This window comes from Hyalella azteca, unplaced genomic scaffold (assembly GCF_000764305.2).
Source record: "Hyalella azteca isolate HAZT.00-mixed unplaced genomic scaffold, Hazt_2.0.2 contig9004, whole genome shotgun sequence".
Lineage (NCBI taxonomy): Eukaryota > Metazoa > Arthropoda > Malacostraca > Amphipoda > Hyalellidae > Hyalella > Hyalella azteca.
In genome coordinates, this window is record NW_025939085.1 from 1 (window position 1) to 72089 (window position 72089).

Below are 72089 nucleotides of genomic sequence, written 5' to 3' on the forward strand. Positions count from 1 at the left end.
GGAGAGATCCAAGGCGTTCGATTCAGGGCTTATTGGTGCACAAAATTGGTGGTGCACGGCTGCGCTCCCCTCTTCATTCATACGTCACACGGTCACTGCCGGCTGACCTATACGCGTCTTCACTGACTTCTGTAAGGATGTTTAAATTTATGTGTCAGTGAAGAGGTGGCGAGTGTTCTAACCGTTCCTCGCATAACATGAAGGGTTTGTGTGCCAGTGAAGAGTAGTATTTTTTTACAACTTTCCCCATAGATCGAAAAAATTTAAGTAACAGTAAGAAGTGGCTGATAGCCGCCTCGTGGATGCTTTGTGATAAATTTTGGGCACTCCTTCAGCTAAGCGGGTACCGATACAAAAAATTTTCGGTTATTTCTTTTGACGTAGAAAAGACTCCAAAAACCAGCTTTTGAAGAATCTGAGTTGCTGGCTAATCGAATTTGAGTCCCGCTGCCTGTTTATCAATTTCAAGTGAGACTAGGGTGAAAATTTTATGAAAAGTTGGTGAAATATTAATAACATTCGATCCAGTTGCGAACTATTCAAGTTTCTTCTTTAACTGTTCAATTTCTTGCAACCCGACTACATCCTTCTATTCATATTGACACAGAGCTTCGGACATATCGTACTCGGTAAGCTTCTTCCTAGGGGCTTGAATCTTTTCTACCCCTGACGTTGAGGTATATGCTATGAAAATAGTTCAACATGTCGCTCTTGTGTATGCATTCAGGCTGAAGTATATGTCACTTTGAAAACTAATTATGTTAAGACTATCATTTTTATAAAATGCAATCTGCTGCATTGCCTTTTGCGCTAGAGATAAAATTAGGTTTCGCAAATCGCTCTGATCAAATGTATCTATGCTAGTACGTCATTGCGCATCGAAACAGAGATGAATGTTTAGCCTGCGCGGAAGTATTGTCGTAAATGTATTAAGCTCATTGTTCACATCACCGCACAGGTCATCGTGAATGTCTCAATCGTGTGTTGACATTCAACCTTCATTCGTTTACAATGCCATTCACCCTTCATTTATTTACAGTAATAGAACGCACTAGATCGCATTAGAAGGCACTAGATCGTAATAGCATTCTATTAGACACTAGATCGTAATAGAACGCACTAGATCGCATTAGAAGGCCCTAAATCGCCTTATAACGCATTAGTACGCACTAAATTGCTCAAAACCAGATGAGGACGTACATCGGGACAAGCTAGATCACCCAGATGCGGACGTACGCCAAGACAAGCCAGATGCGGACGTACGGTACGTCGGGACAAGCCAGATCACCCAGATGCAGACGTACGTCGAGACAAGCCAGATGCGGACGTACGCCGGGCGTGTGTGCCAATGACCTTATTTTAGCTCTTTGTACGCCGCGTTGTACGCCAGTAGAAGGGCTTGGAGCCTCGTTTACACCGGATTAATCCGCGGAAAACGGCACCATCCTGGGTATGGAGTGCAAGTCACCCAGTGAGAACATCAAAAAATGTGTCAAAGTTGATAGTTGACCTTGCTCTACCAAATAGTGATAGACTGTTTGTGTAGAAAGAATATAATGGTTTGAGACTTTTAAATAAGTCTGTGAATATATTAGGAATCCTTTAAGTATACTTGTATTTGCTGATTTCAAGTGGTAAATAAATTAATAGGTGATTAAGTTAAGAGACGGTTTTAGATACATAAAAACTAATTCTGACACAGCTTGGAATTCGACACAAACAGCTCGTTCTGAGCTGTGTGCAAAAATTAAAATTTTCTTGATTAAAAGCTTAATAGCTCTTAATTAAAAGCCTAATTAAATAGTGTTCAATATTCAATAGTGTTCTAAGACTAATTCCAAGTTGTGTTGTATTCCAATACGTACAGCTCACACAGCAATTGGTATTCGAACACAAGAGTGTCGGAATTACGAATTAGTAGAGTTTGAAGCACGGCCGGAATTAGTCTCACAAAATGCCAAATTTAGCCACACACAGCGTCGGAATATATGGATTTGGTTGGTTTGCATTCTAAAGGCTTTTAAATAAATATGGCAACATTTTTTGACGTTTCATTGTTGCTGGCGTGTAGTGCGGTGTTTTGAACTTGAGTTGCGCATATGGTGATTTTTTTTATAGCCACTCATTTTTTGCTACACCCTTAATGTGTCGGAATATACTGCGTTTACCCTAGTTTATATTTATAATTTAAGAAAAAATTTTCCAAATTTTTCTATATGGACTGGAGGAAAAGATAAAAATATCTGTGTGTCTGCCAATATGGTCAATATTAAACAGAAGTTTCCTAAAATCACAGGTAGAAACAATTGTTTTTTAGGTAATTTTTTCAATTTGACAAAAATACAGGCCTGGAATATATCTGCTTGGTGAGCTGTAACTGGATTTTTTGATCCGTGGTTTGTGGATTTGCCATCCGCAATTCCATTTCTTTGAGCGGTGAATCCCATATCTTGGCCATGTAGAGCCATTTACAAGCCGCAAGCTTATTAACAAAGTCCTGTGCACATGTTTCCCATACCCCAAATCTCTTATTTTACCATAAAAACTGCCAAACAGCAACAATAACATTTGTCTTTACTTTAGTGGCAGCTAAACATGTGGTAAGGCAGTCTGACCGCTCAGATGTGACTGCAACTATGCGATCTTAAACACAATGTTATGGGTTGACTCGTTATCATTACATTTGGCAGGATATTTCGGCGTGAGCATTGAATTGATGTAGATTGCAGAAGTTGGAAATTTTATGAAAAATAAATGACGTTAGTCTAATGTCATGTATTTTTCTAATCTAATGATTAGAGCCCTGAGATTTCATACCTACTGAAATTATATGATATTAGAGCCGTGATATTTCAGAAAAAATAGGACTTTTCACAACTTTTAAAAATAGACTGTATATATTTGTTATTTTTAACTGAAAACTCATGAGAAGGCCTTGGAAATGGACAAAATTGTCATTCATGTCCAATTCATGGGAGACTTCTCTTCTGCCAAATTTTCAACTTTAGTACACATTAGCAAGTTTTTCTGATTTACAAGTGGCTTCTGCTAGATTTTTCAGTTAGGGCCAATATCCTAATCTGGTATATTGGGTAGAATTTAAGAAAAAATTATGAGGAATGTGATCATTTCAGAAGTGATTTTAGAAATTTGCAGGCAAAATGCAAGCAATGTGAAATGTGTAAGGCCAGACTGCATAAAAGCAAATAAGGAAATTTTTAGAATCACTTCAGTTGAATAATTTTTAGAATCAGTTCAGTTAAATAATTTTTAGAATTAGTTCAGTGAGCAATGCTGATAACATCCATGGTCAGCAAAAAACTCTAGTTTGCCACTATTTGCCAGAGGATGAGGACTGTGGAAAATTGTCCTTAAGCATTAGCATTTTAGTCTCATTCATTGGTGGCATTGGCCTGATTTTTTTGTTTGGTCTACAGCTATTCTTTTCTATCCATAGCTTGACAAAATTTTGTGGCTTATAAACTTTTTCAAAGCCTGATGATTTGCCTGGAAAATCAAGAAGAAGCCACCTACAAAGAAGCCAAAACTTCAGATATCTCTTAACTAGTTTCATCCATCTCCATGAGTGTTGCCTGATTTTCATTATCATTATGAAAATTTAGTCAAATTGCTCATTTTCATTCATAGTTTTTCACGAGGGACTTGAGGAGCAGTTTTTACTCAGGGAATGTCATAATAAGGTTCCAGATTAATAAAAAAATTGATTTCAGGCTTTTATGTATATTTTTTTGAAGCTGCAAAATACAAAGGATTCCAAAAATGCATTTGTTTCTTTCATTTGTTATGAGTATTTTTCAGGATTGACAATGCTGAAGTAATTATTATTCTAGCTTTTAAAGTTACCTACCTGTTAGATACTATTCTCTGTGTTAAGTTATTCATTTGGAATTGTTACATGATTAATATCCATTATAGGCTTGCGTGCTGGCAGCAAGGAGTTGTGCAGAAGCCGCTTCCTGCCATCTTCTGAGCTGTGTAGAGCATTTGCTGTTGTACCTTTCAGATCTGCTATTGGGAGTTCATCAACAAGCAGACAAAACAATTTATTTCCTCAAGTAAGTAATGAGCTTTATGCTGAACAGGTTTTCATGAAGTTATATTCCTATGCATTATTCATGCTTTGAAGGAAAAGTTTGGCAACTGCATTTTCTTCAATTTAAAAATAAAAAATATTTTCAATTCAATTTAAAAATGAATAATATACATTTAAAAATGACTTTTTAAAGACAACACTTCTAAAGAATCCAGTGTCTCCAATCTTACAAATGTACAATGAATTTCTCATTTAATTTTCAAATTAAAAAATTAGTTTTTCAATTTTTTTTAATATATAAATTTCTTAATATATAATTTTTTTCAAAATTATTTATTCTATTAATTGATTCATGCATTGCCTCTGACTTCACACAAGTGTGCAAAATTTCAGATCAATCAGACACGTAAAAGTGTGTCAAATATCAGTTATAAGATTTGTAGCTGATAAAATTATTTTTTCAATTTTTTTAATATCGAAAAAAATTTTTTTTTTACTTTTTAAAATCATTTATTTTGACATTTGATTCATGCATTGTCTTCAACTTTACACAAGTGTGCAAAATTTCAGATCGATAGGATAAGTAGAAGTGTGTTAAATTTTGATTACAATATTTGTAGCAGACAGACAGACAGACAGACAGACAAACAAGAAGTGAAGTTAAAGAGAAGTGTTGTAAAATAATAAAAATGATGGTTCATGTAGTCCTGTAGGCTAGGTCACTTGCTCAATTAAAGAAACTGCTGAGATCTTGAGGGTAGTCAGGTTACTGGCTTTGCTGGTTGTAGGTTACTCAATGATTAAATTTGTGATAATTGCAAAAATTGCCTCATCTAGTATATAATTGCTGTCTTGTTAATGAATAGGCAAGAATAATTTTCATTGTTTATTGGTAGGTTATTGCGTGTGTATTTAATGTACAATAAATAAGTGTGTGTCCATTTAATGTACAATAAATAAGTGATATAAGAGATTGGTAAAGATAAAATTGTGTTCAGCAATTTTCAACAGAATTTTGTGTCCATGTATAGTAAAAAGATATTCTATATAATAATAATATATATCTATAATCTCTTGTAACTTATGTTGTTCTGCATAAATATTGTTTGTTCCTAACTGTAGCCACTGATTTTTTGAAGCATTATTATTATTTTTTTAAGCCTATTTTTCTAGAAGCCAATAAACTTTGGTCAGAAAATTCAAATTTCCCTAATTTTTCTTAGTAAGTCAAAACAAAGGATTGTGTATGATAAAATAAGGGAAGAATCATAGAAGGAAATCATAAACCTAGAAGGAAATATTTGTATAAAACCAGATACCTGTGGGACCTCTCATTACTATATCTATACTTACATATAAATGATATAAGTATAATGAGTTGGTGTCTCCAGATTCCCCAGGTACAGCACACTGTTGTCCGCAGCTCAAGTTCAGGTGACCACGTCAAGCTGTGGACAGCTGAGCGAGTTCTGTCAGCTGTGTTGCTTGGTGCCATCCCTGCAGCTATTGCCATGCCCACTCCTGCTGTTGAGACTTTTCTTGCTCTCTCCCTCACTGTGCACAGCCACTGGTATTTCCATTTATAAAATTAGAGATTAGTCTAGATTTATGACGTTTGTACATCCTTTGTACTAAAATTCCAAATGGAATCCAATTTGAATTTAATTTCAATTCAAATTGTAGTTTAATTTACAATTATTGTGAAAATGATATTGCATGACAATTTTAGTGACATAAACAGTGTTAACTATAACTATATAAACTATAAGTTATAATAATGTTTACATCTTCTATTTTTCTTCAATTAGCAGCATGTGTCTGAGAGAAAGCAAAAAAAAAGAACAGTCCTGGTAAGGGAGACATTAGCTCATTATCGTGGAATTGCAAAGGAATTGGCAGGATATGAGGTTAACTGATTAGACTGCTTATAAAAAACTCATTTCAGAATTGATTACTTGTATGTATTTTGACTATACTCAGAATGATTAATCAGTTCACAGGCTTTTATGACTTGGAATGAATTCAAATATTTAGCATACTTGCCACTTTAATATCTCTGGGTGGTATCAATTAAAATACTTTTTTCTAAAATTAAATTCTGATGCTAAGAGTCGCTTCAGGTTGCTGCATATATGTGGAAATAATGAAAGAACAATTTGGCCTATTGAGGGCTTGTCTATATAATTATTTGAAGGATTAATATAATTAACCTAAATAGTGCATTTAACTCGTATTATTCATTCTTCTTTTAACAAGTTATCATTGCAGGGGCATCGAAGCACTGGTTCATGACTACGTTCGTCCATCAATGTTCGGCAACGTCATCCCGCGCCTGTCCATTGCCGCCGTCTATGGTCTCTCCATGATGACGTTTGGCAGCCTCTGCTACTTCATCTACACCGACGTTGGCCTGATCAATGCGGTCTCTATCTTCTGGAAATTATAGTCAACTTGTCAAACGCTGAAACTTGTACAATTTTTAGTTCAACTTTCAAGAACTCGAGAATAGCTGATAGCATTTGTGGGAACTATGAAATGAAATTTCTCATTCATTCGGCTAAAAATTTTAATTCAAGTTATAGTAAAATAATTTGGTTTGGGGCAAATGAGTTCCTTAATGTATGGCAACTTGATATCTTAGGATTGTCCTCATGCTTTGGGCCGCTACCTCTTAACCAAAGTAATATTTATTATTGAGAAGTTTTTTAGGCGATTTGTTTGAAAAGGTTTTGACTGAAACTGCTTCCATTATAAGTTATTCATAATTTTTCTGTACTAGTTTCCACTTTGCTTCATTCGTGCAAAGACATACCTACAACATTTTAATTTTGCATCTTCGCAATGGGAGATCTAGTTTTTTTATAGTTAATTTGGTTCATTTTTGATCTGCTTATACATACTCGATGGTTAGATGAATCATTCATGGTTTTACCTTTTTTTGGCAAAATTTATGAACTGATTGATGATGTAGTTACGAAGCAGGTCGGTGTACACCATTTTATGATAGTAAACCTGTCGTGTAGTAAATGAAAGACCGAGTAGTGCTCCACTGTGCAGTCGACGTGTCAGGTTGTTTTACCCACAATGAACGCACTCAGATATCTGAAGGCATCGAAAGAAATAATAGAATGTCACCTGTAATTAAAATTTATTTAGTACTTTCATTTGTCAGGAAAATAAAGAATAATGTAAACAAGATAGCGAAGCATATTTCTTCGAGATTTATTATGAGTGTATGGACATAGGCTCAAGCTGTTGTTTTCCATGATGAAAAAAAAAACAGATTCATTTATATACGTGGAAGCCATTTAGTGGAGATTTCTAGACTTGCCTCAAAAATCTTATGGTATTTCCACGTACGAAAATAAAAATTGAAGAACATCTCAGGAAATAGGTATGAAGCTATGCCTCTGTTACGATGGTACGCGTTTTCCTTCGTTTTAATTCACATAGAATTAGCTATTCTCACTGTCATGAAGTGCTCTCATTTTTTTTATTCAATACTATTGAACTGTATGCTTTGTATGCTTCGCCTGCTTCATTTCATGTTATCCGTTGTTGATAATTTACAAAGAAATGTGATGCTGGATTATTATTGTTGAGTGTCAAATTGACGATCATGGTCGACTGTTATCCATTGTACAGAATTTTTTTCCTCATTACCAAGTTGTTTTATTCCAAAAATTAAATTGTAAAATTATCTAGCTTCAGTTTATAACGACGGTAAAACGAGCTCTGATTTAATGCGATGTTTGGACTCGGAGCCCTCGGCTTCTGACGCGTGTCTGTGCTCGTCAGAAGTCCTATGGGATTTCGCGCTCCTAGAGGGATTGTTCCTGAGCGCCCCACCGCTGAGCTCGCGGTTTCTGACTGTTGGTCTCAGTTGTGGGGTTAAGTTATTATGTAGGCAGGATTCCTTACATTTCCCTTCTCTTTCTCTCTCGTGCGGGCGGTTGACGTACCGTGTAAGCGATTTCTTGTTCGAGTGTCTTCGTTTTTGTTGCTTTTCACTGGTCCCTCCTTGTCACTTCGTCTCTTTGAGATGCTAACGATGCTTCCTTCGAGCCAGCTTCAGAGGGCTGGACAGTTGAGACCTTCCGCCCCTTGTGGGCGATGGATGATTTTTTTATTAATTCAGAAACTTTCGAAAAATGAGACCTTCCACCTCTTCGATGATGTTCATCTTGGCTTTCGGTGCGAGATAGCTGAAGCGCTAGTAAACATTTGGCCACTAACTAACTTGGACTCGAAGAACCTGCGTCATCCGTATCATGGTTCTGGAAATAGTGCGGTCAGCGTGTACGTGGCAATTTGAAAATTTTACTTTCAGATAATTATTCGTTTGGGCCAGATCCCAATCGTCTCGCGAAAAGCGACCATTACTATCGCACACATTTTGTTTTCAGTTGACATGATTGAATTCGTATCAAATAATTGTTGAAGAAAAGTTTTTCGTTTGAAACAAAAAGTTAACTAATGCTTCACTGCAATGGAAAAAAAATCTATTTAAAAACATCAGGCTTGATTCGACGGCAGTTTTTAGCAATTCCACGTTTTTTCCTAAGCGTAAAGAAACTTATCCTTTCACCCCTACTGAAATGAGACTGCACATAGCAGAAGTTCTTGAAATTATGGCCGAATTGTGCGATATCTTCTAAGCTTAGAGAGTAGAAAAAACGCTGACATTACACACAGTAGATTCTGGTCTTCTAATTGACGGAATAATTCTGGTGAGGAGCTTCAGACTGGAAAATGGTTGCTCTCAAACCAAGTAATGGTGCCATATTGACATTTCTGGAGGAATAACATTAGTTCTATGCGAATTATATATTATTTTTTTTACAAACCTCACGATTGAGTCATGAAGTTCCAAAGTTCAAATTCGTGACTCTGGTGCGGGCTCCACGTCTCGGACAAATTTACGACCGGTCTCGCGGAAAATCAAAAGGGAAAACCGAAAAAATTGTCCCGAGCTAAACATCACCGTTGGGAGGTTAGGTATTCATTCACATACGAAGTTTCGTTCTAATCTGTTCAGTATTTAAGGAAAAATTGCTTGCTCACTGCGAATTTAAGCACGTATTGCTGTTTAAATCACGAATGTGGAAAAAAATGAAAAAAAAAACTCGCGAATGAAGGCATAATTTCAAAAATTGTAACGATCTAAACATCACCGTTGGGCGATTAGGTTTGTATATTCAAAGTTTCGTTCAAATCTGTACAGTAGTTTAGAAGACATTTTTTGCTCACTTCAAATTTCGGCACGTATCGCCATATAACTCACGAATGAAGGTGAAAGTTTAAAAAAATTTCACGAGCTAAACATCACCGTTACGTCCTAATGAATACGTCCTAATGAATATGTACCAAGTTTCATTGAGCTACGTTCATCACTTCGGGAGATATTCCTTGTTCACTGGGTTTTGGGGACCGGCCGCGAGTCCGGCCGTAAATTTGTCCAAGGCTTCCTGATCGGCCACAGTACAGCAATATTTTTCACTCCTTCAACGTGGATGAAACCCATGGTTGAATGAAACCCTCATAGACTAAACCAAATTATTAAAGTTTAAAAAAGTAAAAAGGGATATCGAAAACTTTACATTTACCTATTAATAGTGAATTGGGGGTCTCTCTGGCATTTGATTATGATCATATTTTCCCGTTTTCTAAATCATCGCGCATGAATCGTTGACCAATTTAGCATTACTGCATTAGTGTGCGAGACACCGGGAGGGAAGGTCATAGCAATTTTGAGTTATTTGGAAATGTAGACTGTAAAGTTTGTCGTTTCCCGAAATTAATGATGGTGGTTAAAGTATTTGAACGATTTTGATGCTGGAAAGACAATAGTTAACACCAGGAATTCTCACTGTTCCTTATACTATATATTGAAATTCTGGGAATATATTGAATATTGATACAATATATTGTTTTGAAATTCAAAACAATATATTGAAATATTGTTTGCTTTGAAAATACGATTTGCGATAAGTTTTTTCAGTGTTTTGACTGCGTGACTGTGCTTTGCCAACGTTCAGTGTTTTTTGCCGTTGTATGTAAAAGTGTGTTTTAGTGTTTGTAAAGTGGGACAAACAAGTGTAATCATGGTTAATTCAACCATGATCGCAACGTTCATCGTAACAGGCAGATACTTTTCAGAGTCTGACCCGCGAGTCCATCTCGGCTTACCTTCAAACTTATCAAATCCGCCTGGGTATGATTACCAAGCCGAACCGAGCAAAATAAAGGCGAGCCGAGTCATGGCTCCCACTGCTGGCTGTGCACGTTTCTGTATTGTATACTCGGGTACTTCTGTTTATTCTGGTACTTTTGTATTGTATACTCTTGTATACTCGGGTATCGGTTCACTGCAGTGTTCGATCAGTTAAATGCAGTGGCATCGAATTCGTTAGTACTATATGCGTTACGCTGAAGACCTAAATATGATATTTTTTTCGTTATGACCGACTAAACATTCTCCAATTATTTTTTGAAGCTTTGTAAAGCATCCTAAAATACTTTTTAATGTCATTAGCTGCTATCCTTCATAATAAACTTTAAATTCATGTGAATAAATCTCGGTATTTTCAGTAGTAATTGATTTTTTGATGAAATTCCCTTTTTTTCATTCCTTCATAAATGCATTTACATTGTTGAGTGGAGGTGAATTGTCTTGCGTGATCATTGCTGCGGCTCCTGAATATTTAGCTATTAAAAAAATATTTTCCTACTTGTTTTTTACAAATTTTGGTTTTATCTGGAAAATTATTCAATCGGTGCATCTTACCGCAACCCCAATTTTGAAAGAAAACGTACCCTATTAACTTAGCACTTCTCGTCCCAAAGAGCTTAAATAAAACGATACTCGTCAATAAGTTCTTCTCCCGCTTCCTTTGTACCACTCGGACACTTTTAGCCTGAAATTTTTAACGTAGTTATGAGACAAATTTTCAAAGCACGTTTCCCAAGCATAAATTTGTTGAAGCAAAACCCATCTTGATATAACTGAAAAAGCGATTTATTCAATTGTTTTAAAATTAGACTTCACTCAAATTTAGCGATTTAACGAAACCCTTGAAATGGTCAGTTTATAGACGCCAAATATTATCCGGTTTGGGCAACATATTTTCAATATTTCGAAAATCACGTACTATTTTGAATGCTGCACCATATAATATGGCTCATAGACGATCAATATTTTTACCGAACAAAAATGATTGAGTTATAAATGTTTATGGGCTGCTTACTAACTAGCATACCAAAGCCTCGTCTTGCCTTGCCATTCATCACTTCATCTGGGGCCATACTTTCAAAACTCGCTAAGTGAACGTAAGTACTTACGCTCTATTTTCTTGTCTATGATTGGTGGATACTTTCAAAGCTCGCTATGTGAACGTAAGTACTTACGCTCTATTTTCTTGTCTATGATTGGTGGATTTTGTTGAAAGGCCGTCAATGATAGGCTAATGAACTTACGATCTCTTAACTTTTTTTGAAGGTATTGCCCACTGGCAGCTTGTCATAACAATGGAAACATGAAATTCATTTTAACCCATGTCGTACTGCATAGGTATCACTGGTCTCACACTCAGTTCAATTGGAACGGTGCCTGAAAGGGTAAACAGGCGTTAACGCAATTTAATTCTACTCAACAATGGAGAAAATGTTGAACTAACTTTTGTCAGACTAAATTCTGTGGTCGATATTTGTAAACTGTGAACATGTATGGTATTGCAGGAGCATCTAATCATACAGCATTACGATCAAAATGTCTTTGAATATAAAGTGGACAGGTAGCTGGGGAATTCACAAACGCTAACAATAGTACAGTTTACTAACAGTTCCTAGACAACATTTACATTAAAAATGAACATCACTTAATTGTTCAAATGGTACAAAATGTTCTAGTTATTTTTACGATCGTGTATCGTCATCTTCACTGCTTTGTGGAAATAAATCAAAGGAGTTTTGTTTATGTAATCATTTCGGCCATTAGTTTGTTCCTCTGCTTGACTCTCTTGTGCTTGTTGCCGGCGAGATGCACCTGCCACTGATGCTCGCCTATAAAGACGCGGTCGCAGTCGCTGCACGAGTGCCGCGTCGCCCGACCTGACAGGTAAGACGCTCGTTAACAACTGAATATATATATATATAACCTCTTCTGTCTATTATAGGGCGTCTGAAAAGAATATAGTTTTGAACAGCTGGGGCCATACTTTCAAAATTCGCTAAGTGAACGTAAGTATTTACGCTCTATTTTCTTGTCTATGATTGGTGGATTTTGCTTGAAAGGCCGTCAATGATTGGCTAATGAAGTTACGATCTCTTGAAAGTATAGGCCCAGATATAGATATTTAGCATTCTGCCATACATGCGTACAAAACTCGCGAAAAACTAAATTATTACGACGAATTCCAGTTTTCACTCGTATAAAGTTTAGTGTTGAAGAAGTTTATTACATAAAAATTTCACATAAAATCAGGTATTTCAGTGAATTTTTAATCTTCCGTCTCGAGGCAGCATAAAATATTGACAAATGTATTCCAAATAAGGATATTTGAGTGTTGCCAGACACCTAATCATAAAAGCGATTTCATGATTTAATAAAGTGCATTTTGCAAATAAGTATATGTATGAGTAATACAGTAATAAACATACTGAGCAATTAGATAGCAAACAATAAATAACTTTATTGTATGATTCTAAATTACTAGTACTAGTACTGATAAATTCAAGGCAGGAAAAAGTTCATTTGGTAGCAACACAAGGGTTAGGTGAGGCCAGACCAGGATAGATTTAGCTAGGTTAAGATGGGTTAGGATAGAGTAGGTAAGTAAGATTAGAGTAAGGTGTGGATAGAGTAAGATAATATTTCGCAGGTTAGGATAGGATAGGATAGAGTATGTAAGATTAGGACAGGAGAGAGTAGGATAGGTAAGGTTAGGACAGGAGAGAGTAGGTTAGGTAAGGTTAGGACAGGAGAGAGTAGGTTAGGTTTAGGACAGGAGAAAGTAGGGTAAGGTAGGTTATGACAGAGAGTAGGGTAAGGTAGGTTAGGTTAGGACAGGAGAGAGTAGGGTAGGTTAGGACAGGAGAGAGTAGGGTAGGTTAGGACAGGAGAGAGTGGAGTAAGGTAGGTTAGGACATAGAAAGGTACATACAGTAGGTATGGCAAGGATGAGAGGATAGCTTGGTACAGGATGATAGAGTAGGTTAGGTTGGGTTTAATCAAACCAACCCTTCCTGCTCTAGCCTCTATCCTACCTACTTCACCCTATCCTGTCCCTACCCAACCCATTCCATCCTGTCCTATCCCGACCGAACCAACTTTATCCTAACCCTACCCATTTTAACCACTCTCTATCCTATCCCAACCTAACCTAGTCTATCCTTTCCCAAACCAACCTCCTCTATCCTGTCCCATCCCAACCTAGCCTAATCTATCCTATCCCAACCTACTCTTATCATATCCCAACCCAGCCTACTTTATCCTATCCCAACTCAACCCAACCTAACCTAGCCTACTTTATCCTATCCCAACCCAACATACTCTATCCTAGGTTAGGTTAATATAGGATAGAGTAAGCTAGGATAGGATTGAGTAGGTCAAGTTAGAATAGGATAAAGAATGTTAGATTAGGATAGAGTAGGTTACGTTACGTTAGGATAGGATAAAGAATATTAGGTTAGGATAGGATAGAGTAGAGTAGAGTAGGTTGGGCTAGGATAGAATAGAGTAGGTTATGTTTCGTTAGGATAAGATAGAGAAGGTTGTTATATATATAATAATATAAGATAGTAAGTTGATGATGAAAGTCTTCTAACGAAACATCCAAAATAATAATGAATATCCACTAAAAAATTTCCAAGATACACTTACTCATTATTTCTTCCTTAGTTTTAGGAGTCGTGGTGACAGGAGTTATGTCGGGAGGAGGTGCGTCGCCAGCGATCAGAGCCTTCACTATTGCTGCCGCGGGCGCGTGAACCGCCGTGTCCCAGTCGCTCGGGTTAGTCGTGTCCAGCGCGTACATGCGGGGCACCTGCGCACCAATGACGTGCTTCACTACGCTATATGCGTAAAAAATGCCGAGCATTATCTAACGGATGTTATGACAAAATTTTTCCCACTACATGCCTTGTCATTGCAAAAAACAGTATCTTTGAATTTTCATTAAGTATTAATGAAACATAAGGCCAACACAACGAGCAGTAAAAAGTATCACAATTTCTCAGCTTACCTCTCTTTCGAGAACGTTCGTGAATCTATTCTTTATCCACTTGATTTGGCGTCTGGCATACCTCCGCGTCACCTGCAAAACACCATACCATGGTAATTAACACAATACCTACTGAAGTATTTGCATTAGATTCTAAAAAATCACGATATTTTATTTTTATTCACGCTCAAGGAACCTCTGAGAAGCATAGTCCTCAGGACGAGTTAACTTACCGTCCCGAGCACTTAGCGTCACGAATATTAGGGTGAACAATAGGGTAGTGCTAACCTAGCGTCAGGGCATGAGGGTGAACATAAGGAAAGTGCTAACCTAGCGTCGGCATCATTAGGGGTGAACTCTAGAGTAGTGCTAACAAACTCTCGATTAGAACAACAAACAAACTGTAGATTAGAAAACAATTAGGGTGAACTATAGGATAGTAACAAACTTGAGATCTCGTCAACTAAAAGATCTGTACTAAACACCCCATCTGACGGCTTTCTTAAATGACTCTGCGTCAATCATATCTATAATATCAGTGAGGCTAAATATAGCATATTAATAATTTCAGTCTCACCAGCTTCAACAGTTCCACGCCGTTTTTGTACTGCATCATCCCTTTCTCGGATTCCCTCTCTTGGGGCGGTAGAATGAGGTAATCGTGGAATTCCTTGAATCCGATGCTCTGGAAAATACCTAGCGTATAATCCGCTACAGGCTTCGTCGTGGTCGAAGATTTCTTTGGAGGGTTTAGCGTTTTGCTGATACTCGTGCTGCTGATTTCACCGTTCTGATCATTGTCACATGCATTATCTCCTGACTTGTCTTGGCTATCTTCGTCAGCACTTGAGTGTTCTCTCTTAGACCTTTTACAGACTGGCTGACATTCCGCGCTGAGAAGACGTTTGCCGACTTCACGAGCCTCAGTATCCTTCAAATCTGAGGACTGTGAGACGGGTATACGTTCTCCTGCGACGTGATCTACGGTCGTCTCGCATCCCTCCCACTTCAGTCTTTGCTTGTTGTATTGGTCATGGAAGTCCAACAGCTCCGCGATGAGTCCTTTTTGAAGCATCTCATCAACACGGTTGTCTAAACGCTTGTTAAGAACCTCCTGTAATGTGAACATAACGTCAAATTTGAACTTCATCACACTACTTTCTGTATCAGAATTTCTAAGTGTAGTTGACCACGTAACAGCTAACTTACAAAACTGCAAAAAAGTTACAATATATATGAAATCAACAAAAGCCATCATCGTAGCCTCGTAGCCTAAGTTCCTTCACAAGAGAATTGAATTGAGAATAAAATCTACTGATTCTTATCATATTACCTGCTCACAGGTGACCCAGAGCACGACTGTATTAGAGAACCGCAAGCCGCCCCCCAAAACGCTGCCGCCCTCCATCTGTTTCTGACGTAACAAATGCTCGCTGTGACGCACGCCCGTGTTCTCCCATATCTCTATGGATCTGCAAGAGAACGGTCTTCGAATTAACACACGCATCGTTTTAATGATGCGCCATGAATGATAATGATGAATGGTAATGATGAAAATTCAATCGTTTCTCTTAAATTTCAAGATAATTGTATATTTGATGTTTTCTTGTATTATAACAGGTAGATTTAAATATTGGTGATTGCAACAGTTATCAGAAAACGAAAATAACTGAATGGGGGAAACGAAATGAGATGAATTTTGACGATTATTTATATAAATATTGAAAAAATTATCACCACAATCTGAATGGTGCCTTTAGCCAAGTACACATACACATTCATATATCTAACTATTAATTGATTTTCATGTAAATTTTAATATCAAAATAGTGGCTACTTAGTATTACCACCAACCAATAGTACTACTACATCATAAACAACGGACAGACAGTACTCCAAAGTTTAAAAATTACTAAAAATTAGCTACATACGATACAATGCTGCACAATTAGAGAAACCGTAGGAAAAATAATAAACAGAGACCGTACTATAGCTACAATAACCAACATTACGCGTCATGCAGCAAGATTTTGCTAACTACATTTACGGATGTTTTACTAATCTACTTTTTGCGGCGCCGCAGACATGCACACGTATTTCAACCTCTATAAAAGTTTTAATTCCATTCTATCGTTTTTAGATTTGATCATTTTTACTTATCATTAGGGTTACCGTAACTTTAGTTTAACTTGATCAAGACACCGAAGTCGAGCCGCGACGCCCGGTCAAAGTGCACACAGCGGTATTTATAAAAAAAGCGATTTCAAATGAGATTTAATCATTTGCTTAACCTGAAAAACAACCACTTCTGAAATTATTGGAAAATGTATCTTGCAATCGATTGAAAACCTCTTTCAAGAGAAGCGAAGGAGAAAGGCCATGCGTCATCGATAACGTGGGCCAATCATTCTTCACAATTATGTGGGAGCGTTGGCGTCACGTTCATCTCGGCAGCGGCCGCCCACAACAAACGAAAATCCCGGCATCAAGTTTTTTTTCCAGGAGGTCAGGCGGAGGCGCAAGACTCCCCCCACAGCGTAGGCACAGTGAAATCAAGCCCCCCAGATATTTGTGGCGGGAGGGATAAGTGACTAGCGTCTGAAAAATACTGCACTCGAAGAAATTCGTGAGACTTTGCCCAAATAGCGATGCACTTTCGACCTCATATGGATCATCTTGACCCAGTTTGGCCAGAGAAATGTCGTATCAGCGCTACACGCAGCAAGTGTATCACTGTTTGGACAATATAACTCATAAATTTTTCAGAGTGCGTGTAAAGTTCTGGCGGTCTAGCACCTCACGCACCGCAGCACACGGCATCCGATGGTCCAAACCTTTCGTTTAGAGAGTTTTTGGTGGTCTGCAAATATTAACTCTAGAGAGCGAGGAAAAAAACGTCAAGATATTATGCTGATGAAAATTTTACGTTATGTTTGATGTCATTAAGCAGCTGAAATTATTATTATTATCAATGTTAATAAACATAGCATCAAGGCAGTTGGAGGAAACTCCAAAACAACTTACGCAGGTAATAATAGGGAAGCAAACAAGCAATGCAAACAGGCAAGGGATTAATAAACGTGAAATAAAAATAGAAGGTGCACAAGAGAAATGAAAACAATTAAAAAAAATATTTGACGTTAAAGCAATTTGCTTTTTAACACAGAAAATGACAAAATAATACAATCTCTTTATGCCAAATTCTTAGAAATTTAAAATTTCATTTATTATTTGAACGATATGACACTCACTGAATGTCTTGAGAGATTTCATCCATGCCACCGAGTAGCGGGTGGGATTCATCCACATCTTCTCAGTGGTTGGTGACATCAACTCAAGCTCACTGAGTGAGACTAAATTTTAGACGATTCATCAAAAAATTGTTAAGAGCAACTTGTTGAGCGCGTTTGACTATTACTGACCAGTTTCTCGTTGTCTCAATTCAGCGCTAAAACTCCGTATAATAAAATAACAGTGCACTTCCCATGGCCAAGTAACTGCTGTGATGTCAGCCAAACCCAATGATAAACGGGTGAAAAAACAACCACAATACATCACTGGCTGGTGTAAACTCAGCAGAACTTGGCCAATGCGTTAATTTGTTAGGGTGAAGAAACTAAAGACTACTTGAAACGACTGAACGCCTACCTCAGCTCTGTAGTAGAGCCAATGGTGATATATACCTGATTATTCTGCGGCGATCGTTGGGGTGGATGGCTTCCGCTCGTTGAGGGTCAACTCTGACGAGCCTTTGGTAGAGCGCATCAGTTTCTTCTGTCTCGTGAGAACGCTTCCTGATGGGACCAGGCAGGCGGGCGCCTGATCTCAACCCTCCAGGGCTACGAGTTGTAGTCGGTGATTCCGGGGAAATGTCCACCGTTTCGGGGGTGGAAACGTTACGCTTGTTCTCACTGACATTTGGGTCAGGCGCCTTAGAGCTTCCATCGTAACGATGAGAAGCAATAGGAACGCCTGCCTCATCACTTTGGTTTTGTGAGAACTCATCACAGACCTTACGAGCACTATTATTTAAATCAACCGACTCATGAACACTTTCACTTTTAAATTGAACTTCACTAGGCTGACAAGCCTGCCTCACAACGACACTGCTTAATTCTATATCACTCTGATCACTTTTAGCACTCGATTTCAACTTATTAGGCCTAGAACTCGGTATGACCTTAGAATTTGAGCTACCAACACTTCCCTCACTTATTGGATCGACAAGCACTTTCCAAAGAACACTCTCTATATAATAGTGGGTACCCCCAACAATCACTGGTAACTTTCCACTCTTGTGCAACTGCTGTATGATATCCAAAGCTCGATCCCTAAACTCGTGCACATAGAAATCATCAAGAGGGTCGAGAAAGTCTAGAAGGTGGTGCTTCACGGCGCGTTGCTCCCCTGCCGTTACTTTGTTGGTTATGATGTCGAGACCGCGGTACACCTGCAACAATAACACACGTATTTTAATTGACATCAAAATAGACAGTGTACATCAAGATCCCAAGTAAATGAGGCAATATAGGTCTCAAGAGCAAATAATAGGTTCATTTTTCGTAACATACGAGACTTTAAAATTGTTAATTGAATCCTTGATTTTTCAAGGTTAACTAGTTTAATTAGTATTGAGCTGTAAAAATGTGTGCATATACATTAATTATATATATCTATTTACCATCAAGATGGAACAACTAACGGATAAGGTAATCAGAATGTCTGTGCTTGTTTTTTTATGTGATAATCTTACTTTTGATCTTTTCGTTGGTAGATAAAATGAAAGAAGAAGACAGTCATGATAAAATGAGAGAAGACAGTCATGATAAAATGAGAGACGAAGTCAGATAGGCAATGATGTGATGATATTGGCTTTGTTGATGATTCGTTCTGGCAGTGATGATGAATAGGTGATTAAGACAGGAATGTTTGCATTTTAGATGGTGATATGTCTTGATGTGGGTGATTATGATGGAGGCGATGTAAATTGTAATTAGCATCTTAATATCGGTAATTATCTATGAAATTGGGCAATGAAAATAGTAATTCGCATTTTTATTGTTATTTTTTATCTGTGGTATGGAATATTATATTGGTTAGTCATATGAATGTAATGTTTGAGGAGTGAGATGTGCATTATATGAAATGATATAAATATATGAATTATATGTATCGTGATTTATATGAATTATATGGTGATATTATTGTGATTTTGATGGCGTTATATAGGTAATAAGTGGTGATTCAGGTTGGGATTTAGATGGGTAACTGAGTGACCAAAGTGACATGAGAGATGATTTATGAGGTAAAAGAAGTGATTTTGACTGATATATGGGTGATGTTAATTGTGACTACTGACTAGTATCATTATAGTGGAGGGGTGAAACAGACAGCGATATAGGTGACATTTACGATGGGACTCTAGGCGTTGAAATTAATGTAAAATTAATTTGACGTTGACATGTCATATAAGATGAGCAGCGACATTATTGATTCCAGTGGTAATATTCGAGATGACATCGAAGGAGATATGGAGGATGCGGTTGCATGATTGAATGAAAGCAAACAAAAGTTGAATTCAACAGACTTTATAGTGCATTGCTCATTTCAACACAAGCTGTCAGCATTGCGGTTCGTATTACAATAAGGTGTCGTTAAATAAGAAACTATTCAGAGCTACCGTGTAAAATATTAATTGAGTCACGTGGAAATGCGAAACATGTGGCAGCGGTGCTTAAAGCACACGAATGCGTTGTGTGCGACATTCTGACGCATTTAATGTCTCTAGTTCTCAAACGTGAAATTTTACTGGCGGAATTTTGACGCACGCATGAGCGATATTCGCTTATGATGATTTAACGTTATTCCGTAGCTCACTGAAAGTTTACAAGAAGCTGAAAAGAACGTACTTTAAAAATGGGGATATTCGCTAATGATTCTTTAATGTAGATTTGAACACAGAGGATTTCGGTTAATCATACGGCCAGATTGGGCAGCTTATTTGAGCTCAATTGTTAATTGAGAACCGAAACGATGTCCCGACTTGGCCTATGAGGCCGGCCGCGTGGCGTGACATGCCGGCTTCTCGGACCGTGGCGACGCGATCCGATCAACCGGAATCCACGGAAGTCGAAAATTCATGATTTTAAATAATTAATTCGTTTAATTTAATTAATTTATTGTTTAAAAGTTGCCATGTATGACGCAAGTCAAATGTGACTTGAAAAATTTACTTCAGATTGACAAGTCACGACGACAAATCTCATTTAACTAGTTTTTATAACCGCATAATTAGAAAAAAATATATATGTAAAAATATACTAGATGAAGTGGTCAAAGTTAGAGTTAGCTAATTATTGTAATTTAACTTATAAGTTAGAAATTGCAAACGTATAAGAACTAATTGCGCGTGATTTAACGTGGAGCTGCCAAGTGTATCTTACCCCGGAGAACGACAGCAGGAGCTCCGCACAAGACGAGCTGCGAGAGTGGACTGACCGCGCATTTATCCTGCACCATTAGAATAGAAGTGTCGGCGCTGAAGAAATAGGCCCATGGCCTATTTCTTGTCTGTCAGCCGTACACTTATTCATATATAGATTCATTTACACGTGGCCGGGCATCAGCTCTGGCGGTCTCGTTAGCAAACCTAAGCTACTCTGTTCGAAACCAAAGGTTCCATGTTGAAACCGTTATTAAGTGAGATAATTTCTTAACAAAATCAAGAACCATGTTTTTGCCTGGTACTGGTACCTTTGCAATGCTTGCTAGAGGTACCTTTGCAAGGTGTGGTACCTTATTCGATAGAAATAAACATATCTGAAGTAAACATTCTAACGAAGATATTCAAATTTTTGGTAACGCCGCACGATCCAACCAATCTAGAACGTTCAGTAAAAATCACGAAAGTCCACTTTTGTCAAATTATAAACAGTGAATATATCTGGATCAGACTGCAGAAATTTGCAAAATTCGATATAAATAAAGAAAGATGTAAAAACAGATGCAACGTGGAAATTTCATAGACACGTTTCAAAGAATATCAATATTCTTCGAACAATGGATCTCCGAACGTTGACGAATTACTATTGCAAATTTTAGTATGACTTGCATAAAAATGAATACAAGGAATGTTTTCACAATCATAATGTAAAATTTCCATTGAATTTTTTCCTGAATTTTAGCTCTATACGTGAAAAAATCGATCTTAAAAATCTTTCAGGATTAAAATACAGGGTGTCGGCGAATATAAGTCTCTTTCTAAGAATATCAATATTCTTCGAACAATGGATCTCCGAACGTTGACGGATTACAACGGCAAATTTTAGTATGACTTGCATAAAAATGAATACAAGGAATGTTTTCACAATCATAATGTAAAATTTCCATTGAATTTTTTCCTGAATTTTAGCTCTATACGTGAAAAAATCGATCTTAAAAATCTTTCAGGATTAAAATACAGGGTGTCGGCGAATATAAGTCTCTTTCTAAACAAAAGACTAATTTAAGAGTCTATGTCAATTCATTGCAAATGAGAACATTTTCAAACTTATACGGAAGAGTCGTTCGCATCGCAGAATCCAGCGTAGAATGTCACCTGCCGGTTACAGTGAGATGGAAGAGCCACGGCCTTTGTTTCTCTTACAGCATGACATGAAACTTCAATTTGCTTGACGATAAAACGTACTGTCAAGTGTTTGAATTCGTTGCAAAGATTTCCTGTAATCGTACTAGTATGCATTTGTTAATTATTAAGAAATAGGGAAGAGGGGGTTTAAGCTCCCTCCTGTCCGCGTAACAAGGGGGCTTACTTATTTAGTTTATAATCCTATTTATATTCATAATCCTATTTATATTATATTTATTTATATTTAATATTTAAGTAGTTTAAAAATATTGTAGTAATCTTTAAATACATACTGGAATATGAATCATTCTTTAAATTACGCATTTCATTTTATACCCACGAGAAATCTGTATGTTGAGTTTTATCACAATTATCATAAGAAAATATATCCGATTGTCCCTAGTCCAGTCTCAACGGTGGAAATTCAAATAATCGAAAAAATGTAAACAGTAGCAAGGTTTAAAATCGAAACATTGGGCATTTCAATAGACAATAAATGGAAAGAACCCATATTTCAGTAGACAATTAAATGAAAGAAACCATGAAATACTGCGTAGTTCCTAACGCCACGAGGCGACAAGAACCATACGCACAGGCGCGACGCGGACCACGTGGAATTTAGCCCCCAAAAATCTTCCCAGGAGTACCACGTGAAAAATCTTCACAGGAATACCATGCGGTGAACGTGTACAAGATGAACACGAATAGGAATGCTTATCAGAAATTCAATTATTAATACAACGGTATTAAAAATGTAATGCAATGAAAATCAGCTGTTCTCTAATTTCACGGTTAGTTCCTCAGTATTATACATTTGATTAGAAAACAAGCAGTAAAGAAAATCGCATGTCAACATGAATTAAATGAGAAAGAAGCTTACGAATATGAGGAACCCGTTGTACAAGATACCAATCAATCGAATGGTAGCAAGATAATGCAAGACAGAGATCAGACAAATACAATAATTAATTTTGATTAAATTTGGAAAATACATATATATTCATAACTAACATTTTTTATGCTAGCTCTGAAAACTGAGACTGAAATTGGATAGCCAATGCATTTGTCTGCCTTAAATTTCCATTGTATTTCTGACGTATGCAAATAGCGATATTTGTTACGAATAGATTAAATGACAACAAATTAAGAATATCAAGTTGTTACGTATTGCAATGCAAGCAGCTGCATTTGTCATGAATAGAAACGACAACAAATTAAGAATATCAAGTTGTTACGTACTGCAAAGCAATGCGCTGTATCACCTACAGTTTAGGCCTAATCTGGGAGTGCTTTCTCTTGAAACGCTAACTCTATTATCAACGTTTTTTTGGCCAATGTCACGTGATATAATTTTAGTGATGAACGCACGAGGCAAATGTGATATAGTATGAGAAATTACTCTTGCTAGTTAAAATCGACATGATTCTTAAACGCAAATTAATTTAATTGAGAACAGAAAGAGTAATTGATTGATATACGAGTATTAAAACATAGGCGGGCGGGTATAGAAATGAGAATTAATATTTGGACCCCAGGCTTCAAATTATGGCAAATTCTAATACATTTCTATTCATGAACATTTTTCAAATTTGTTCAATTTGAAGTCGCTAAAATAATTTATCATATACGATTGAATTCATAATATGCAAATTCATCATACTTGATAAATTTATGAATTGAACTCATAACTGTTAAGAGAAATTATATGAATAACATAATTCGATAACTTCGAGGTACTGTGACTAATTGAGAAGAAGAAAAGGATTTTGAGTCAGTTCTGCACATCATGCACATTGAGACGTAAATACAATCTAAAAATGTCTACAGAAGAATGTTAACAAGTCTACATTTATGTAACTTTTATAAACGCTGGTTATTGGTGCGAATCCCAAAAATGTCTCGATATTATGTCTAGTCGAAAATACTCTCTCTCTTAATTGGAAAGGTTACACAAACATAGTGAAAAGAAAGTAATCTATTTCGGCCTCTTTTTTATATTTATCTTGCAAATCCCACGTATTTTGAATGAAAATATTACGGACCTAGCTGAGGTAAAATCCTCCCAGTACAAAATTATTATGACCATTTAGCAAAATTTTAAATCGGTTCAATTAAATTCCAAACAACGCGTCTTGAGTTGTTCATGAGTAGGCTGTAGCGTTCGTCAACGGTTTGCATAAATTCCCCCAAACAAAAGAGCACGAGAAAAGTAATTTTGTCGAAATGCCACAGCTTGTACAAGCTTAAAAACGAATATCAGCGAAAAAACTATGATTAACATCTCATGACAAACTCATCACAATTTAAGACGATGAAATAGCAATAACATCAAACAACTCGCGCACAAATGTTGGTGTTGACACAAGGAAAGTCGACCCTTGTCGTCACTGTCACTGATGTGAACTCGCGAGTCTTGCATGAATGAGTTACAGACATTTTCATCTACTCTCAGGGCAGGAAATTTGATTTTCTTATAAAAATTCGACGATAAATTTCCCCGGCATCACTGCAGATTATCTCCGATCAAAATTCAAACTCAAACGAAGAACTGATTATATAAAACCGTTACACATTCACGGCACCGGAGCAAGCGAGGTCAGTTGCCAACTGGTCAGCGGGAGCGGCATCAACATGCCTGCTCGACTGCCAGGGACTGAATGGCGGTCAGCGGCTCAGGCTCAGTGCCACAATTACAAAGAGATCGCTGCATGTAGCTCAAATATTATGTAGTTGTAGGTAGCTCAGATATTATTGAACGGTAACCAAGAAAGAGCCCACAGTTGAGTATCTCGGTATACGAACGTGAGAAATAACCCTTTATTTATACGTGAGGTAATTCCGGGTGTCAGCTATTTCTCGTTAAGACAAAGGCACACACATCTGTACGGCTGACTAGCGCAACAAAATAAAAACAATGTCCGGTAAATCAACAGCAACTACAACAACACCATCAAACGAACCATGTTGACCAACAGTCATCCAAAAACCTGCTGTGTCCAATTTTTAGAAAAATATGCAGACCTAAAAAAACGAACGCATCGTGCAGTGCTAGAACGGAGAACACTGTTCGAACACATCACTGTATATATTACTGACGGGGCCTATATAGACTTTAGTTTTAAATGCCACTCGATCAGGAATACCAACATAGCTTACGTTATATCATGAGCTACTCTATCCCAAAGTTATATATTTATACATTATTAGATTTAATCCGGGTAAATTAACGGATTTTTCAGAAGGGTGTGTGTTGTGGTTTCGTGATCGCTTCGTTCAGATGACACGATTAATGCTAGAAATTTCTTCTGAGGTGTGAAACATTTCAGAAGTTTTCTGGAGAGCACGAGGAATCCGTCTGTAGGATCCACAACAATAACAGAAACGAGACCAACTTAAGATCTTGCAAAGAAATTTACTAATTAGATGTCGCTACTATGAGCCAGTTCGTCTCAATTTCATGAAGCATGTTTATTGACACGAAATACTAACGTGCAATTGAAATGAACTGAATTTGCTGCCGGGGAATAAATATTGGCGCATTTTCGGTCTTTATGGAATTTTACTAAAGAAACTTTCAAGTTTTTTTGAAGATCAAAGAGTAAGTTTGAGTCACAACTTTCTTCATGATTTTTCGCTTTTAAGAGTTAGATTTTCAGTTTGATTTCGAAATTCAGAGATAAGGAATATAAGGGACATTTCATTTTAATTGTTCGTTTCGAATAAGTTCAATACATTACAAAGAAAAATGAAGGCTATTCAATTCTTAAAACTTAGCTTCTGGAATTACAATGAATACTAACATTAGGCACAATGGATATAACTCGAAAATTAAAACCTAAAATTACTCCGAAAATATTTGAAATATCTCGGCAAATCAGTATTTCGTAAATTGATAGCTGGGACCTCGTCCTTGATGATGAGGGCCTTAGCTTTCGCCAGTAATGTAGCATCGGGGCACCGCATGATGATGCTGGTGCAGGCGTCGGGGCACCGCATGACGATGCTGGGGCAGGCGTCAGGGCACCGCATGACGATGCTGGTGCAGGCTTGGGGCACTGCATGATGACGCTGGTGCAGGCGTCGGGGCACCGCATGATGATGCTGGTGCAAGTTTGGCACCAACAAAGATAATATACTGGTGCAGGCGTCGGGTTCCGGTCTTTGTCAGACAACAATTAATTTAAACCGCCGTCTCACTTGCCACCTAAAATCTAGAGGGCCAAAGAACCACATGAGCGAGACTCACAGCAACACAAAGCGTTGGAAGCTTACACCGGCATACGTAGTCTCGATTTTTTCTAGGGATTACTCTTCATGACAATTTTTGTGATCCTAGTTTTTATGTTGGATTAGAAGTTTAATTTAATCATTCATTAATCTGCACGAAGTTCTCGCGTGACGCCATAACCAATAACAAGATTCCTTTTCTGGCATAATTAATGTGCTTCTGATTTAAATTTGCTCAATTAATTGCGTGACCCGTTCATCGGCTTGGTGATCTCTGTTCAACTAACTTCGGCAGTCGTGATGTTTTTCTCGTTGTTGGCTCGGCTTGTTTTGAGCGATAATTTGAAATTTCCGAGTCGATTGTCTTGTCCTCTTACCCATTATTTTTTAAGATTGTTTGCAATTTCGTAGTTAGGTGTTTGAATCACTGTAGGATGTACACAAGTGTTGAACGTACTTTGTACGAGTGCTCCTTTATAACGCTGTTAAAATTTACTAGTCGTTTAGCACCCTTTGTAATTTTCCGGTAATCTTTAATGACCAACAAACTGAGCGAGCCTTCAAGGCCTGTACATCTGACAGTAATTTGAAAGTTCAATCCCAAACCTGCACACGAATCTTGGTAAACAATGGATAAACGAAAAAAACAATAGACACAGTAATTTAAAATTATCGATCGATGTAAAACCGAGGCTACAGTGAACCAGCATCAAACAAATCTGCTACCAAAATCAGCTAGACATGTGCTACAAGGCAGATGAACAGCTCAATCGTGCAACATAATATCAGAAGCGCAATATAAAATGACAAATCAAAGTTCTGATACACACAAACAATAATACGAAAAAACTCGTCATACAGAACAATCATTTTGAAAATCAGGAATCCTACGAAAAACCAATGACGTTCATATAATTTCATACAATAAAGAAGGTCTAGGGCTTCTTTAAAATATAAACTACCTAGTACATTAGTTTGACAGCTACTACGTTGAGCTGCCGTCCCCACCAGTCCAGGGCCCATACTTTCAAAAAAAAAGTTAAGAGATCGTAAGTTCATCAGCCAATCATTGACGATCTTTCAAGCCAAATCCACCAATCATAGACAATAAAATAGAGCGTAAGTACTTACGTTCACTAAGCGAATTTTAAAAGTATGGCAACGGAAGAGCAATGAACCGCACGAGGGAGGCTCACAACAAGACCATCACTAACGTGGCACTGTGAGCAAGAACCAGCATCATCATGCAGTGCTCGATGCCACAAGACTGGCCATAACAGAGGCTCTGCTCTCATTATCAGGGGTGCGACACCAGCTTTCAATTTACAAACCACTGGAGTTTTCAAGAAATTTAAAATATTTTCCTAGTACTCTCAAGTTGTAATTTTCGAGTTGAATTTGCAACACCTAAATTTGTACTAATATCATTCAAAAAATAAATATAAAGTATTTTAAAACCTCCATTCCAATAGATAATTAATTACGTTAATATTAGGTATTAGTTATTTTTCAACTCTCAAATCAAACTAGAAGTATGAATTCATATAATTAGAAAAATTAAAAAAAAAATAGTTAATAAAACTTACTCTGTGATCACCAACAAAACTTGCAACAAAGAACAGTTTCTGCCTAACTATACAAATTATATTAGAGTTTTATTGGGTAATTTGTCTATGATGATGCTCATGCAACTACAAACTGCCAGAGAAAAAATAAATTCTCCATTGAAGAATTAGAAGAATCTGACATAAATCAATATAAATATTGTGAGCCAGAAAAGGAAATAGTGTTACGTACATCTATGGAAGCAATGAAGGATCTTGTCTTGCTAAAGTTAAGTAACTGGGTGGAAATAGAATGTAGGGAGAATTAGAACATGGCTGTCATAAATTAAGGAATAAGAATTCTTAGTCTGCTATAAATTTCTTCACCACTGGACTCTTTGGGGCAAGTCTCAATGAATATTAAAGTCTTTGGCTTGGTCTAGAAGCAAATGTATTGGAAAAATTGTCAAAAAATCCTACCTCTTCAGGCACTAGGGAGTATTTCAAAGGGCAATTTCAACAGGCAATTTGTGATGACCTTCAGAAGTTATGGTGTGGTTATAAGCTTGGCACATCTGACAAAGAGTGAACAGCTAAAAATCTTATGGCTTCTAGACTTTACTAGTCTGGCTAATTTAAGGTTTTGATCTACTCAAATAGTATAATTGTTTCTTCTCCCAAGGATTTATTTCACAGGTCTAAAAAATCAGATGAGAGAAAATTTGGAGTACGTACACTAACAGCTACAATAGCTTAATTTTTATTAACTCCTTAAAATGCAAGTTTGTCTGGTGCACCATCGTAATGTACCTATATAAATTTGTGTGTCAAGAAGCCCGGCATGAGTTTTTTTTTTTGACACATTTAGAAAGTGACCAGCACAGATGCTGAGGTAGCTGTTATCCTTCATTATAGACATTAAGGTTTGCATATCCAGAGTAGGTATTCACCATGACGTTCTAGATGCTAAGTTGACAGTTTATGCATTGTGAGAACGAAGTTTCTCACAATGGAAGTTTCTGAACTTCAAAGTTCAGAGTTTCTGAGGGTGGGAGCACCATGTCAATCGAAGGGATTGATTGACCCCCACAGAGAGAACCCAATAGCTGGCCAGCCTAGCTGCTGGCCAGAATAAAACTAATTAGTACTCACTTAAGGAGTATGTTGACCTGATGTTTGAAAATGATTGATGAGACCCATTATGTACCGTCAAACGGGGTAAAAAGGGACGGGCGGGGTAAATAGGGACACATGTCCCACATTTTGTAGAAAGGTTGTAGCAGCTAAACTAATCAAAATATTGCAAAACTATAAATAGTGGCATAAACTTCAATATTTTTACTCTCTATTATGTATAAAGCTAGTCAAGAAATCAAACATTTATAGTCAGATGGGGTAAGACAGGACCAAAATCACTAACAAGCCCGTAGCATCTATATCATGAATAATTAAAAAATCCTAAACATATCACAAGGTGTATCTATGCAATAGGCTTCTAAGCTACAATTCTGACATTTTGCATCTAACATAGTTTTCTGTACAGATTAAAAAAAGTGAACTGGTCCCATCTTACCCCATTGGGGTAAGATGGGACCAGGCATGACCTTTTCCCCCATTTGACGGTACTCATTCCTCTTTAATGACCATGTTACCTACCACCTTGTTTTAAGGCAAGTATAAGCAGAGGTGGGCACAGCTAACCAAAATGTTAGCGTCAATAACCATTAATCCGCTAACAGAAAAGTTAGCTTTTATACTGCTAAACCAATAAATTGCTGAAAAATTTAGCTGAATTTAACACTAACTGCTAACTTATAGTAATTAATTTAGCTTTGGCTTAATATTTTTGGGGGCTCTGAAACTCTTAAAAACAGAACTAGAGAGCTGAACTTTTAATATGTTGTAGCATTGACAAGGTGCTTTCTAAAAAGGTGTAGCATGCCAAGACCAGATGATGAGCAAGATGTACATAAATAATTAAATGAATAAATGAAATTAAGCAGTAGTTGACATTCAACATACAGTTTATTAAACAAATAAGAAATAGTAAGAAATAAAAACACGCAGGTAAAAGCAGGGTTACACACAACTCACTCTGGCTTGCACTTCATCTCCTAGAGCTGATGATTTTTGCCCTTGATGAACATCAGCCTCTCAATGCTGCATCAATCAATCACGTCCTGTGCTACAACAAAATGTAGCAGTAACACAAGACGTGATTGGTTGACGTACATATGTTGACGTAATCAGCCATCAGTATGGCACATGACTGATGATACCCAACATTAAATATTAACACCTGAATTTTCTATCATATGAGATTTTAAAACATTTTTATTGGACTGCCAGTTAGCGGGACTAAATTTAGCAGAAGCTAATTGATCTGCAAATGGTTTTCAAAGTTGGCTGAAATGCTAATCCAATAAGGGTGAAGTTAGCTTTGCTAATTAGCAGTTAGCAGAAATGTGCCCACCACTGAGTATAAGACAGAAGGCGTCCTGTACTTATCCCTCAAATGTTGGAGGATTCTTGTTCTCAGGTTGATTGAATAAATAACAGTTTAATCAGGGTATCACATAAATATTGCACCAGACATAATCTTACAAACAGACATAGTACATTTATCTAAAAAGTTTTATTTTGGGTCAAAAAATTAGTCTACTTAAGAGAAATCTCAGATGCTATTTATGCAGTAGATGGTAAAGTGCTAAGCAAATTGGTGCATTTGTACAAAAATGGTAGCTTGTATTTAAATATTAATAATATATATTAGGATGAAATTTAGTACTCATAGACTCATAGTTATGTAAGTTGGCTAGATGATAATTAATGACAATAATTGATCCTCAGATGCATGAATTGCAGTGATAAACATTTCCATAGCTTTTTTCTCATTCAATTTATTTAGCTTGAAAGTATGATCGTCCAGTACAAATGATTTGTTAAAACATGTTCCTTTGAATATGGTGGAGGCCATGTCTTAATAACCCATTCTTTTCCAGTGATGAGAGCTAACATATTTTATTTAATTACTCATAATTACTTTGTGTTAATTGAATCATAAATAAAATTTTCTGGATTTCAGAGGGCTGCAAGAAAATGAAGACTCATTAGTAAATAGGTATAGCCATATAGGGTAAACTAGAGACATTTTGTTGGCCATATCTCTTAGCCTATCTAATTGTTAATAAAAGAGCACAATTGTGAAAGTTTTAGAATGCACTAAAAATATGAGATTGACTGTAAGTCTGTAACTGTAAATACTGTTATGGTAGCTGGTAGTGGTAGTTAATAACTGCCCATAGATTATACATATTTTAACATAGTGGCAAACCAGAGATTTCTCCAAATCAATTCAGGGTTAATTTCCTTTGTCTACTTACTCAAGTTTTGAACCAATATCTTATGTTATGTATGATAATGCTGGTATCTATCTATGATAGGTACTTTTCTGGTCTAATCAGCAGTCCATATTATATATGAAATATGTATACATACCTAGTATATATACATATTACATAATACATATATAATATGAGCTGCAAATTCTAGTATGGACACAGAATTCTGCTACAGATTAGCTACATACTGATAACTGATACTGTGATACACATACACCAACAGTCCAACACAAAGGTTGTAAGAAATACCTAAGTCTTTTAAAAGTTCTTCAACATATTTTATTGCTGAAAAACTTTTATAAATATCATTAACTATTGGTAGTTGGTACTAACCTGCATGCTATCAGCGCTGATGATTTCCCCGTTAAACTTTTGAGCAATTTCAATGGCGAGCTTTGATTTGCCTGCTCCCGTTGCTCCCAACACAACCACCACTGGATGTGAGGACATAGCTCTGAAAACTGATCTAAAACTTCGGTGCACACCAGAGATCATCTTTCGATCAGTCAATAAACTTTTACATTATGCTACCTCTGAACGCAATTCAAGCAACTTCAGACACAAGCTGCGAGATCTGCAAAGCGGCAATCGTACATCTTCACACCCAGGCACCTGAATCTTAACTGCTGGCACTCGTTTGTTTTTGGCTTATTTGGCGGTGCGGAAAATGCAAAGTTGGTCACTTGCTTGCAGTATGGTTAACTTGGGTGAAACAACCGCCCTCAAAACAATTCAGGCAACAGCTATTATGTTTCTGTATTTTTTGACATGCAGACTCATTCTCCTCTTCGCATACATTAGTATTTATCCAAATTTTTGACGTATTCATAAGACATTTTGTCGATATGATCGACATAAATGGACTGTAAATTGAATGAATATTTGCACCATCAAAATACCAAGCTATTTTAGGGCACAAGACTTTCTTTCAGAAAAGACAAACAGCCCTCAAAACAATTCAGGAAACTGTTATTTTGTTTAACTAGCTTGAGTAAACTTTATATTCGAACTTTAACCATTGCAATTTAGCATAATGCATATCACCTGTCTAAGTTGCTCATCAGATATCGTCTTAGATAACCGAGATATATATATCAGCATAGAACACACAAAAGATATCATCAGATCACTGAGTGATCAAAAATATATCCTGCAAGAGGAACGAGTTCTTTTTGATATTACAGATAGCGGCAATTGGGGGTCGTACCATCACTACTGAGCATGAACGACGATCACCTGATTTGAAGTATAACTGAACTATTCATATCATTCCTGAAACCACGGTTCACATAATTCACAGCAACATCACTATGAACGTTTAGTGGCTGCACCACTGCAAAGAAGTTTTTGCGTCTAACAGTTCATTTATAAAAAAAAACATTGTGCCTAATTTGTTATTTTTCAATCATATTGTGTTTGACATCTGTATTTGGAGTTCAAGCTATCTTTATTGCACTTTGAAACAATAACCGCTGGTTTCAAAACTAATTGCTAGTAGTAGTCAACACTACTTGACATTATTCGTTGAAAATCAAAAAATTATTGCGTTTGCAGATGAGGTGATGCAATAATTTTCTTTGTATATTTTTATATATTGAGTTACCACCTAGGCTTTTACAAGCATTAAATCTAAAGAACTTCTGCGTTTGATTTGAACAATTTGAGCATTTTAGTTCAGGTGAATTCAGAGTTATTAAAAAAAACATAGGTGAATGAATGAAATAACTGATATTCGATATAATTTTATAAGAGTTTGTGTATGGAATATTAATGACTTAGACGTATAAACACTGCTAACGACCCATTACATATGACTCATGGACGATCCACCAAAACAATTATTCCAGTGCCCCTATAAAAATTCAAAGAAAACGAATGTTCCAAAAAGAAAAACGCAAAAAGGTATGCGGTGGTAAACTAAAAAAATAACCCTGACAGGGACAACCAGCAATAACAATAGGTCACGAATAATTCGATAAGGTTTGTGTTCAAGAAGTTAAAGTTGTTTTGATTGGTATTACCAAACATTTTTGCGTGTGCTATGCAACTGGTACCGACATTAAGTGCTAGTTATGAACATGTGTTTCAGTATAGGCTATAGGGGTCAGATGCTGGGCTCGTACAAGCACATTCAGCAAGCCACGAACCGGTTGCTTATGTGCCTAGCTGGGATGGATTTTAACTCAACGTCAGAGCGCTAAGATCTCTCAACGATTGACAATGTGAGCAACCATAGCTTTAGCGTCCGTACAATGAACATTGAAGTGCATCAAGTGAAACATTATTCATGCATTTATACCAGAAGCAATTAAATAATCATATTCAGTGAGTTACTGAATTTCACTTAATACGATAATAATGCGTAATAACAAAATAGATTCGGTCGTCTAAAAAAAGCTTATAGAGAATTTATCAAATGATATCAGCATCCACTTTTCACGATAAATTAATATATCAAGAGAGGGCCAGGCGCAATAGGACACGTACCTATGCAATGGACACTTACTAATTGCACAATAGTACGGCATGACTGCAATATCAGCGTATTTCAGAGATGATATTGACATTTTTACATTATATGTACTACATAGGGAAGAAAATATTGCAAATTATATGTAAGTATTACCAAGGTAGTAGTATAATTTAGTAGTAATTTGCGTACGTAAAATGTATTATTGATAAAGGAAAAAAAAATAATTAAAGAGCTCACACTATTCCTTAGATCCATAAAAGAATAGATGAATGTATGATTCAGTTGTTTTTTGTTTGAACACGACTGTTATTTCGAGACCTCTGCAGTCTCTCCGAGACAAGTGAGCGCTGAATACCGCCCTGCTGGACAGCGAGTAACAGAAATGGACTTTAAATTGCATGAATATCTGTACCATCAAAAAACCAAGTCATTTTAGGGGACACGACTCTGTTCCAGAAAAGACGATCAACACTCAAAACAATTCAGGAAACCGTTATAATTTTTAAATTACTTGTATAAATTTGAGTCAGCTTAACATTCGAACTTTAAACATTGCAACTTATGGATATAATGGATAACCGAGTTATGAACTTATGGATATAGTGGATTTCCCTGTCAGTCCATCTTATCTAACTTTAAACATCAGAACTTGGCATAAACGATATCCATAGATAAAACTAAGAACTTAGTATAAACGATATCCATAGAATGAATTGAAAAGTTTCATGTGTAGCTAGTCGGCGAGCAAACAGACGCCGGCCCGCGGAGCCGTCTGGTTGGCCCAAGATTCCGCGAATTCTTGGGATTGATGCCTCACTAAAAAAATACCGCGGCCAAAAATGAGGAGCTTTATGGAGTTAGTAGCAACTTACTGAAGACTAGTGTCGGCAACCACCAGGAGGACGCACCGATGAAACTTTCTCTCATCAAAGCCCTCGTTTGAACAGGTATTTATTATATCAATATTGGTATTGCTAACTAGGCATAAATTCTTCTTTAATGCAGGTTTTTATCATCATTTTGCGATAGAAATTTTTCGATAAACAATAAGAAAATTTGGAATACGAATTATATCAAAGTTCATATATGTTTATAAATTGTGGTGTGTTAAGTATTGTTCATACATTTCATGCGCACATATTAATATGTTTTATACGAACACTATAGTATTTCCAATGGGCTGGAATTACACGTGCACTATCGTTTCCTATATATAATACGCCGGCACCGCCAGCGGTCAGTTATTATTCGTCCTAGCATGTTATACATTATCCGGCAGGTATTTTCACTATAGTTCACTAGCACCAGCACTCCACCTGGAACACCAGCACCACCATCACCACAACAATTACCACCCAACCACCAACACTACCACCACCATTAGACCCGTGCACCAGCACCACCATCACCACAACAAACACCAGAAGTTGCCGCGTCCTAAAAAATTAGGCAAATTACCGTTTGGTATTTAAAATAGCAAACACAGGTTACAAATTGAGGTACGATGTCAGACAAGTCTGTTCATAGTAAATTAGGAATATACAAGGAATAAACTTTAATCGCATATACTCTCGATTTTGATTGATGTTTTATTTCTGTATTCAGCATTTTTACTTTTGGTTCATCAAGGTATGAGAATGGAAAATTGAAGGACCTAAATATTCCGAGTCTTAAATCCGATGACGTCACCTATTCCCCTTTGTTATCCTCTGCAGCAATAAACAGAGCAATAAACTGTGCTGCAATCAACTTTGATGCCACGTTAAAGAAGGGCCAGAAAAAGTATGAGAATCTTACGTTATCTTTACGCCGGCACGACGATCGCTTGGAAAACTTAACTCTGCATGGTACAGGACGTGGAAACTGAAACTTCGATCGTTTCTTGTACACCAGCGCAGTGATAGGTTACTTGAGAATAAACGTCCCACCTTTACTTCTGTTATGGGATTACTTTCATTTGTATAGAACTTTAAAACTACGATGATAATTCCGTGCGCAAAAAAGTGTTATTTTATAAAAAATTAGTTAATAATTAAGGGCTTGAAGACTTCAGGTGATGTCGACGGGAACTGGTAAGAGCTTAAAATATTTGTATATTTTAATAAATATAAAATATGATGAAATTTTTGAGAAAGGCAGGAGAAAATTTATCATAAAAGTCGTCATAACAAATTTTTCTTTCGGCCTGTCGGCATTAAAAGGCGATACAGAATCCAGTCAGGCGTGCACAAACTTGAAAATAATGCAATAAAAGTCTTTACATTTTCCAATTGTTTGATATTCTTACGCAACGTTAATCTCTTCAGGAACGATAAAATCGCACTTTTTATTTGTGTTAATTACGGGTAAATGCATCAAATTTTAAAAACTCCGTTCTCATTTTAAGGAAATCAATATATGTCATTCGGCACTGTATAAGGACCGTGTTACAGCGTTCGTTACGATTGCTCTCCGATGAAAGAATCTGTAACAACTTTTTCGACATCGCACCAAAAAACAGTTACAGGAGGTTTACCCCGCGCCGCCCTAATGCTAATATCGGCCCATCTAACGGAACAGCAAGCATGCAGTCTCTTGCTTTTATGACCGAGAACAACGTCGAGATAACAGGCACAAGTCTGGACTCGCAATGAAGTTAGATTTGGATCGAGGGTTGCTTCAAAGATGCGGTCTGCGAGGTGACGCTAGAAATAAATAATACGGGTGTGGTTGATAAATGGAATAGTTTATCATTTGAAAGAACTTAATTATTGAATGATAATGTTAAGGTTACCCGTGAATTATATATCCAGAGAAACTGGATGAATTCTTATGATGCGTCTAAAAATATCGTATGATTTCATGCTTTAAGCCACTAAGTAGTATAGAGACCGAGCGCATGGCGCCATTTTCCATAAACAGCTTAAATCATAGGTTACCCCCAATCTTACCCTCGAATATTACCAACAAAATTACCCAATTACTCCTGAATAAAACCTCCTTCAATATTATTACCAACCATTTACCCCAAATCTTAACCCTAATGCTAATATCGGCCCATCTAACGGAACAGCAAGCATGCAGTTTCGTCTCTTGCTTTTATGACCGAGAACAACGTCGAGATAACAGGCACGAGTCTGGACTCGCAATGAGGTTAGATTTGGATCGAGTGTTGCTTCAAAGATGCGGTCTGTGAAGTGACGCTAGAAATAAATAATAAAATAATACGGTGTGGTACCCGTATTATTGGAATATTCCTGTTTGGAATATCCATAGAAATGTTTATCATTTGAAAGAAATGAATTATTGAGTGATAACGCTAAAGTTACCCGTTAATTATATATATCTAGAGTAACTGGAAGAACTCTCTTGATGCGTCGGAAAATATCGTATGATGTCATGCTTTAATTAAGCCACTATATGCTTGAATAGTAACATAGGAATAAATCCTTATGTATAAGTTTAATTGTAGGAAAGCTAAATACGTAGTGAAAGATAATATACCACTTCGTGTTAAAGCAAGCTTTGTTAAAGTGGAGCGACGAGGTTGTGTTATCGTATATTTATTTCGTGCATATGGATGAGAAAATTTCCAAACAAGATTTTCATCAAGGATTATTCAAGTTTAAGGGGCAAAAGTAATTTGTATGAGATTACATTAGGAGAAAAATGATTAAAGTTAACATATATTTGGTTTATTAGCAGCTCAACCAGTGATTTCTCGGTATGAATGACCTCAGTGGTCTAAGAATACCATTCTCATCAATCTCACCTACCATAATCCCATTAATTATTACCTTCTTAATTAGGCGAATAAAATTTACAGAAAATATATTCACCCCTACTAAAGAAAATTAAGATCTTACTTTTTAAATCTATTTTCCTCCCCTTCTCCACATCTTTAAAAGAATATTGATATCTAACTAACAAAGTTTGATTTATTGGTAATATCCGGTTTCTCTAAAATCCTGTTTGGAATATCCACACTAAAGTAATTATAATTAAAGAACAATCAGTTCTTACATACAACGAACTTAAACGCCAATTTAACCTCGCTTCTATATATAGCTGAAACATCATTTGTTTTATTTATAATAAAACATAGACCGACCACATACACATGTTTTATTCTTAATTTTACACTCCGGTTTCGATGCTACATGATTCGATTGCTGAAATTAAACTTTGTATCTAGGTATTAATTATCGCGGCATGTTAAGCATTGTGGATACGGTTCACGGTTTTCCAAAGCAAGAAGGAAGCTAAGGAATGCTGATCGAAGAACGAACGAAAACATTCACATGTATATAGTAGGCCAATAGATGGGCAAAACGTGGCTCCCGATAGCTCTCAGTTAATTCCTGTTTCTAATATATGAAGGAAATATACATCTTTAAATGAACAATTTCTCAAAACATAACACAAGGACAAATAAAATGACAGGTTTAGATAATACTCCGACGTATTAAATATTATGGTATTACGCCTGGAAAACCTTTCTATATCAGGCTTTCAAACCATTTCACATATAATAAATTAAAATTTTATGCGTGTATAATAATTTTTCAAACAAATCTAAGTCAGCATTCCATGCCGTTTAGAGGCGAGCTGAGTTGCAAGTCGACATTGTCGAAGAGAATAGCGTCTTGAGGGACGTTCCGAGGAAAGAAATGTCGTTTTTTTTTGGAATTTGATAAGCTGCAGGACATTTTGGATTTGGTTTAGAAATAGTTAATTTTTAGTTTTTCTGAAAATAATTCAACCAATGTAACTATGTCCCATTTTACAATAAATTAAAATTCTATATTCCTACTAAAATATCTGTATTTATCTAATCAAATAACTATTTCAGTTATTATTCGCCTGAATCTTAGCATCAGCGTACGAATAGTCTGTCTCTTATTGGAAAAATTTCTAGAAAAATATAACTCAGTACTCACTGCAGTGAGTGACAGAGAGCGCATTTTCTCGTCGACGAAAACTTGAGGTCACGGACGGACGGACGGACGGATGGACGGACAGACAGACAGACGGACATGGCGAGCACAATAGTGCATTTTTTCCATAAATGAGAAAATGCGCTAAAAAGAAAAAAAATAGGCAAGCAAATATCCGGGTTCTACGAAAATTCTAAATTTCACAACACATATTCAAACCCAAAGTATGTCGTTGATATCTGCAAAGTATGAGTATATACGACATCAAGTAAATGCTGAATATAATACATCCATATAATATATAAATGCAGTATTTTTTTCTAAATCTGAAATTTGTATCTTCCAAAATCAATTGTTTTGAAATATGACGGTTTTCTCCATGCTCTTAACTTCGTTGTACAGAGGTAAAATAAAGCAGAAAATTCATCTCGTTGTATATCGCTGTTTAAAAAGCATTGAGTCTTGAAATATCCGAACATTGCGATTAAAAGTTTGAAAAGACTTATGAAACAGTAAAATAAAAGTATATGAAATTAGGTCAAAGAAAAATGGATCCAGAGCATCCACTGACCACAATAACTATAATGTATCGAATATCTCGTGATCGTTGGAAGTAGAGGTTTCGTATAGGTTCCGATGACTTATAGCGGAAATAAGGAGCAAAATATTTGAATTCAAATTAAAATCTTTCAATTTCTAGATATTTATCTAATATACATATTTTCGGCTGATTAATTTCATCCCTGGTAATGATAATTATAACTATCCGAATAAAATGCCAATGCAAGTGATCGTGTGAATAAATTTTTGGCATGAATCGCGAGTTTTAGTTGACTCGTTTCTGCACAGAAGTTAACTAGCGTTAATATTTCAAAAAGAATGTCGTTCCTCATGCTGATAGGGAAGGACAAGCAACAGAGCTTGCTTGCAATTCTACGAATTGATCGTTAACGAACAAAGAAGCAAAGCTCGACATACTCGAGTTAGGTTCTCACCAGTTCTTGGAAGCACCGACACTCCCGTGTACGATGCCAACCTGTGCCACGGTTTACACTGAAAGTCTCTCAATAAGAAAAAAAAATTCAGGGTCATGCCATGCATTTAATAAATTAAAACAATATAACTTGAACAGACATGAAACTGCTGCTTGCTTGATGTGAATCACAACACCATAAGCAACGTTAAAGAAAAGTACGAGTGATTCCTGTTAGTTGAACTCTCCGTGCCTTCATTGAATACTGAAGCACCGACGCTTGCACCATTTTAAATTGGCATTCAAGAAAGGCAATTAATTTTAGTGTTAATTCGTGTAAAAAATAAATCAGAGTGATGTGACCAATTATTATCCAACCAATTATTAGTCATATTTAAAACGTGCGTAAGATCGCGTGACAATCCCCATTGTTTAAAAGAAGGCATTTATAAAGGCATTTTATAAGGGGCAAATAAATAAGTCAATCTGAATCTGTAAATAAATAAAGAAGGCATTTAGAAGGCAAATTTTTAAAAGAAGGCATCACGAGTTGGCAGGAACAAGCAAACGACTGCGGGTATCAGCTAGGCCTCCAGCCGCGCGTCCTTCCATGAATGCAGTTCGTTGACCTATCCGCAGTCCAGCTATGAACGACCAAAGTCGGCTCAATGAGACGCAAAAACTGGACTTGGAGTGGAATGTGGTGGCACTGAGGGAGGGGCACTCCATTGCAGTGCTCCTAAAGCCGCCATGAGTGGCAAAATTGAGTGCAAAAGAGTACAAAACTTGATGTACTGCACCAACGCAATGCCACAAATGCGGGAAAAGTTAAGGAAGGTAGGAACATTGAAGTAAGTACTTGTACATTTCATTGCGCATTGTTCCTTCGTAGGTTTTGTATTTTGTGACGTCAGAAAGACGCGTGCTGGGAGCAAACGATGTACTGCATTCTACATCTAAAGTGAAATTCGCGCGTACGTACCGTATGGTGTCGGCTGCTCTTTTCAGCGTCCAAATAAATGCGCTAAAGCGTGTACAATTTAACGTATGCCAGATTTGAGTGCAGATAAATAGGCATTTGATCTTACCATCTTGCTTAACACGATTTTGCTTCGGGAAAGGAATGCGCAAGTGAATTAATCCTAGAAGAGGAACATTTCTTATGTACGTATGCGATGATAAATTGATATAAAACATGATCGAACTTTTTTATTTTCATAGGGCATAAGATGAATAGGAAAAAAAATTTCATCGTCAAAATTTTAGCAAACTTTTGACTTGCAGAAGATTTTGAGATGAAAATTTAGGAGTCTATACAACAAGACACTTTTTAAAGCTAGAAATGTTATGCATTAGATAGATAACTAAAAAAGATCGGAAAGATGACACCTGGAAGAATTTATGCAATGTTTTGCGAGCCGGACTCTTGAGACGTTTTATTTGCGAGTCTTGAACGCACTTATCGTGACCGATGGACCCAATATGTATATAGTATCAACCGGTTACTTATAGGTGTACTCATTGACTGTCGTAAAAATTCGTAACATTCATTTTACACCGTAAAATTGTTCCACAAGTTGGAAGCGGCTGCGCGTCTTCATGCAGTAAACTCATTCTCTGCTGCGCGCATTTTAACGAAGGTATCGTGACAATGTTTCCTAAGTCCTTAAGATGTCTTGACAAATCGGAAGGAGTTAAAAAAGTTTACCTGCTAAAGTTCTTCCTAGGAGCACGGAAGTGCACGTTGACGGCTGTGAAGAATCAATTACGTTGTACTAGCGAGTTTTTATGTTCTCGGTTCCGATTGTACGGATGCTCGTGTCAGTTTGGTTAAAATATTTTGAAAGCTAAATAGTTGACACGCACAGCTGATGTTATGTATGAGAGTGCCGTTAATTTATGTTACGCCTCATACATATGCAAAAAGAGGAGGGAGAAGCAACACCTCTTCATCATGAGCCATTAAAGCAATTATTAGCGAAATTATTTACTTTGAACGTACGCGTAAATAAAAGTTCGCAGCAAGGTATAAGTGTTCCACGAGTAGTTTAATTATCATCGATCGAGCACGGATTAAATGAAAAATATTTGACCGAGCGTGCGTGTAAAGGATGCAGTACGCCAAATGCGTGTAAAATACCACACCAGCAGGGATTAAAGTAATTTAATTCGTACTAAAACAGTCAATAACGAAGCTCCACATCTTAATTGAGAGGTGCCAGAGCGGAATTTCGGTTATATTGCGTCAAACTTCCTGTAAAAATTGTGCATAAGATGGTGACTAAGTATTTAGAAAATAATTCAGTTTCCTCTTGATACCATGACATACAGTATTGTAGAGAAAGGTGAACAGCTATACGATCCGTATTTCTTGATAAGACTATTTGATCCGTATTTCCGTATTTAATAATAAGACTTATTTCTAATAAAGGTTCACGAGCGTAACCACACGCACTCTATATGATGTGTGGAGAAACTTCCCATGATGAATGGTGATAACGTATCATTTCATTATGAACGGTTATTCTTATCAATAATTGTACATCAATAATTACGCTCACAACGTCTTTATTATCGTTTTAATTGACTATTTCTGAGCAGCGTTTGGTAAGGGCAATGTTCGAGTGGATGAGAAAGCTTGAAGAGCGCACTGTCGCTTACTTACGAATGTCGATTTAAAGAAGTCATGACAGGGAATGATCGATGCCAAGCTTATTATCCAACACGTGTGAAGTGTTACTCTTGTATTTACTTCAATTCGATACAACTACGTAAAGAACTCTTCAATTTGACAGCCTTTATCCCATCACCTATACTAGAGGTTTTCAAAACAACTGCCTATTGCAGGGATTAATTGTATTGATGATATGCGAGTCCAATATGTACGTCTGATGATTGTTAGTTTTTTAGTTGGAAATTGGTTCATGTGATTTCATATAAAGGTAAATAAGAGACCGCCAATTTAAAAATACGAAAATCTGAAAGTACCATGCAATAGTAAATCATTAATTTATTTAAGTGCAAGTCAAGGCAAAATTATGCATCGATCTTCTAACATATCAATAAAAAAAATACGAAAATATTTTGTAATTTGACATCTTAGAGGAAAACGTTCAGCTTTGATGAAATATATGAAAATTTTTCGCTACGGCCATCGTCTTATCATAAGTGCGACACGCGATTTAATCTATTAAATACATAGTTTTCAAATTGTACGTTAAAGTATTTGTGCGTACTACTTCTATCGGAACTTTTTTTTATCCTAATAAATGTCGAGTCGCGGTCTACTCATCAATCTGGCTGTCCAGCGCTCGTAGAAAAAAAGGTGCCCGGCCATGAAAAAAAGTTGGACCTCTCGAAAAAAACAGGCATATACGGTGTCCGATGCTCAAGACAGAACTTGCACGCGAAGTGAAAATTCAACAGCAACCTCCATACCTGAATGTCAAAGGTTTCCGGCTTGCGGCCGGTTTCGCACCGTTGAATGACTAATTAACATGATTAGCTTCAAGATAAGTAGCCAAAGGAAAAATATAATCAATAAGCGGTTAGTTATGCCATTAGATTTTTTGTGGTTAATTATGGGTAAAATATAAAAATCACTTTAGGAGGACAGGTTTGCTAATGCTTGCGAAGGTGTACCGGATCGTAAAAATTATAAGGATGAAGATTACCTTAAAAGATCCTGTTGAAGCTCACTGGCATCATGACATGAATATTTTGAAAAAACTGCATAGCCTTAGTGAACATATGATGTGAAATGAAATTAAAGAACTGGACGAGAAACCTACGTATTGAACAAATTCAAAATTTTAGGTCAAGTTTATAAGATAAATAAAGTTCGACAAGGTTACATAGCCTGTTAGTTGTACGATCCGTTACCTGGTATATCCATCATCATGTCGAAGGCAATTGTTGAAGCAGGTTCGGTCGCTCATTAATAATGACTTGAAAGGTACAATAATAGGAAGATAATTCGTTACTATAGCTGAATTGAGCAGCACTAAGCAGATTTGAATGCTTCCATGCTGGTGCTTTGATGTTGATGGATACTAAACGCGCCATATGCAAATTCTTCGAAGCCGGACATGAAGCAATTTGTTTCCCTTATCTTCAAAAAAAAAATTAAATTATCATAGCTGCTTTCAGTCTCTATGACACATAAATGATAAGTCTTTACGTTTCACAAAATGCAGAAACAACCATGACAACAGTGAATTATGATGCGAATTAATCATACACTGAGAGAAATGAACGAGACTTTTTCCAAATAGCGATGCACTTATTACCCTTGGTGGGCAATTGTAACTTTGTTTGGCATTGCAAAGGAACATACAGAAAGGGGAAAACATGGCCTATTCCTATTTGGAATGGGACAACTATTTGGAATGGGACTATTTGGACAACACGACCCATAAAATTTTCTGAGTGTTTTTTTGACTTTCTCCATATTGTACAAACTAAAATTCAAGTCGGAATAACTCCCTTTTAAATATGGTGTTCTTCAAACATAATAATATGATTTATATTCATATGTAATGTAAATATAATTTCTCTCAATGAAATGCAAGAGAATATCAATCACTGAGCAATGAATTACAATTCGTACTCACCCGCTCCACCTGAACTTAAAGTTCTGTGCTACGATAAAGCCATCTTCTTAAATATTTCTTGAACACAGCGGGGATTCTTAGGAAAATCATGAGAAAATAAATATCGTACCCGGTCACTGCTGATTCAATTGCCTTTTCTTGTTGTAATTCTGTACATGAAAAACAGTAATAATTCAGATGTACCGCGGATAGTGGAAATAAATGAAGGCATTTTAAAAGCTCCATTAAAAAAAAAAACTCCATGACACAGTGCGTGTTGAGCCCGAGTTAACAAATTCCGGCATTAAGCCGTTTACGGTTATTTTTTGGATTCTAAAAAAGGGCTTTCTAAAGTGGACCAAACCATATTTTCCAGGTTTTCAAAGCTATTGACAGACTTCATAGTCTGATACAACTATTTGAAAACTTACGCTTCTCGAAATAAATGTTGAATAAAGACCCCGCTTTGTTTTCAGTGCAGAGCGAGCAGCGAGGTAAATGCAACCAGTTCACTGCAGTCCACCGCCACACCCGCGACAAGCAAAAGCAAAGCCGTAGGGGTGGGCGTGGCTAGTCCGCTTATTGACGCCACCAACCGCTAAGCAAGCATTGACGCTGCCGACCCAGCGATGGTTTCTAAAGAGTTGTGACGAACATCATGCCTTCTTTGATAACAGGGAATTTCTTTGAAGAGGAGAGGCAGGAAAAAGGAATACAATTTCATTATCTACAGGATTTATGATAGAGTACATATTTCATGGCAGGTATTTAATTATTATGGATAGAAATCACGAAACACATTGTCGGGGTGCATGTCGCACACTCGCACGAAGCTTGGCCTTTTTAGCGCATTTTCTCATTAATGAAAAAAATGCACTGTTGTGCTCGCCATGTCCGTCAGTCTGTCTGTCTCTCCGTGACTTCATGTTTTCGTCGACGAGAAAATGCGCTCTCTGTCACTCACTGCAGTGAGTACTGAGTTATATTTTTTAGTAAAGTTGCCCAGACTCAAGTCTTGATTACAGGGCATCTAACATCGCGAGAAAAGTTGGTACATAGTTAATAATGAACTGTGATTGCTGGGAAGTAAAGGAACGTATAAAGTTTTAAAGCATTTCACACATGCTTCGACAACACGCAGAGATTTTAGATAATCTTTTCTGAAGAAGACACGCTAGTCCCGTTACTTTCCTAAGACTTATTTAATTATTGTTATAGTGCCCCAGGAAAGTTGCTCGGAATGAAAACCTAGTTGATAGGAGCCGAAAAAATATCGGATGTTTACAAGTATTTCTCCAAAATTCTAGAGTTTTGTTGGTTCATTCAAACAAATGTTTCTTCTGTACTCACAATAAACCGAGCCCAAGTAAGCTACCAACACAACATTTTATCTCGATTCGTTGAACGTAAGTGGCGAATCGCTGTAAAAAATGTTTGACAATTACAGGGGTTTTGTTCAGCACGGCAGACGGCACTTTGCGCATCCGGCCAATTTAATTGCGAGGCAAGTTGCTGGTGAGAGAAAACGGTTGAGGCTGTGGTTATAACACAGCCTTCCGTAGCCGAAAGCCGTTTGTGTACTGAAAATACTGCGCTTTAGGAGAAAAAAAGTACAATTTGTGCACATGAAGAAAAGTATAAGCTGAGTAAAATTTTTATTTATGTTTAAAAACAACATGCATTTCAGTTGGGCAAGGGTGCCATGCGGATACTGTACTGATGCTGAATCATGCGATGCTAAGCAGCAAGAGTAAAAATCTTGTGGAAATTGTAAGCTATAGATGAGAGCTGTTGTTCTTACTACAAAAGAGTACATATTTTCAAGCAATTATTTTATGAACAATTCTGCAATGCGTTATGGAGAAATTGGTCGAGGGATCTGAATAAGCATGGCCTATAATTATCATATTACATGCCAATTTTTTTATAATTATTAGTGTCATTCATTAATTATAACCTAAAACGTTATTAATATTTCCTGCATGATTAGATGTTATTCATTAGTGTACACGAAGAAACAAACGTTAACTTTTGATTTGGTACGCTTTCGTTCAGTGTAATGCCAGGATTTCAAAGAAGCGTGCGCGTAAGTCCGGAAAAATTTCTCGAGTTCCGAACGTCCGCGAATCTTGGACGTCATTGTGGGCTGGAGCATCCGCACTCCGGGTTATTGCCGAGTCACCGTCACGCTCGAGTCCGCGCACAACTTAGTCTTTGTGGTCGTTGTAACTTGAAAGTGGCGTGTTGCAACTAGTGTTTCCAAGTATATAGTGTGGGAGCTATAACTTGTAATTTTACAGTTATAACCTGTTGTGTTGCATTTATGCGCAGGTTCTAACTGTAATTGTAATTTGCAAGGTAGCAGTTATACGTACTGCAATGATTATACGTGCATTACAAGAAACAATTTTGCAAATTGTTATTTCAAGTCATAAAATTTGCAAGTCGGAATTATGCATATTAATAATGGCCTCGGATGATGAAATGATGTTGATGGTTCAATTAAAATTACTATACCACACATTTCTCCTATTCTACTCATCTCAAATGAATTTTTACTTATCTAATAATCATAATCATCACTGCCGACCAAATACAATAAGAAATATGTAACATTCACGCGTTACATCTAATTAAATTTATTATTTTCCAGCTCTTTTGAGTAGCCAAACTCTTCCATACATCCTCGTGTAGATCGGAACAATTTCAGAATAATAATAATAAAAATTATAATAATATTAATAATAATAATAATAATAAATACGTATCAAGTTTTCTCACACTCGCTTGCACGCCTCGCTGTGTCATACATCAGCTGCGTCAATACGTAATAAAAGCACCCCCGTTAATTAAGTCCTTTTGGTGTCGACTTAGAAACATCGTAATTAAATAAAAAAAACAATTTACATAAAGTAAGTACGAATTGATGAAAAAACTTCCGGTAGCAGTTAAATTTTTATTCCAATGCGAATAAATAGCATGGGAGCAAAATCCGAAAATGAAGTTATACAAAACATAACTCAGAGAATTGTTATCCACTCCACATACTCACAAGAAAAATTATTTACAATCTTTCCCGTGATTTTGAGATTCAATGGAAACTTTTCTATTCTCCCATTTCGCGACGTTACAGGAATACACAAAAAAACGTGTAACGTAAAACGTGTAGTGAGCACAAAAAAATTAGGGTGCAATGAAATTCAACATAGCACCTGGTACAATCGTTATATTGCACCAGAAATTCAGCTTCAGAACATTCAGATTTATGAAAAAAACTTTCTTCAATTTCACAGAATTGTGCAATTGCACTCAAAAAATTTCGAACAATTGACGTTAGTAAAAAGAATTTTGCAGTACAAAGCAATTAAAAAAATCAAATGCCGTTGTTACAACAGTGAAGGATCACGATACAAATGAAATTAGTGTTGTCTACCCACAATGGTGGCGTAGATGCTTGGAAGCTCAACCCTTTACCTGCTCAGGAGGACAAACTACTTCATTTGTTATGGTGATGTTCAACCGTGAATTATAAACTAATCTCTAGGCACAGAATTATCGCCAGGGCAGAGCTAGTAAATAAGCGAATTAACTTGCCATGCCCCGGGTGTAAACCTTCGTTGGTAGTTTTCTTCAAACTGTGGGCATTCATACAGGGCACACAATTCACGCCATCGCTCTCGTACCCATCAGCCAGTAAATACGGCAACGCTTTACGAGAACGCGCCCGTATTTTGCAGGGCCATTTCTAGGCATGACAAAACTCATGACCATTGAAAGGATCAACCATTCAACGTGGCCATAAAGTTCTGTTCTACTGCAGCAGTCTGTCAACCTGTGGTCTACTATACAGCAGGTTGTGGAGTATACAGAGATTATTTTGAACGATAGAACGAGATCTTATAACCTTCATGTTAGTTCATGGTTTCTGGTCACAATTTATCTCTCCAAGCTCGTTAATTTAAATGTACATAAGCTGATCTTGGACGCTGCTTTTCATTAAATTACTTAGATAATTCAAGATGACCGATGACAGCTCTCGCAGGTACTGTTACGAGAAGGCGGTACATAACGCAGATGCGAAAACATCAACATTATAGTTACTACAATATAGAGCGAATGTGCATTTCACAGGTCTCAACTATCACTATTTTCATAAATCCTTCCGATTAGATTTTACTTGACCAGGGCATCCCAGTGCGCTTAAAATAAATCAGTCGGCATTTTTGAGAGAACAGATGTAAATTCTCTATAAATTTTTTATGAATAACTGAATCAAAAATTATTCCAAAGAACCTGATAACATATTTTTTAAAATTCTGAGAAGGGAACAGTAGAAATGCGTTCAATATGCACGGAAATTAACATTTTTAAAGGTCTTGATTTGCTGCATTTCGGCGACGTCTGAAGCTCATGCATTGAGAAAGCAAGGTCGTCGATATCGCGTTACATTTTTGGTCACGTACCATGACATTAATGCAATGAAAAGTGACTCTAAGATGACACGATTAGTTTGGTGGAATCGGATCACTCAAATAACATGGGCCATGTGACATACTTCGCTGGGAATCTGTGAATAGAGGTGTCAACGTTGACGATTAGGTCACGTTTGACCTGTCGCCGATTCTAGATATCGCAAATTCTAACGCGTTAGCTGCAAGTTTCGAACCCGATTCTTACTGCTCCGATCTTATACTGTGCGTAATTAGTCGACATCCTGGCCGATTTTGAACAGAACTTTTACAATTAGTTCCGGTTCTCGAATCCTAAACTCGCTGCTATAATTTTTTAGATCTTAAACATTTGGCCACCCGAAGCTCATTCCGTTATTCCAAATGCGAAAATAATACCGTAAGTTTGATGGTATGGACATTCCTCTCACTCGTGACACTGACCACGCGATGCCTGCACCACCAGTCATTCCGTCGCCATTCCTCATGTGACAATAATAAGAAAAGTTTGTTGGTTTAAAGTTGATATAAAAGTTGATAATAAAAGTTTGATTGGACATGCTCCTCACGAGTGACTCTTGCAATGCGACGTCAATATATAATGACCGGTTCAGAATTATTGCCCTCGAAGCCCTTTCTGCTTAGATTATAATTTATTATCGACTGAAATCGAATAAAAACTGTGAACAACAAATAAGAATTGCGGCAGAAAAAGTGGAAAAGAATGGGAATATTTTCGGATCGGAACAAAAACACAGAGTGAGTTATTTATCGGATATCTGAACGAAAATTTTGCATTTAATGACACCTTCTCATAACATTGTTGCAATAACAGTTCTTGCTTCCATACCACAATTAGAAACAGTAACTAATATTTCATGAAACTTTTAATAATTGCTGTTCTCTCCCGTGTAGTTTTGAGCTCGTACTTGAAGAAACTCGTTCGTTCTCGAGGAATGGGGCATCGCAAATGATTCAGAATAAGTCTCTGTCTTTCTCGGCTTAGTATAGCATCAAACTTCATATCTTATACACCAAATAGATCACAAAATTTAGTGTGCGTTTAAATTCCACGTATAAGGAGACGAGGAGAGAAGGAGAGCTTGTGTTTAGATCCGTGCTGGACGATAGGAGTTTTTTGTTACGTTACTCGAAGGAACATTTCGTCACGCGTTTCTTTTTTTCTCATCGCCGACTTTGTGTGCATTTTTTGTGCGCCTGGAGCTTCGGTTCAGTCCAGGGCAGGAGATGCTCGTCCTCAAGATGGATTAAAACGAACATCTGATATTCTTTGGCTTCTTAAAATTTGGAGGATTTACGTCCGTAAATCATTGCTCCGTTAAATTTAGAATTTGCGTTAGTAAATCCCAACGTTTTGTGCATGCAAGAGTGAGATGATTTCTTTCTTAAATATGAAAACCCGGAGTGAAAATCAGACATTTTGATCGTCAGTGAAGACGAGATCAAATGATGCAATAATAATTTTAAATAAAGATTTTATTGGGAGCATTGGAGTGTAAAAGTTATAAATCATGACACATTAAAATCAACCGGTAAACAGTTTCTCGTTTCTTTTTAATTATTTCTTTATGCAATTATTCCCTGCGATATGCTTCAATATGGGACGACCAGAAACTACTTCAAAACATACAAGCAGATATTTAACTATATTAAAAATTTTCAAACATAACAGCGATAAAAATCCAAAAGCAATCATTGAACCCCAAACGTAATTTTTCATCACGCTGTTATTTTAATCTCATACACATCCGGCTCAGACGCCATGTTTACATCCTGCATGACCATATCCGAAAATCTTTCGCGAGGTGAGAACCTGGGGTTTAAGTCTTTATATTTAACCTTATTCTTCTGCAGAGCGATTCTGCGCCTCCGTGTTGCAATTACGCACGGCAGAATCGTGCAGAATTACCTACCGGGTTCTGCAAATCGTCAAATAATGCAAGAAGCCCATAATTTGAGTTGTGGCCTGAAGTTCAATGTTTCATAGGAGCAAACTATCGAGACTGCAACTAGTCAATTATGCGTCTATCAAACGAAAATAATCTGATATTGGTGTAAAATCTTCGAAATGTTTTTCTTTTAGCTTTAATATGAGCAAGGAATTATATTTTTTTCATAAATAGCGTTTCCTAGTTTGTGGATGTGTGAGATACTGCATGAGGAGGAATTACATCTTGGAAAATGCAAATTTGGTCACGATTCAAAATAATAAACTTTTGAAGTACAAGTGAACCATTATTAAGGTGCATAAAAAAGGCGTAAATGTTTGAAAGCACATGGATACGTTAGAAATTAAATTTTCATTTCATTGGAGGAATATTACTACATCATGATACGGTATTAAGTAAACGAATGCTGTGCATAAAGCCAATATTTAACTTGCGGAATTTAACTTGAATAACAAATAAATTTGAATTAAACTCAACACGGTATGTAAGGGGACAGACGGAAGTAAGCATAATATATAACGAACTTTTACTTCCCTCAATGCCAAGTTTATAAGTCATTTACGTGCGATGCTGCGAATGTAGTGCATTTTCAGGTAAGAAAATAGAATTACGGTATAGTTCTTCATTATCGTCAGAAACATTGAAGACATGTAAGTGGGCCAGCGCATGTATTATTTTAAGCAATGTTTGAAGGAGGTTACTAAATTGGCAGCGAAGGAACTGCGATCCAAGTATTCCTCGAGTGGCTAGTTAAATTACAGAAGAAAGTTTGTTTTTGCTGCAGGGAATGGATGAGCTGAGTCGGTATAGCTCGCGGCGCAAGCCAGCATTTTTTATACAAATGAGCGGACGCGACTGCGCTTACCTCCACGCGACCACCACTCCAGTGGTATATACTCGTTGATTATCTGAATACATAGAAAATATGTTTCAATAACTATCATTATGATGAATTAAAAATAAATTTGATGAATCAAAAGAATATTGAGTGCAAGTGCGCAGGAATTTTTAAGTAAAACCATCGGCCTCTCAAGTTTATGAAGTGTCATATGTTCATGTTTCACTCTATCATACAACAAATCTAGCTCTAAATAATACGAAAAAAAGATTAGAAAACCTCATACTTAGGCCCCCCAGAATAAAAAAAAGGGGTAGCCGTTCAAAATTGAAAAGAAAAATGAGAAGAAATCTGAACACGGAGTCAGTCAACCAACCAACTGAAGAGAGAAGGAGAAAGAGATGTAAAAATAAGTTGTCAAATGAGAAGTCGGACCATAAATGAAAAAAAAAAACGACTCTTCTTTCAAGAGTAATGAAAGTTGCTTTGAACAAAGACGCAGTCATAAAGATTGTGAAGAGAAGTTAAGACAGTCACAGACACGGATACAATTAGTAAAGGAAGACCACAGAAGAAAGAGAAAAGAAGCAACAGCTTCGCGAAGTAAAGGAGGAGAGGAAGCAATGGGAACACAAGTGATGGCAACACAACGGCCACACGTCTGTGTAGAAATTTTCTTTGCACGCCGCCGTATTTTTTGATGACGCTGCCAAACCTGCACCTTTGGATTCTCGGGGCTTTTATTTGAGAGCTAGCAGTGACTTAGACAAGGTACAGCTCCACTTACAAGTTCCGATCTCCGCATCTTTATCGTTTGGCAACACCATAAAATTTTGATGTACAGATCGAGTGTAACCACGGTCGTGTTGTTATACTTAGCAGTTTAGGCGTACAGAGTCTGTAATCTCGGTAGTGTTGAACCCCAAACAGTTAGTTCTCGATATCTAAGCTCACAACATTCTTGAAGAGTTTGAAAATCTGTGATGCAATCTTTACAATTATTCTGAGGACTATGACGTAGTATGAACAAGGATGATCGCGCCGTGATGATAAAATTTATTGATAATTATGTAATCAACAAAATTGAATCCAACAAAAACGAATAAATTATGACCAGCAGAAACGTCAGCTTCGTATAGTTGGAACATCGAGTCTGAAGGAAACGCGAGAACGTCGTCTTGGGGGGGAAGTTCCACACAAGAATAGTGAGCTGCCATCAAGAAATTTTGGTTCTAGTGAGGCTGTGAGGACTTCAACGAGGACTTCAATTTCGACGAGGCTGTGAGGACTTCATTTGTATGGGTTGGAGGACTCCGGGCTGTTCCTTTCAACGCATTTCATAATCCAGCAGCTTGCCCAACTTTTTTTCAGCCATTCCAACATTGTACAGCAGCACCGAAGCTGGAGGTCTTTCACTTCTGCTACCAGCATGATCTTGTCAGCTCTGTTATTCTGAAGCCGTTCTATTTCAACCAAGATTTCAACGCTATGACCACTCTTGTTCCAAAAATCTGTTGTTTATTTGTGGAAGTTTGCGGGTTAGTTGATGCAAATATATATAAGGACGCTATAGGATCGCATTCACACTACATATCTTGTTGGGAACAGATTTTTTTTAATGAAAATAAAGCATTAAAAAAAGATAAGGCAGAGTTGTATCAAAAAGCGAAATTCAATATAAAATCAGCCAAGAGATAAAATAATCTTTTTCGCATTTGCAAGCAGGATTATTGCGGAAATTTATGTTAAATTTAGGAGAATTGAGCTAACGATATTCTCAATCTCAGCGATTATATGAAGAAGCATATTATAGATATATTATAATATATTTACTTGTGATTACACACAAATTATGAATGTAAAATGTTTACTTCTTTACTGGAGATGAATGTTAGTTCGATGATAATTGTGAGATTGAACGGGTCTTTCTGTTTAATTAGAATACTTCAGTTTTATTATTATCCACAGGGGTTGGTATTTCGCGCTTCAGGGTGACTGGATTATCTTTCTCGAGCTACATCTGTTTTTTTAATTCATTTCCAAATATGATTGAATGATCCAACGCGTGCATTTTTGAATTCATCAACAGTACAACGATAAACTGCATTCCCTGGGAGCTGGAAAGATTAATTCCAACCATGCAGTCATCTGATGCTAAAATAAAGTTAGTTGAACGAGGTTTCAACGGAATCAACTTGCAATCAATGTCATTTAATTGGACGCAAGATCTCGCTAGTACCGGCAGGACGTCCTCGCTCGGCCAGCAATCGCAGCCCGATATGGGGGGCGTGGCTGCTCGGCTCGCCCCGCAACAATTAAAAGACGTCCGCTCTAAATGGAAATTTTAGTAAAAATATAATGTAAATACTTATGAATGATTGCGACATTGTTGCTCTGTTTATGGTTATCTTTGTACCCTGCTATGCAGGGTATTAAAAAATATGCAGGGTATTATTAAAATTAAAGAAGGATCCTTTGATTAAAAAATTGTTGTTGATCCTTTGTTGATACTTTAATTAAAATCGAGCAAAACATTACGAGCATCGTTTGTAGTTTGATTGCAACGCTTATATAAGGAATTTCGGTTATTTATTAAGAATTTTATATGGGAAGATGATGAACAAGCTTAGTAATTGGGCTCAATCAACGATATTAGCTAGGGAATTTAACCGCATAGCTCTGAAGCGCTCATTATCGTGAAAGGGCTGAAATACCTCTATATTAATAAAAAAAATCAATAAACATGATACAAAAAGCCTGATCAGCCAGTCAGGATCTCGAAGAATCGAATGCCTGCACGCTACGAACGGGCAAATGCAACAATATAGCACGTATATATAGCATGGTTATATTTTGCTCAAATGAAGACCGTCTCGAAAATCAGTTTGAACTGGAAAAAGCGTCTGGACAAATTAAAATTTCAATTTCAACTGAATCGTCTTCGTCTGCGAATCAAGGCAAAGCGTCATGCTCGAGTAAGTTACTGACACGAATAATAATATTGGTACATGACTGCCATAACAAGAAGCAGTCCATAAAGCTGTTTGTGCTTCTCAGGTGAACACGGGCGCCGGTGCTCCGTGAACAGCCTTCTAAAACACTTCCCAATGTTCATATATTGCAGCGAGAAATTATTTTCTGGCGTTAAAATGTATTAATTTATTACTGTCACGTTCTAGGAACCTGGGGCGACGATGTCCCAGTGATGGCGCTAAAGCAAGTCTATTTTCCTGGTATCAGAAGAAAAAAAGCTTTAACCCCGTGATTATTGAACGGCTACGCAAAGGTTAATTCAGTTACTGTGATGTATGCCTGTAATTGTACAACAATGGTCTAAATTTCAAGTTTTTCGTACACAAGACTTTCGTTTCGGCGACGAAAGTACAATTCAAACGGAACTGCATTTGTTTAATTTTTATTTCAATGCTAAAATTACTGAACTCGATAGTATAAGGGCCGTAACTTTTCACCATTAAAAAATGAGAAATCCCCGCAAAGCATCGCACGTGTGAGCGTCACTATAGGACCAGATCCGAGTCATATTTACAGGTAAAAGTAGTCTATATTCCGAACTATTAAAGGTCAGCTGCATGCATGCATGCATGCTTTCGCTCCTGTGCATTTGTTGCCCAATTTTTAACTGGATTAAGTTTTTTTGGTGACAATTTTTTAGCTGAAATTTTATCAATTTTTTCAATGATATCAATTGATACTAATTCGTACAATAACAATCTTCACCCTGACTGAAAATATATAAATTTGGGTATGCTACGAAGTCAGCACACAAACATATTCATGACGGCTAACGAGTTATATATTTGTTTTTGTCAGAGGATAACTTACGCAACTGCATAAAAACTTATTGAGCAATTCAACTTACATTAAAATTAGTCATTTTAAATTCAAGCCTTATTGGGTCAAACACGAGTCTGAAAAGAAGTATTACTAAATTCGTCGAAGGCTCCTGTACCACTTAGCTGCGGCGCTATATATAGTGTTGTAAGTTAGACGTGACGAGATGTTACTCAATTGAACGAAATTCCGAAAAAAGAAAATTATTGTTAGATGCCCCTTATTGTGGTAGGAATATCTCCGTGCGCATTGGTCTTGCATAGAAAGGGAAAAGAAATATTAAACGATGAGTTATTGGCCATTTATATTACAGGCACCGACGTATAGCCGATAGACTGCCTGCGCTGACGCGGATCTGATCGTTTATACATTTTACTCCCAAACTTTAGTATAAAAATTTACTCAGTAAAGGAATATCAAAAAACTATTTGAAAAAAATTTTTTCAAAGGTTTTAGGGAAGAAAATCATCGATCTTCAGTTGTGGAACACGATCAATGTGGCGTCGTTCCTTTATGGTCTATAGGTGAGAGTGCCTCAAGTCGACTTATAAGAGGAATCTCATAAAAACATATTTAAAGCTTGAAATAATTTGTCTTGCACTGTTGAAAACCTTATGTAATTTATACTAATATATTGACGTTATATTATTGGTCTCACCTTAGATTACTCTCGGACGTAAGCAGAACGCACGCTAATTAGCGAGCGAAATGCCGACATTCTTCCTGTGTACAGTAACGTCAGGAATTTGACCGTAGTAAATGATTCAAAGCAATGTGATTTTTATGGGGTTATTTCAAATCAATTGTTCACAATGACTGTCCAAGGACCCTACCTCATTTGAAAAACAACATACGCCAAGCCATCGCCAACATAGCCGTCAATATGCTTCAGTGGGTTGAACGGAACTTCAAAAATCGACTAACAGGTGAATTGACAATGGGGCTTTCATTTAACCCATGTCATTTTTAAAACTAAGTAATACAAAAATGAAGGCACTGTTTTTTCAATAAAATTATATTTTAATGCTATCTTTACTAGGTCTTTTTTTAAACTTTCAAATCAGAAAATATCCGTGAATCACCGTGTAGAAAAAAAATCGTAATTTTTGAATCGTGTTTGAATACCAACTGCTCCAATTTAATTCTTCTTAAAAGTCGAGCGTCCTATTAGTGTACTAAATTCATACTTTATACGATATCTTGATCGTAGCCTAAACTAACCTAACCGGACAATGAAAGAGTACGTAGCAGTTCCGCGAATTCCGTCTCCGCCAGTCATGACCGGATTATTCACGACGTCGACAATGCAGATCCTCGCATGTAGAGCAAAAGCCGATGATCTATTCTTTCCCATTTGCATAGCATCCTTGCAAACCTTTAACGAAAACTCAATAACTATACTGCTAAAAATTAAAAGCTTATTTTGTTTCAAAATTGATGTCAATATGAAAAAAAACGATATTATAATTTTGAATTCCATGACTTGATTTTATCGAATTATAGAAGTTGTTGTAGCAATTTAAAGAAGAGTGTGATAAACAGATTGAAATTTAAATTCCTCTTCTAATCTCTATCTATAACGGATCGCGTTTTTTTTTCAACTAAAAAACTAACAATTTTTTCAATAAACTTATACAACCTAACCACCAAACACAATAGAGACGTTAAACTAATTGAAACGAGCAAACCGTAATGCTTCCATTAAGCTGGCAGAGTAAGACAGCTACGTAGCTAGAGGGCATTAGCACCGGAGCTTCAGACAGTCCCCTGCCGTCAACATTCCTGTCCAAAACAGGTTTTCTGACCTTGGTGCGAGCGAGTGAGTAGAAGATAATTCATTCTACTCAGCGCCCGTAGTACCCGTAGATATGCGTGGCATCTCAGAGTCTACTGAAGTAGATGCGATACACTTTAAACTGGGCTACTGGGTCGGCCGTGGCTCGCTGAGCGTGGGTACTGAACTGCGTGATGGGTGAACAGCATGCGTGTGTGATGGGTGAATAGCATGGGTGTGTGATGGGTGAACAGCATGGGTGTGTGATGGGTGAACAGCACGGGTGTGTGATGGGTGAACAGCATGGGTGTGTGATGGTGAACAACACTCAGCCGATCGATGGCTGATTGTCAGCTGTCGCTACTAATTATAAGTAATAATAATAAATAGGTTATATAATGTTAATAAGTAAGTCATGTAATGTTAATCAGAAAGTTAAGCAATAATAATAAGTAAGTTTAATAATATTAATATTATTAATATTAGTGAGTGAAATAATATTAATAAATAGGGTAAGTAATATTAAAAAATAAATGAAGTAAAACAATTGAGTAAGTTACGTAACATTAATAAAAAAATTAAATAATGTTAATAAGTAAGTTTAATCATTGCTTTAATTGTGCGGCATTGAGAGCCGATCTGGTCGCCCTCTTCTTAATTACTCAAGAATAATTTACCATCCAAAAAAAAGCATCGATTCATTAAAATTTAAAAGGAATGGCAATGCAAAGATTTTCCTCTCTGATTAATCAATAGTGTACTAGCAGATCACACAGAAGTGAAAGGTAGAGTTACAAGCGTTACAGTCAGACCTACCGCAAAAATCCCTTAATTTTCTTAGCGCAAGACTGGATTATCAACAACCCGTCAATTAAATTTGTCGGTAACGAGATTTGCAAGCGGGAAAACCAGCGATGATACCGCACGCTCCTTATCGTGCGTGAGAAGCGGTCATTCAGTTGCTCTCCTGAGCGTCCATGGCGCTTCTCACGGCAGTGCTTTATCTGCAGGTTGTGATAATACGCGTTGTGTACAGTACTGGTGCACATATACATGTAATAATACGCAATGTGTACAGTACTGGTGCACATATACATGTAATAATACGCAATGTGTACAGTACTGGTGCACAATATACAGGTAATAATACGCGTTGTGTACAGCACATGCAGGTGTACCAGCGGCAGGTTATAATTTTCTTCGTATATAGCACCGGCTCTTGGTACAGTACATGCAATTAGTCATTGAATTTCTATCAATACGTGTACATTGTACAGTATTTGCGTCTCTAAGTCAATCCTGAAATGGAAAATATTTCCTAATTTAATTTCCTTCGTTGCACAACTGAAAAAATTTCTTCGGTACGTCATTTGATGCACAACAAGAAAGAAAAAAAAGTAATGGTACATTAAAAACGTGATTATCTATAAAAAGTATAATAAAAATTCAATAAAAGTAAACAAAGATCAACTATGATCATTGTTGATAGAGGTTTGTGCAGTCTCGAGGATGAAGATAACAATAAAGTACTGGTGCACAATATACAGGTAATAATACGCAATGTGTACAGTACTGGCGCACAATATACAGGTAATAATACGCAATGTGTACAGTACTGGTGAACCAGCGGCAGGTAATAATTTTGTACGTTGTAAGGACTCTTGGTATATCACATGCATGCAATCAGTCCCTGAACTTCCATCAATTCGTGTACATTGTACTGCATTTGCGCCTCTAAGTCAATCCTGAAATGGAAAATATTTCCTAATTTAATTTCTTTCGGCGCACAACTGAAAATTTTTTTTGGTACATCATTTGATGCACAACAAGAAAGTAAAAAATAATGATACATTAAAAACTTGATTATCTATAAAAAGTACAATAAAAATTCAATAAAAGTAAACGAAAATCAACTATGATCATTGTTGATTGAGGTTTGTGCAGTCTCGAGGATGAAGATAACAATAACTGATGATGCTGCAGAGATTAATCGTAAGCTTTAAGAGCGACCACTCCTCATTACGTGCGCAAACTTTAATTATTGGATAGACGTAAAAAAAAGACACTAGAACCCGAAGCTTACCGATCGGAGCGTGCCGCCTTTATCAATTCCTAGAGAAAATTAAGAAACGTTTGAGCTTTTGAGCCAATAATATGGATTTTTTTATAGATATATGCAGAATGTTTGATAAGAGAATTACATTACAATCGCAGGCAATGTTCATGATCCGCGCTGGAGTGTTAAAAAAAGAACTTTCAATTTTGTACGGAAAATCAGAGTCAGAGCTGTTCATAGGTCTCAAAAATGGTATAGTGAGCTTCAAAAATGCACGGTAGTGAGCTTCAAAAATGCAATGGTATAGTGAGCTTCAAAAATAAACAAAAATACACCCTTGTTATTAAAAACTATTACTGGAAAATAACCGGCCTTCTTTCCAATACCCATTAGACCATTTCAAAAGTTGGACCTATAGAACCTGAAACAATTGAAAATGAAGCACGGATCGCGTAAAAAATAACATGGTCGAACTACCGAATCTTCGATGAAAACGCAGTTGTATAACTAGAATTTGTGCTACATGTCATTATTAATCATTAAAATCTGAAACTTGCTGCCGTCCCTCGATTAAGCTCTGAAACTCGCTGCCGTCCCTCGATTAAGCTCTGAAACTCGCTGCCGTCCAGAATGACAATGAATGAATTGCTTCGTGTTGGCATTCTCTCATTTGAAATTAGGGTCTTGCCGTCTATTTATGGATGCTAAATTTATCTTAATGACAATGGAGAATCTCTGCGTTCATAAATGTTTCATTGTGATAGTCTTTCGGAGAGTGCGGTAGAAAAGACCCAAGTTTCATTGCACGTGAGAGCGATATCGGTTACCGCAGTTATCTCAGAAGTTATCAAGTCATCTCACCGTGAACAATTGTTCTTTGAACATAATGAAATGGTTTGTCCACACGTAAGTAACATTCCAATTAGTTCATTGTTATAATGGCTACACATTTAAGGTATTTTACGAAAAGTAACCAACATGATTTGTAGTTATCACATTCCGCTTAACCCGCGCGTGTTTTGGTTTTTTGGTCACATGAAAGCAGGGGTTTTCGCCCCCCGAGCGCCGACATACGGCGGCTTATTGGCCAGAATCCGACGGCCGCGTTACCAGGAATAATCCGTCCTGCATCCCCAATTTGTATGGATCCTTCTATTGCACAACTCCTGTTCGAGCATCGAGATGGTCTTTTTATGACTTAGTTTTAGCTGTCCCTAAAATCCGATCAAAATTTAGAAAACAAAATTATTTGTCTACATTTAATAATAAAATACATATGTTAACTATGGATGGGATTGTTTTTTTCTTCAAATCTATGAACTTAATCTGGACGACTGTGATGGTATTCCTGTAAGCCTGATGGACGAGTACAAAACTGAGACTCATAGTCGTGCAGGTCAGTGACCTCATCTTCTTGTTGTTCTTCTTCTCGAGTTGGTGGGAAGAACTTGGCCGGTCTGCACTGAGTTTCTCTGCTCTTTACTATAAGGAGCCTTTGTTAATTTCGCGTCCGTTGTCTCTTTTATGCTGCGCAGCAAGCGTCCGAAAGAATAGACTGAAAACAATCCCTGTTTCAAGGAAATTCCGATGTTTCTGCAACAATTAAGTAGAGCCGTTAGGACTACATCGACAATGGCAGTGCGGAGACTTTCTTTGATGAAAGTAGTTTCGGAAACTTGAGCGCATTGAAAATACTGGGAAAATATTAATGACTACTTACTTTCACGGGGGTATGTATAGACCCGGTGATGTCAATAGGAACTATTCTTAATATCGCGGAGCTAGGGAAACTATTTTCATAATATTTTACCTTGGGTAAAGCCGATGCAAAATTGCAAGCTCATGTACGGCAATTTGCAAAGTTAATTTGAAAAAGTAAGGTTCAAAATGTTCATTGAGAATTCAGGAAGTGCTGAGGAGAACGCGTGCCAACGAATGAAAGTGTCTGAGTTCTCAGTAACGAGAAGTGTAGCTTGAGCTTTATTAAGCAATGAGGTTTTATAAGAAATTGAGTTTTATTAAGAAATAACCTTTCATGTGCGCGCTGGCTCAGCGTGACCGCGGTGCAAGCGCAACGGGAAGGTCAGTTTTTTTAGAATTCCTTAAACCGGAATCCAAGATTTTTCTGAACCGGAATCTGAATTGTCTGTCTGGCTTGCCTGGGAATATTCGTGGCGGGAATGACTACCGGAGAAAGACAGGATTAATTGCGCGATTCTAATTATTCTTTTATCGCATGAGAAGTGCTGGGAAAATCCTCGTAGACAACTAGTGAAATGTGTTATCGGTGGCTGGCCATATATTTTGTTGCCGTTGATGAACACTTGCGATAAACAGACGAGAACACGTACGAATAAGTAGTAATTATAAAAGCTTTTAGCGAGATTGCCTTGCATGATGTGTAGAAAAGGCGGCGTCTGCAATGACTAGACAGTAGACACATATTGTATATATACGCTCTCGGCGTGCGCGTTAACTTTGCGTCCAGGCAAATTGAGCAGAGATATATAAAATATCTGAAAAGAAGTTTATTTATTTTCCATGTTTAGTAACTATTGATCGTTCGAAAGTTTGCATATCGCAGCATCACATCTCAATTGATGAATATGTTTTACATGGCATAGGAGGACATTTTTACTAGAAATCAAAGTTCCTGTACGTATTATTACTTGTCAGCGAAAGGGTTCTTATTCCTATTATACTGTGAATGAGCATCAACAACGACATACCAGCGTTAATATTTAATTTTCATATTCGGTAACATAATGTTTCTATTATATATAAGAACAAGACAAAGATGCATTTTGAGCAAAATTTCCCTGTGATTTGTGTCCATTTTAGGAAATAAAATCACGCACTGAGCAAATTTTGTTCAAAAATTCCAAGCAGGTATGCTTCAAAAATTGTCATAATTATCATTAAATTGCGGTCGATATAGCTGAAATTATTATAATTAGATGAGTTTTCGTATTGTATTGAAATATAATTGCTAATCACTAATTTTGCTGAGCTAAAACCATACTAGTATGGTAACTAAAATTGTCCAATTCGTGGAATTAAGAGAAAGATAGAGGACGATGAAAAGAATTTTCAACATTGCATTTAAAACAAAATTTCGAAAGTTGGAGACTTTAAACCAATAATGACAGCGCTAGTTAGTCTAAGGCTTTGACCCTGCTATGTTGAGACTTATTGGAACTTTGCTGTGTGAAAGCAGCAGCGATTTTCCACGTCGAAAATATTTACAGGCTTGCCTCTATATGGCTAAGTGGAAGGATGATAATGGGCCATGAGTACATTGGCCCAAATTTTCAATAATGTAATATCACGAGGAAATTCCGTATAGCGGTAAAAAACGTTCGTAAAATAACGCGTTTGAAAATGTGATGATTTTACAGCCGTCGACACAACTTATACGACAATAATTCATATATAATGACCATCATCACTTTAGCTTTCGAGTTGAGTTAGAAGCAATAGTTTGGGAGTTTTTCGATGTTACTTAAGGAATTTTAACTCGGAACGTCGATGTATATCGATGCTCCATATCAGGCTGGCGTAACGGTCGAGCCGAGCCTCGCTTTCTAGACGGTGACTCAACAAAATTTTATCGCGGATTATTCGTAGTTGAGTTGTGGCTTAGTTCTCTCAATCCTATTTCATTGTTAGCGCTAAATATGAGTTTTCGCTCACAGGCTGTTCGCATTTTCGTTTTAAGGTTTGTTTAGAAACTTGATGGTGCAGTGTTTTCTTGGGGTTCGTCCATACTGAGCTGTGAAGTGAGTTAAGTCTTCGTGGCAGGTCAAATACAGAACACTTGAGGACCTGAGAATTTGAGGCTTGCTCATTGAATAAACAATTCTTCAAAATTCAAACGTGGGCAGAGGAATTGATTCACTGAGAGAGAAAATTATGAAATTTGGTAGGAAAAGAGTATAATAATTTGGGGAGTCATGTTACTGAAAAGTCACTTATTTTTGTCTTCAAATGGAAAATTTATATTCGCCTATGATAAGTTATGTCTTATAATAATAACAACGGTAACCCTACTTATCAATAAAGCAGCGAAGATCTGCAAATAAATAATGTAAAAATTTTCTCATGATACATATGTTGTATAAAGAAGGCAAAGCAACACGTGCATCTACAACGAACGGAAAATCCATGAATTGTACTCTGAAGTGCATCATCTCTGTCGAGTATTTATTTACATTGGTTCCTGTGTGGCCGACCAATGAACGGCTGCTTGCCGGTTCGATTCGACTTGAACTCCCCGTAAAATGACCGATTACAATGCATGTGCACTGAGCTTTCGCTGCTGCCCCGAAGACACTCCGCCGCCTCATTTTTTGCCTGCGCTTCTAATTTGGTGCTATTTTGGTAGCATGCTTTCGGAAATCGTCAAGGAATAACAGTTCGAAATTGAGCGTTATGTGAATACCGGAGATCATGATTATTAAGGCAGAAATAATTATTGAAACAGAAAACTCATTCATTCGCGTCTCAACTATGTTACCATGTGAACATAGGTCTTGTGTGTCAACACGATTTTTGGTGCTATATAATTTGGTAAAAGTTAGATAGACTCGATGAAAATTACTACATTGAATACCGACTCCATGTACATAGGTTTGTATGGAAATGGGTGGCTGATAAATAATACAGTTATTTGTTCTCTCAAGTAAACAATAAAATATATTTATAGGACAATGAGCTTAAGGCGTTGCTCAATGGCTAGACATAAATTTTTAATGCATAACATTCTTGGTGGCGACGCCTATTGTATTATGGATCGCACTCACCCAAACCAATGAGAAAACGGACTGCTGAAGTGAAGAGAAGAAACATAAAGCAAGCTTATTGCTTGCAAAGGAAAGGAGTCATAAAAAATATAATTGAGAAGGTTCAGGTTCATGTATCTTGAACATTGTCCTTAACAATGTTAAATTTCTAGTCATGATGAATATTTTTGATTGAACCGCTCTGATCTCGCTTGAATAACTGCTTGGTATCCACAATTGCAGTGAATTTGATTTAGTTTACAATTTCAATGTGATCCGTATCTGCAATTTCACTGGTACACAAACATTGAGAGAAGTTCTGCGAATAGTACTCACATAATTGCAGCCTGCGCAGTGATGGATTGGCGATTGGCAGCCCATCGAATGACGTCATCCATGCGTCACTGATGCTTCATTTACGGTGTTTTGAAGGCTAGAGGCCTTGAGACACCCAAGTGTTTCAAAACAGTGGTCAATTTCCTCTCAGTGTAGTCGAGTGACCTGGCACATATAGTGGTCCAATTGCAGCCTGCGCAGTGATGGATTGGCGATTGGCAGCCCATCGAATGACGTCATCCATGCGTCACTGATGCTTCATTTACGGTGTTTTGAAGGAGTTTTGAAGGCTAGAGGCCTTGAGACACCCAAGTGTCTCAAAACAGCGGTCAATTTTCTCTCAGTGTAGTCGAGTGGCCTGGCACATATAGTGGTCCGGTAGCTGCCTTCAAATTTGATGAACAATAATTTGATATGATGAGGAACTTGCATTCAGGTCAACTATAGTGGCGAAAGAACTTGTAAGTAGCGTAATTTAAAGGAGAAAAACAGCAATAACGAGTAAGATGTGCATAGAAAATCCCACCCACAAAATCGGACGCAAACCACCACTTTTCATCCGTAAAAATCTCCTTCCGATTTTTTCGAGCCTCGGGAAATACTCGGACGCGGACGACAAAAGTACGGAGACGTGCTGAGTTGCATCCAGAATTATTTGGAGGGGAAGATGGGGGAATGGAGGGGGTATAGAGCAGAAAGTAGAAAGGGGGGAAGATTGGACTCCGCTTCCCCAGAAATTCCGAGTTGATCAGGGGAAAATGTACAATCCGGAAAATGCTCCAGGGATGTAATGAGGAGGCATACGAGGGATATGGAAAGTGGGAGGAATACAAGGAATGCAATAGGAGGATAAGTTGGGTATGTGCTGGGAATGCATGAGGAGAGCATGTTTAGGGGAGTAACATGTCATAACAGATTCATTGAAATAGAAGGCTTAAGAAGAAGGGGTTATACGCATGAGAGGGGTGTGTGGGCAGAGGGGCGAAGAGCTGGGAATGCAGGAGGGGCACGTGGAGGGGGTGAGGCGTAGGGAATGCAGTTGAGGTGGTGAAGAGGGGCTGCAGGAAGGGCGCGAGGAAAGGGGGGAGACAACGGGAATGCCTCATGGAGAAAGGGGGTTGGGGAGGGGAAGACGTTTGCTGCATTAAACTTGCGAGCTCCCAGCACACCTCAGGCGCCCCCACAGCTGATGCAGCTGCTGTACTTGCAGCTGCTGTACCTGCAGCTGCGGTACCTGCAGCTGCGGTACTTGCAGCTGCTGTACCTGCAGCTGCTGTATCTGCAGCTGCGGTACTTGCAGCTGCTATACCAGCATTTTCGGAACATGCACCTGCGGTAGATGGATGCAGCTGTAGCGAATGCAGCTGCGTTACTGGCCTGCAATTTTCAGCGAAGATTGCGTTCACTGAACTTCGGCGCACGCAAGTGTTCATGAGTTACTCCCTGTACCTCTTAATTATGCTAGCAACATTAATTACATTAAACTCAAAAGCTTTGAATACAAATCTAAATAAGATTCGTGAAATTTATCTTTTAAATACCGGAGGATAACCCTTAAATATTTTCCTATAAAGAATAAGACAGGACTCACGTCAGATATGCGACGTCATCGGCAAAGGCAGTCTTGAGCCGGTGCAGCCTCAAGCTTTCGATGGCCTCGAGGGTTCTATGGCCTCAAGTGGAAGATAGAACTGGTAATGTTGTTCACATAAACATCATAAATCGTATGTCGTAATGCTGCTGGCAGAAAGTGTTGGCGTTAAAGAAAAAGCAGCAAGGTTCAAGCTCCAGGCAACATAATCTATCGCAGTTTTTAAGGAAGATTCGCAGGTATGATGGCGAGTATAACTGAATAACTTGATCACAGAGAATGAAATTCATGAAGATCATTACATAATAAAATAAAAGGGATTAATTCATCATCAATTTCATTCTATTCTATTCTATGAGTTAGAGTGTTCGACCGACGCACTGAGCACAGGTTACTCACGCCACGCTAACCTTGTCAAGGTACGCACGCCGCCCCAGTTAACGCATCCCAGCTGGTAAAAGACTTTAGGCGAGCTAGAGCAGGATGCTGCTCAGACAAACTTTCCTTCTTTCGCGGGGCATGATTTACTATTCATCCATGCTTATAGCATTAATTATTCCCCCTTGCTTATAGCATTAAATATTCCTCCTTGCTTATAGAATTAACTATTCCCCTTGCTTATATCATTAACTATTCCTTCTTGCTTATAGCATTAACCATTCCCCTTGCTTATAGCATTAAATACTCCCCCTTGTTTATAGCATTAACTATTCCCCCCTTGCTTATAGCATTAACTATTCACCTTGCTTATAGCATTAACCATTCCCCCCTTGCTTATAGCATTAACTATTCCCCCTTGCTTATAGCATTAACTATTCCCCTTGCTTATAGCATTAACGCAATGTACATCATATATAATTTAAATATCGTGGCTTTCCATTACGGAGGAAAACGGGATATAATGAGGGAACAGAATTTTCACAACTATTTCACCACTAGAGTTAAAGAAACACTAGGACAAGGGGAAACGTTTAACAGGAAAGCTACGCAATTATAACTAATAGAGACACGCTTTCTAACATTGAATACTAAATTAATTATGTAATGTCACTAGTTTTAATTTATCAGATCTTTTGCCGATTTTACATATTAAATGCAACAACTAATTTCTCTAGTCACGATACACATATATGGATCATGGTTCATTGTTGTGCCAGGTCATATATTCTATATTGTCATATATCCGTGCTTTATCGTTTCCCACTCCATGCATGGCTTTGCTTATTTGTTACAAATTAATTTTGACGCATACCAAGTGTTCGAATAATTTAGAAGTCGTTCATCATAGTTAGAAATCAAGAATAATTGGCAGGGCAGCAAATGATGGTTTATATTCGTGGTAGAAAGCATAAACCCGCAAGCACGACTGCAGAGTCTGCCGGGTCAAAGGTCAGAGCTTGGAGTGCCACGTAGCAAGCGGTGCCGTTGCTGCATAGCAGGTTCCCACTAACGTTCTTTTTATTGCTTTTTGATGGCACTTCATGAAACTTCCACGCCGCTATGGCGAGACAATAGATAACTTATTTTACCACAATGTCTCGGTAGTCCCGCGACGTTCTCCTCTGGGCAACATTTTCGGAAGTTACTAATAAATATACGGCTTTCTTACAACATTATTACCTTTTAATCCTTGCTCTTAATTCCTGAAGTGTATAATCGAGAGATCCTAATAAATAAAGTTCCCTAATACTAAAATAAAATGACAAATTCAAGCTCGTGTACTTGAATTTTCCACAAGAAATGAACGGTCAATGCTCGGTAAGCTGAAAGAAGAAAACTATCTCGTTTCGACATATCATCCGATATTGCGTGAGTTTCTTTCAACACGAAATATTCCCCGTATGAACCTCAACCTCAACAAGAAATGGTCAGGCACTTTGAAGCCGATTCTTTCTCACAGGCCTCCACGAGCATTGATATTAGCTATCAATTACATGATGATAATACATTACTGGAGGCAGCTCATGATTTATTGTTCATTATTATAACTCCGCGGGCAGTGAATGGCTGAGCAGACCACCGCATGAACAGGAGCGATGTCTCGAACATTTAAAACTTTGATGGAATATGAGGAGTAAAAGAATAAATTTGAACAATTTCATTATATGAATAGATAATGATTTTATTTCTGTGGAGCTAGGTATTGAGTTCTGATACGATGCGACTATGATAATATTTCACAGAAACGTATTATTAGTCGCATTTAGGTTATTCAAAGTTAGATTGCATCATAACTGAGGCAGAATAACACTAAACTAAGTAAATAACTTTTCAAATTAATTAGTACACAAGTAATTATTGCTTTAATTGTGACCGTCGGTCTGCATAAGTTTAGATTCATTAAATGAATTACTTGCAACCCTTCCAGTTATCACCTGCTATCGTTTGCTGCATGTAACTGGGATAGTGATATCAGACCGATAGTGATATCCTTCGCATCAGATCGAACTACACTTTGCTTAGATATATCTAAAGACGTGCTTAAAAATTCAGGAACGATATAAAATCATTGAGCAGTTCTAATTGTGCCGACGCTTGCACTTCTCGTAGATGTTTTACTTGATATTTTGTGAAATGAATCAAAATGAGAAAAATGGAATAGCAAATTTTTCCCAATATTTTGAGCTCTTGGATAGGACACCTACATCGTGGCTGGTGATGGACCCCCTCTGACAAGCCAAGAACAGCGCGCGAATGTAACAGGAGCGGTAGCGTCGGTACATAACGATAGGCACTGAAATAACGAGTGTCTAGACGCTGGGTAGACGCGCTCTTTTTTCGACCTCGCGATCGAGCGCCAAGAGAGAGAAAGCTTCGCACCTACACTGCCAAGTGAACGAAACTCTACCGCGAGCTCAAACTGACCGACGAGGCATTGAACTCCTGACAAACCGAGTGAAACAATATGAATTTGGGCCAATAAAACGTATAGGTGGTCATGCACGATCGCGGGAAAAGTCATATCGTTGATTGAGCAAATTATCGTTATTGAAAGTAGCAACTTCGAAGACTGATGTGTCTACTATAGATCAGAGGGACTCAAAATGGCCGGCATTGTGTTCGACTCTTTGATGCATGCGGCAAAGAAAGCTCAATTTGTTGATGATGGCGACTCTGCCAGGCCGAGCTGAAATGTTAAGTAAACATCTCCTGGATTGCGATGCAATACGACGACATTTAACTTAGATCTATACATCGAATAATAATAAAACCTAAAAATATGTAAAATTATTGTGCGGGATGACTGAGTGAGAGTAAATATCATGAATATTCTTTAAAAAATAAGCTTTTTTAGAGCAATTAGACAACATAGGCCGAGACTTGAGTGTGATCACACGGCACAGAAACTTTTTAAACATTTCTGCCAATGGTACAATTATTAGTTAATAAATGTAATAGTATGTAATGTAAATAATCGAAATAATCTGAACAATAATAATAGAATCTCGCTTTTTTATAAAATATTTTAGAGTATATTTCTTAAAAACCGAACGGTACGGAAAAGCCTTCTTGAAATATCTGAAGTGAAAAATATAATAGGATTTACAAATAATTATTACACAGTACATAACAATTTACTTCTACGTAACGAAATAAAATAAGATAATTCATGCAAAATAGCCCATGGAAGCCTTATAGAATAGCAAATATTGCACGGCATATTCGCCTATTAAGAACCGCTACGCTAGATTTACGTCTGTCAATCTTGAAAGTTTTATCGACGCCTTCGATAAGCTAAGGCAGTGAGATTATCAGCAGGAGCTTCGTGTCGTCTTGCCATATCTTCTTCACGGCCCATTAGAAGACTGGTCCTGGGCAAGATATTTTTTTCATACAGCCTTCTTCTAGGTCTGTTGAATGACTGTTCCTGGGCCTATACTTTCAAAAAAAGTTGAGAGATCGTAAGTTCATCAGCCAATCATTGACGGCCTTTCGAGCCAAATCCACCAATCATAGACAAGAAAATAGAGCGTAAGTACTTACGTTCACTTAGCGAGTTTTGAAAGTATGGCCCCTGGTCAAGATCTTCTCTTCAACAGCCTTCTTCTCGGTCCATTGAAAGAATGATGCTGGGCAAGATCTTCTCACCATGCCACCTACTTCTCGGTCCGTTGAAAGACTGGTCCTGGGCAAGATCTTCTCACAATAAACCTTCTTCTCGGACTATTAGAGAGGTAGATTTTCACATAAGGTTTTCTTACTTTGCTGCCTTCTGATCAGCCCATTACTAAGCCTGATGCACTCCATGTCCTTCTCTTACAACCGACTCAGGAAGGCTGGTCCGGCATGTAAGATCTTCTCCTATTGCTGCCTTAATCTCACGCCACTAGCCTCGTTACGCGCTGAGTTTCTGTCTCTCAAGTCTTCTTTCATTGGTTTCAAGTTGTAAAGTCATTAGTTTCTTGCCATCAGTTGTTTATTCATTCACTCCTAAGGCGTGCAGTCGTGCACTCTAAATAGATTCTTTTATTTCATCAGCCTTATAGTGTCCATGTACACGTATCTATTTTTTCGGCAACTGTTTTACAATGAAATGGATGCATTTCTCATATTAAATTTTGAATTGATTTGTTGGTTTACATGTCTGGCTTGTCTAGGGCGAGCTCTGGATCCTGGCCATGATCTTCTAGGCGACCGATTATTAAAATTGCATTATACAATATAATTGATCGCAGCGGCAATCTATAATTTCTTCTTCACGAAACTGTTTCGCTGTAAATGCAACAAAGATCAAACAATGAAAATTTTAATTAAGAACTAATGTGCAATAAACTACGAGTACATGTGCAACGAATAATTCCTGCTCCGGAACGACTTTAGGATAGTCAAGAGGCAAAGAAAGTAGTGCTGACATAGAGCAAGCGAGACGCAGTGTCATGCAGGCATGAGGCCAAGCAGCTAGACGGGTGTTCGTTCCCAACGATGCAACCATGACTTGGAATATCTTGGAATGCACCTCAAAGTGGGTCGATGGCTGCACTAGAAACTTTTTCGAGAAACATGCACGTAAAGATGAAATACTTAAGGCGAGAGGGTATAGAAGAAGTCATCAACTCGTTGGTTATACATTTTCTTAAAAGTCTCAGCCATTTCCGCATTTGTGTGCGTTTTGAGTCGTGGACATTTGAACTAAATAAACTGAAAACAATCAGTAAACTTAAATTTGTTTATGATTTTTAAATGGTAAGAAATTCAGCGAATGTATACTTCATCCACCAGGGTTTAGCAATGCACAGATTTTCCATGATAATGAAAAATCATAAAATCGAAATGAACCTCCATAAAAAAAATTAAAAAGTCTCAAACCTATTGGCGTCGTTGATCTGGCGGGTCTTGACAAAGCAAGTATTTTTTTCTGACTTATTAGTAATTTTTTTTGGATCCTTGAGGTCATCCGCGGACTAGAGAGGTCACAGCGGCCACGCTGGGGTCACACTCGTGTTCGACGCCTCTATGACTCCCACAAGTCTTCAATTTCTTCTTCTTTCCCAAGCTAGGGAACCGATTTACTGCCACTTTTGACTCATTATCAGTCAAATAAAGTTCGTGGCTCGAAAATCCTGCTAAAAATCTCCAGTGTTTTTCGGTTGGCCAACTTTAATCAGTTTGGAGTCAGTAATAACCATAGCAATGTTTTAGATTAAACATGAGTTATATTGAGCAGCGTTAAACATTAATGATAGAAAATCTTCGTGGGACTGACGACGCGTTTAGGAACTGCGCAATAAATTTATTAATCACAGGCTAAAATAACGTTGCTAAATGATTTTTTTTGAGAGATGTTTCTCATGGCCTCAGGTTTATTTAGGAAATTTGTTGCTTCATAATCGAAAATTATTCGCTGGTATCGAAGAAAGTTTTAATAAAAGTCCTTGTGATTCTCCTTTTCCAAACAAGAACGGTTTTTCAAATAGAAAATTTTTTGCTTTGAATTTGAAACGCCCATAAATTATCCGAAAATCTTGCTCAATTTAAGCTCCAAAATCCGTATTTATCCATCGTGAGTTTTTCATGAGTCAGCACGCGAAGAAATTTGAAACTAATTGTTATGTGATGAAAATAAATTTTAAAAAATCCATGAAAAAAGAAATTTTGATTTTTTCAACAGCGCGGAGAAGCTCAGCGCACCATTTCATCTGTATATATTTTCCGGGCTCCCTTCAGAGTAATTTCGACGAATTTTATTGACAATTTGCCTATTTGTCACAGGTTGGGACTGACTCAAAAGATTACTCTGCTTTCAGACACGACCTTGAAGCGAACAACCAAGACATAAACTTTGTGCAGACTAAAGCACGACCTCATGCCCACCAAGACACGACCGTGTGCCGACCAAGACATGACCTTGTCTCGATCAAGAAACCACCATTTGGGCCGACCGAAATACGACCTTGTGTCGACTAAGGCACAACTTG

The 72089-nt window shown here is 37.3% G+C and overlaps 2 protein-coding genes across 2 annotated transcripts; one reads left to right on the top strand and one right to left on the bottom strand.

Moving 5' to 3' along the window:
• Nucleotides 1–3936: 3936 nt before the first annotated feature.
• On the top strand, nt 3937–7716 carry LOC108671702 (succinate dehydrogenase [ubiquinone] cytochrome b small subunit, mitochondrial; the record flags this gene model as incomplete). The annotated part of the gene is given in 3 exon segments (XM_018159273.1): nt 3937–4076; nt 5446–5624; nt 6323–7716. Coding segments are annotated over 3 exon segments (497 nt in total), but the record flags the coding sequence as incomplete, so codon positions are not given.
• Nucleotides 7717–11870: 4154 nt separating this feature from the next.
• Nucleotides 11871–31750, bottom strand: LOC108671705 (tRNA dimethylallyltransferase). The gene is made up of 7 exons (XM_018159276.2): nt 31407–31750; nt 17958–18724; nt 15608–15746; nt 14852–15388; nt 14296–14367; nt 13935–14097; nt 11871–12163 (listed from the first exon to the last, which is right to left on the bottom strand). The coding sequence occupies exons 1-7, from the start codon at nt 31566–31568 to the stop codon at nt 12027–12029; spliced, it is 1977 nt and encodes a 658-aa protein (XP_018014765.1). The 5' UTR covers nt 31569–31750; the 3' UTR covers nt 11871–12026.
• Nucleotides 31751–72089: the final 40339 nt, after the last annotated feature.

Excerpts from the sequence above, each read along its gene's own strand:
- LOC108671705 (XM_018159276.2), bottom strand. The coding sequence starts at position 31,568 with ATGATCTCTGGTGTGCACCGAAGTTTTAGATCAGTTTTCAGAGCTATG. Across the intron at positions 15,389-15,607 it reads TCTGGGTCACCTGTGAGCAG|GAGGTTCTTAACAAGCGTTT; the intron begins GTAATATGATAA and ends TTCACATTACAG. Across the intron at positions 12,164-13,934 it reads AACTAAGGAAGAAATAATGA|GTCGGGCGACGCGGCACTCG; the intron begins GTAAGTGTATCT and ends CTTACCTGTCAG.